We start from the raw sequence: 71021 nt of genomic DNA on the forward strand, positions 1-71021 counted from the left end.
GTAGAGGTTATGGGTCAGAGCTAGGGCAGTTTCCAATCATCTAAGGGACTCTTCCCACCAGTTGAGAGGAGTTTTTGGCCCCTGGAGGTTCTTGCCGGAACTGTCATGGCCGCCTTCCCCCAGGGGCAGGGGTAGGTAGGCTGAAACCACAGTGTAAATATATTATAATGAAGCTACCAGTTACCCTGGGGCTGAGGTTGAAAAGCAGAGCATCTGAGCTGCACCGTGGTGTTTGGCATGTCAGCCCCCGGGGGGGCTGGAAGCCTGTGAGGTCAGGATGTTAAAAACCGGAGTCAGAACGCTGTGCCCTCAAGCCTTCTAATATGTCACCTACTTATCACCAGCTTTGCCTCCAGCTCACGTCTAACTAACTGCCAACTCCATCATTTACTGCTCCCAAGTCTGAGGTCAGCCAGGGGTTCCTAGGTCCCTGCCGATCTTGGCCAGACTAGCTCAGGTATCTGGAGATCATGCGCGACAGGGACAGCTCAGCTCTGCTCGGGGACTCCTCCTCTACGAGGCTCGTCTGGGCATGTTCTTGGCCTGGCACCTGCAGAAATATGAGTGGGCAGGCCCTGTTCAGGCATCTTCATGAGCCCTATTTGCTAACATCCCATTGACCAAAGCGAATCTCAGAGTCCAAGAGAAGGACCAAGAGGAGGAAGCCACCGCAAACTTAGATGGCAAGGGCACGGATAGATGGGGAGAACCGGCAGCTTTTTTGTGGTCTACCCCTCATAACCCTCAGGTAAGATCTGGCTCAAACTCTTTACCTGGGATTTGGTCCAGGGGCTCCCTTTTCACATGCCCAGGCCCCATTAATCCGTGGGGGTGTTTCTGTCACTCCCCTGTGGTCTGGCCCACTGCCAACCATAGCAGACAGTAAGGGTTCTGATGAATTTTTACCATAGCTTGAGGGCAACAGAACTAGAAATTTTTTTTTTTTTTACATACAACATAAACGCTTTATTAACAATCGCAGATCATCCCTGTGAGCCAAGTGGTCGACCCAGACATCCAGGACCCAGCCACAAGTTCAGCGCAACCTCCGAGCTTCTCGCTCTGACTCCAATAGGGTGAGCATGTCCCCCTCGCGCACGGGGCCTTTCACGTTGCGGATGATGGAGCGGCTCGTGTCGTCCATGAACTCCACGCGCACCTGCGTGCACTGTCCTTGCGAGCCGGTCCTGCCCAGAACCTTGGTGACCCTGGCCAACTTGATGGGCTGCACACAGCTCGTGTCCATGATGGCGGCGCGGCGGCGGTCTGGCGGAGAGGGCCAGAACTAGAAAATTTAATCTGTTTTCTGAAGGAGGGGAAATTGCAGGGGGAGACAAACCATGAGAGACCATGGACTCTGAGAAACAAACTGAGGGTTCTAGAGGGGAGGGGGGTGGGGGGATGGGTTAGCCTGGTGATGGGTATTGAGGAGGGCACATTCTGCATGGAGCACTGTGTGTTATGCACAAACAATGAATCATGGAACACTACATCAAAAGCTAATGATGTAATGTGTGGTGATTAACACAACATAATAAAATAAATTAAAAAATAAATAAATTCACAGGACAAAAAAGAACATTTAATCTACTATTTTGAAAGGTAAAAAAAAAGGTCAAGTACATTGAAAAATCTAATATAATTTTTTTTTTTAAAGATTTTATTTATTTATTCATGAGAGACAGAGAGAGGCAGAGGGAGAAGCAGGCTCCCAAGGAGCAGAGAGCCCGATGCGGGACTCGATCCCAGGACCCTGGGATCATGACTGAGCTGAAGGCAGACGCTTAACCATCTGAGCCACCCAGGCGCCCGAAAAATCTAATATAATTAACACTATTAATTCCCCCATTTGCCTTTATTAAGAACATATATTAAGGTTTTCTACTTGTTATACTAACACAGTCCTGAAGTCAAGGGAGATGGTGTCTTGGTCAAGAGCCCAAAGCAAGTTATTGGTTAGGAAGAGGGCTGGTAGATATGTAGAGATTCTAGACCAGACAAGAGGCCCCTGCTCTCTCCTCCTTCCCCACACCCCTCTGGTCTAGCTTCCCTTTTAGACCCAGCTCACATCTGGGTAAAAGGATATATGAGCTGAACTATCACTCAAAACTAATCAGATGGGTATATTTTTGGGGGAGACAATTTTGTGACATGCTTCTAATGTTCCAGTATTCTAAAGAAAAAGAGCTTGGTAAATATTCTCATTTAATCTAGTCATTTAGTCCTAAAGAACACGGAGAAATGAGAGTATGTCTGGAGAAATCCTCACCAGTTTTAACTCCTGCTAAGACAGAATTAGAAAACAATTTTCTAGTTTCCCTCACTCGCCAAAAAAAAAAAATTTTTAAGGGAGGAAAAAAAGTACTTGAGAATATGCAAACAGATTGTTTCGATCTCTCTCTCTCTGTGTTTGCTTGTAGAATGATAAAATGCCATTAGTAATAAAAACAATAACTTGCAAGTTAGAAGAGCTGCCAGCATCAACATCGTAGAAATGTCTCTTGTAATGGAAGAATAAGCAAAATTTTCATTTTGTACTTTAATTACAGATATTATTGTTCACGATGACTTGCTAGCAGCTATTGCCCCAAAGAAGATTCAAAGCTGAAAGCTGGTTTTATGAACTAGAGTGCTTTGTGGGGCCTGTCATAGGTCATCTAGGCTAAGAGGGCACGCGTGGGACCCCTGGACCAGACAAAGGCCTCCAGTGTTTAAAATGTGCTGGCGCATTCCAGGGCAGAAAGCATATGTAATGGGAAAAACAAACAAAAACCCTATACAAATGAAATGTGTCTGAACTTGGAATCAGGAATCATGGTTAAACTCTTGAGCCCACCCCTCATGAGCACTGTGTACTTGTGCACATCCTGTTTGAGCCCATGTCCTCACTGATTGAATGGAAATGAAAACAGTAGCAATAATAACTTCAGACTGCGTGATGGGCAGAGCTGATGCACCTGAAGACGTGTTGGGAACCCTAGCGCTCGCAAAAACGTCAGGTAGGCAAGACAGCTGTGTGGGCGGAGCATGGGGGTAGTGGTTCATCACCCTCTTAAGTAAGAAAGCTTAAAATAGTCTTCTGTTCCCTTGTCCCATCCCTGCTCCTGAAACCCCTTGGATGTGCTCCCACGTGGTTATGCAGCAGGCCCTCTGGATCCGTGTGTCCCACATTCATGTTGACCATGAGTCTTGACTTTGTACCCTTGCAGGACCCTTAAGATTCACTCTGCCTGCATTTAATTCACTTCTCTTTCAAGCCCTATTCCTATTTCTAAACTTGAAAGAGTAGTACATCTTTCCAGCTTCCCCACGAGGCATGCATTTAGTCCAAGGAGTCTAGGGGTGGCTTGGCCTTACCTTTGGCTGGAAGTGGGGGAAAACAGCTAACCACCGTGCCAAAGTAGAAACTGATTTCCAAACAATGGAGGTGGCTGTGATGAAGGTACAGTTATTATTTCTATTTTGCAAATTCGAAAATTGGGGCTCGGAGAAGTAATTAAATTGTTCAAGTTCTCCCAGCTGGTAGGTGACAGAGTGGAAGACAAATTCATTTGTGAAACAGGGATAACCTTGACCTCTTAAAGTGTACTAGCCAGAATATTTTGGTTGTAAGACCAAAACCAGACTCAAACTAGCTTCCACAAAACCTATCTTGCACATAGAACTGTAAGTCATAAAAGTAGATGTGGATCTTGGGCTGGGGGTATTGGCTCAAGAAATACCAGCATCTCTCTCTCTCTCTTCCATGTCTCCATCAGAAACCTTCTACCATGCAAAGAAGATGGCTCTTGGCAGTTCCGGATTCACGTCCTCACAACTAATTAACTACAGGGCCAACTTTTTCTGGAGCTCCAACAGAAAAGTTCCAGGGAATATTCTGATTGGCCCACCTTGGATTCCATACCTTTCTCTGAACAAAGTACAGGGCATTTCAACTGGCAAGGTCCCAGTCAGGGGTGGACAAACTACCAACCTAGGCCAAATCCAGCCCAATGTGGGTCCCGTCTGGTCATGTTCACTTATTTATATTAACTGTGGCTGTTTCCATGCTGGTGTTGTGGTAGGCATGTTGAGTGTTGAGTGTTGAGTAGGCATGACAGAGTTGGTATGTCTTACAAAGCCAAGAATATGTTCTGTTTCTTTACAGAAGAAGTTTATCGAGCTCTGGTCGAGATGGTCCAGCCACCCCTGTTGCAAAGTTTGACCTTCCTAAATGACCCTGAATGTTTTAGGACAGAGAATTCAATTACCAGAAAAAGGAAGATGAATACCTGGCAGTGAGACAGAGCAGGTGTCCTCTACATGAGTTTTGTGATGGGTAAAGTCACACATGGTGAAATTTCTAGAACATAACACTTGATTCAGGTCATTTTTTCCTCAGACCCCTCTCACTCACACTTAATCTTTTAGCACATAAATGTTGTTAGGGAGGACCAGGCAGGCATTATAAATGGGAGCTAAAAATTATCCACAAGAAATGAAAAGCAAGAAAGCAATTTTTTTTCACAAACATGGAATCCCGATAAATAGTTCACAAAATACCCTTGCCTCCTTAATGGCAACAGTTTCCAGTCAATTAAAGGTATCTGAGGAAAACTGGAAGGGGAAAAATGTAAAGCGAATAACCACAAAAAATGAAATCCCCGGGCCTCTCCTTTCCCCAGCCTGGGGGCCGTGAAGTTCTAGCTGGGCCTATTTGTCCACAGCAGAGTTAGAGTCCTAGCCCTCAAATGTTGGCTAACACAGGACCCCCCGGTGACTTTTGCTCCCAGACTGGAGTCTCTATGGCTCCCACCGTTCTCAAAGTGGAGGAGGGAAACACGGTCCAGGGTCAGTCCTCAGCACAGTGCGAAGTGAGTCTCCCAGACATGGAGACAACATTTTACTCCCCTGGGTGTCCGAGTGCAGACTGTAGAAGAACCGAGTAGGAACATTGCGCATATGCTGGGGGAGGAGGAGGATGGGCTGCGTGGGAATCCTGGCTGAGCACACGCTCTCTGTGTCTTTATAAATCTGTGCCATTCTGAGTCAGCACTGATTACCACAGGCGCAATTACAGCACCTGCAGGCAGGCGTTAATACTGCTAATGATATCGCTTTGCGGAGTGATTATCTGAGAACCGACCTCAGTGGCTGCACCAGGATTGCAGCCTCGTGTGACCCCGCGTGAAGCCGGTGGTGGGGAAGGCAGGCGGCACGTGTTCCGTCAAGACGGGCTGTCAGAGAGGGCAGCCTGCCATTAGTTCAGACGTGCTGTCATCGGGGGGCTGGTGCACCCCCGCTCACGTGCTCTAGGGTGGGTGATGACCTTTAACAGATGTAGATTCTCAATATAACAACCCTTGGGTGCAGAGCAGATAAATGCACCAAGCTCCGCAGCTGGCCCCTTCATCTTTCCATCTCTGCTTGGATCAACACCTCCTGGGCTTACAAAGGTCACCGTGGAGATCACTCAAGGACTGGCCCAGCCAGTCCCATCTGTGATCTCATGCTTGGGGATCCCTGGGTCAACTCAACCCAAACCATTCCCTTTTGCCAGTCCCTTGACCATTGTTTTGATAGTTTCCTTTTCACTGTTTTTGGGGAGAGAAGAAAACAAAAGTCCTGACACCTCCCCACCACCACCACCATCAAAATGAGATTATATCCATTAACTGTTCCTGACAAAAAAAATGGCATCTCCACCAAATGTTTTGCCTTAACAGGACACAGAGTGGTCTTGCAGACACAGAGGATCACTCCTAATCTCTGAAGTTCGGGTAACCTACCCGAGAGGTGTCTGCTTGCCTGACCAGGCTGTTCGATATATTCCAATGACCCTCTCACTCCCCATTCCCCAGCCTGCCTGCCAGCTAGCCAAAGAGCTTGCTTCTGTGGAAGCCTGACCTTTGATTAATTGCATGCTCAGGTTCACAGAAATGTTAAGTCGCTCCCTATTGGCCATGACTTTTATCTCTAGGAGATTTACAACCCCTTACAAGATCATATTGTAATACTCAGAATATGCAAAAGTTATAACCAGGTGCTTCCTAATACCGGTCGTCTGTTCCCAGCCAGACTGGCCTGGAGCCTTCCTGGCTCTTGTCTGTGCTGTTCTCATTCCCCACTCCCCCTTCCATGCATCAGAACTCTCTTGATCTTCAAGCACAGCACAGAGCCCACCTCGTCCAGGGGGCAGTCCTAGACTATCCTGGTGGCAGTGGTCACTCCCCCTCAGGAAATGAGACAACTGGCCTATCAGAAAAAGAACATTAGACTGAGAGCCAGAAAGGCTGGACCCAAATCCCAGCTTTGCTAGGAAGTCACTCAGTTTTCCAGAATTTCTGTAACAAAGTATCACAAACTAAGGGTGTGTAAATAGCAGAAATGTGTTGTCTGATGGTTCTAGAAGCTAAAAGTGTGAAATCAAGATGTCAGCAGGGCTGGTTCCTTCTGAGGGCTGTGAGGGAGAATCCATTCTATGCCTCTCCCCAAGCTTCTGGGTGTTTGCTATCAACATCTGGTGTCTCTTGGCTAGGAGAAGCATCACCCCAATTCTTGCCTTCATCGTCACATGGTGTTTCCCGGGTGTGCATGTCTCTTTGTGTCCAAATTTTTCCTTTTTATAAGCATACCCGCCATGTTGGATTAGGGGCCCACCCTACTCCAGTGTGACCTCACGTTAACTAATTCCACCTACAATGACCCTGTTTCCAAATAAGATCACATTCTGAGATACTGGGGGTTAGGACTTCAACGTAGGAATTTTGGGAGGACACAATTCAACCCATAACAGGGGTCTTGGCCAAATCCTTCTCAGTACCCTCACCTGTAAAACGGAGATAGGACAGAAACAACTGCTCACAGAGTTTCCGGAAGGATCAGTGCATGTGACTACCCAGCATTGTGGATGCATATGTTGGATTTCCTCTGTTATCGTTTCTATTTTCTGCTGTCTTATTATGCGTCTTACAACTGTATGTGAGTGGAAGCAGAGAGGAGGGGAAAGAGGAGGGCAGACAAGACACAAACATAACTGAAGCCTCCTCCCTAGGGAAATGGGGACACCAAGATGGCTTCCTTCAATCGGGCACCTCTCAAGGCAAGGACACAAGCTGTAGGCAAAGAACTTAGAGTCTAGCAGAGGAGCCCAGTGTCCAAGGACCCAGCAGAGAGATACAGCCCTTGCTTGGCAAGTAAGAAGAGCAGACATCCCCCCAGATGAGGAGAGATCAGCTTTGGTAAATCCCTGCCCAGAATTTTGCAATAAAAAAAACTGAAAGAAGTTATTTTAATCTCAGCACACATGTATAATTTTATCACTAAAACACTTATTTTTGTTCTGAATTACACACGGTTTAGGGAATGAGGGCTCTCTCATAAGCTTTTCGGGGCTTAGTGCCACCAAAGACCTTACAAGGGCTCTTAGAGTGCTTGGCACAAAAATATGTAATTACATTAAAAGAACAAATGATCCTGAAGAAGAAGAGAGGGAAGAGTGGTTTCTAAAAACAAAATAAATAAATAAATAAATGTGGAGGGACAGGGAGCTCTGATGAATTCATGCCTAGAAAAGATCTTACAAAAGGCAGTAGGAAATCAGTTTTTATGAAGACACAAAAGCGTGTAAAAACAAACTAAAGCCCCCAATAAGATGAGTTTGGAAAATCCCATTCTAGGTGTTTTTCTGAGTTCCTATGAAGGGAAGAGGTGGAGTTCAGATCAAAGAAGAGGGAGCTAAGGGGCAATGAGTGGATGAAGTTGCCAGCAATGGGCAGAGGGTAGAAACTTCCCATCTCCTAGCATACCTTTATCCTTTTAGCCAAGGAAAATGGTCTGCAGATCCAAAGAATCAGGATAACTATCATTAAGAGAAAAATGAAGCCTAAAAGGGAGATGATAAGAACACCCAGATGCTCCTACTGGCTGGTTCCCAACTTGTGCTTTCTCTTGCTCACTATGTTCCATCTCTTCCTCCCCATCCCATTCTTACATCTCAGAAGAATATTCTGGACTGCTTTCTGCCCTTCCTTATCTCCCATGGATTCCTTGGCCCATTGTAAGTGGTCTTCTATGCCCACTACTCTTCTGTAAGAGACAGTCTAAGGTCAATAATAACTACGTATCTGATAGACCCAAGAGGTACATTTTAACCTTTGTCCCACTGGGCCCTCTGTTGCATCCATCCAACTATGTTCATCACTACCTGTTCCTGATCTATTGTTTTGACTTACAAGATACCAAGCTCTCTTGGTTCTCCTCTTATCTTTCAATATTCTTCACTTGCCCTTTAAAGATTTGTGTTTGTAGGGTCCATTCTTTGCCCACTGGCTTTCCTGGTGATCTCATCCACTGTCATGGACATGTGGTTGGTCTCCTGCCTCCATTCCATTTTAGATTATTAGTCCACATCCATTGTGGCAAGTCAGTCCCCTTTACAGGGATCAAAGTGCCCCAACCTTACTTCCATAAGAAGAGGTATTTTATGAAAAGAAAGAAAACTAACTTCTTGGGGGAAAAACGTCTCACTTCTAGGAACCTATCCTAAGGGGAGAAAACATGACAGATGTCTTCGAGAAAAGATGTTTACTATCAGATTATTTATAACAGGGCAAACCTTGATTTTAGCCATGTGAGACCCAGGTCAAACTTCTGAATCTATACAACTGTAAGACAGTAAATTCGTATTGTCTAAACCACTTAGTTTATGTAATTTATTAGGAAATAAATAGTAAATAAATACAACGTCCTTTCTCTTGCAGCTTCCATTTTTTTTTAAAGATTTTATTTATTTATTTGAGAGCAAAAGCGAGAGAGATCAGAGAGGGAGAGGGAGAAGCAGACTCCCCGCTGAGCAGGGAGCCCAATGTGGGACTTGATCCCAGGACCCTGAGGTCATGACCTGAGCCGAAGGCAGAGGCTTAACCGACTGAGCCACCCACGCGCCCTTATAACTTCCATTTTACTGAAATGTTACCTTGGCTGCCAATTAAGGCTTTTCCCTTTATGGGAAGGTTTGTTGGATAAAAGTGCTCTTAGCAGATAGGCATCTCAGGCATCCAGGTACCAAGGCCTGGTGTGTGATTTCTCTCCCCGAATCTCTTGGCAAGCTCTGTGCCCCCCTCACCCGTTTGCTCCCTTGCTGAGGCAGATCCTGGGCGGCAGACCCTGAGAGTGAGTTTGAGCACCCTCCTTTAATTCATCCTGCCTCTACACAGCACCCATCCCCTGCCTGTTTGGGCAGCACCAGGTTAGAGCACAACTGGACATCAGTTAACCAGCTGTGGGCTTGGCAGCCAGGAGTAGGGGAGGGGGCGATGTCTGTCCTTCAAACCTTCCTTGTCTCCCTAGGGATTCTGGTCCACTTAAAAGAGGTCTTCACTAAACCAGAACCCCAAGTCTGGCTCCCACTTTCTGCCACCATCTCACCCCTCCAAACCCCAGAGCTCCATAGAGTGGATGGCTAGGACAGCAGTGGGGCCATCGCCAGACTCTGCTGACACCACAGTGAGCACGGCCCCCATCCCATGAACCCCACGGGCAATGCTTGGTTATGTTCAGCAGAAACAGTAATGTCTTTCCTGGTCAGAATGAGAACAGATCGCCCCCCTGCTGATGGGAGAGGCTGGGTTTCCCGCTGGAACTACTGCCTTTGGTAGCAGCTTCTAGACCCAGAAAAACTCGGGGTTGGAGGCGACGCATGTTCACGGGGAGGCACGAGGATAGGAAGACTCTGCCTCTGTCTCTGATCCTGGGGGTTTCTACCTTGGGGCAGAGAAGCCCACCTCAGAGAACACGCAGGTACTGAGGCCTCCCCTGTGGGCCTCCACCTACGGATGCTTCTGGGCCAAACGTGAAAAGTGGGCTTTGTTCTATTTTGTTCTGTTTCACTCAGCTGGGTAAGGCTGGCCCCTCCACACCCACAGGAGCTAACGTTTGGAAGAGAGAGTGGCTTTTCCCTCCGTTCTTCCACAGCTGCCTGGGACACGGAGCTTACCCGGGGTGAGTCAGTCAGGAGAACAAGCAAAAGAGGCCCACACGGATTTTACACCAAATCTCATTTAAAGACCCATGTTTACCTGAGACGCTTCTACTTTTCCTCTTTGAGAAGCAGCCTTTGCTGACCGGCTGGCTGTAGGAACAACAGGCCAGATTCAAGGGCTCCGTCTGTCCTGCCACCCGCACATGGGAGCCCCAACATGTTACTGCTGCCCCTTCCTGACGGCCATCCCCCGACTTCCTCGATGTGGCCCCAACCATGACACATGATTTTCCATTGCGCACGACCTCTTTTCTGAAAGGACACCCATGAAGTTAGCCTCCCTGGGGTTTCTCACTGTGTCATTCAAAGTTTCCAGTCACTTTCTGATCTGGTGGGAGACGCATAACTACATGCTTTATGCATACATTTCAGATACACGGTGTGGGCGTCTGGTCTCTGTTTAGACAAATGTGGGCCCCGACGTAGCCTGTCGAGAGGCGGAGAAGAGAAGTGTGCGGAGAGCCGAGCTCCTTGGCAGGCTGAAGACAGAGGACAGGCAGGAGAGGAGGCAGGACGTGGGCTCCTGGGCACGAAGCCACCTTTCAGATGCTTTTCTACATTTGCATCTTAAACAATGGGCATGAAGTGTTGACCACACGATCCTCACACACCGGATGACCAATAGCAGAATACACCTGCCTCCAGCTGGTACCTTGAAGCTGAACAAGAGTAAATCTGCGGTAAATTCTGAGCTTGGCCACAGGACGCAGGCATAGCCTGACCAGCAAAGGAGAGGGGGTTACAATTGACACCTTGTGAAATCCACACGGACTCATGAGGGGTTCTTCCTTCCACGCTCTAGATGAGCAAACAGAGGGCTGAGCTGTCGAGAGACCTTCCCCATCGCCCAGGCAGAAAGAGGAAGAGCCAGGACTCAAACCCAGACCGGACTCAAGGGCTTTTTCTCATTTCCATTGGCCACAGACATCCCCAGACATTACTAACTGTTCCATGGGGGGGCAGAGTCACCCCTGGTTGAGAACCACCGCACTAGATGAAGAAAAGCACTAACTGATCAGATGCTTTCTTGATGCGATCTAGGATTTGGGCCCCTGTGAGGTAGGTATTAGGGTGCAAGGAGGAGACGAGGAACAGAGAGGTTAGGGAACTGGTTCAACAGATGAGTTCTGAGGCAGGTCGGTCTGTTTCCCATGCTCACGGGAGCCAGAAATAGCCATTGAAAAAAGACCTGAACAGCCACCTGTGGGGGTTCTACAATTGTTCATGTAATCACCATTCTTATTTTATATCTTTCCTAGTTCAACGAAAGGTTGGGGTCTGAACGAATATTTTCAGCGCTGATTTATATTTTTCTCCCCAGGACTATTAACTGCAGTATTCAAATTTCACTGTACGTTTTCAAAAGTGCCATTTCAGAGACATGTTAAAATATTGGATATATTTTCCCCCGGAATGCCTGGTGGGCTCCCTCTGGTGTCAGCTAAGATTATATTTGACTTGAGAGGAGCTCATGTGTGACCACATTTCACACTAATGAGGAATACGTCCTTCCTCAAGGGGCCGTTTCAGAAATCCAACCGGTTCTTATTGACGGCATTATAAAATCATTTTATTCAGATTTTACGAATATTCTGGGAAGGGTCTACCATAACTTAAGTTTTATAAGGTTAGAAAACAACAAATCTGAATGTCTTGTTTAATTTTTGAAAGGAACCAAAGGGACATTTCACAAGATGGGACAAACTGACAAGATAAACATGCAACTGTCAATACTTCCGTCTGTGTCTATCTGTATATAGGAGCGAATGAAAATGTCCAGTCTCACTCTGATAAAAAGAAATGCAAATTAAAATAAAAATAATGTGGTAGGGCTTTAACTTATCAACGAAGCAAATCTTTCTTTAAACAACACCAAATTCTGCGAGCGCAAAATAAAACAGATCTATTCTCATGCTTTCCTGGCAGCTTTTTCATGCAGCCATCTGGAAGAATTATTGAACAATATGCAGAAAAAGCCATAATAATCTTGCATACTCTTTGACCCATTCATCCTATATACCTAGGAATGGTTTAAGCAAATACTTCAGGAGGAGGAAGAAACTACTTGCATGGGGATGTTCATTATCGCGCTGACTGTAATAATAAAATGTTCGGAGCCAACAATGGGAGAACGGTATATTTAAGTGAATTATGGCAAATTATCCATTCTGGCATAGTGGTAGTTAAAGTGGGCTTTAGAGTCAGAATGTCTGGGTTGAAATGTCGGCTCCAGTGCTGGTTCTGTGATCTTAAACAGATTGAATCTCTTCATCTGTGCAAGGGGTATAATAATAGTACCTACCTACGTGATTATTTTGAAAATTAAACAATACCAAGTACATAAAGCACTGAGTGGTGATGCATAGTAAATGCTCAATAAATGTCTTTTGATGGACTCTTATGTACCTAGTGAAAATAAGAATTGGGAAAAAACCTAATAATATGACGTTTTTAAAAAAATAATAATATTGAAATAGAAAATATTTTGTATTCATAAAGGCTAGTAGAAAACACACAAAAATTAGAATAAATTTGTCAAAATGTTGAAGTCATGGATGCCCTTTCCCCCTCAATTTTCTATGTTGCTATTATTTTTGTCATTAAAATACTAAGTAGTGGGCACCTGGGTAGCTCATTCGGTTGAGCATCCAACTCTTGATTTTTGGCTCAGGTCATGATCTCAGGGTCCTGGGATCGAGCCCCAAGTTGGGCTCCGAGCTAGCAGAGAGTCTGCTTGCGAATTCTCTCCCTCTCCCTCTGCCACTCCCCCCACTCACATGCTCTCTTTCTCTCTTTCTCTCTGAAATGGATGGATACAACTTCTACCGGAACATATTAAATGCTATAATTGAGATTCATTCAGGGTTCAACAAGATCACCAAAGAGGAACAGCTAAATGGCCCTAAGATGGAGGATGGTCAAGGAAAGCTTCACAAATGATGTAATGCATGAAAATAATCTTGGAAGATTTATAAAAGCTAATTAAATGAAGAGAGGAAGGAAGAACATTCCAGGGAGGGAATATAACTAAGAAAGGCAAAAGTGAATTAAAGCAAAGTGGGTCCAAGGAACTTAAGTATATGGATAAAACCACAACATGGGAGACTGTTGTAAGAAAAGAGCCCAGCGATGCAGGCAGGGGCTACATCTCACAGCTGAGCTGGACAATCCGAGCTTTGGGGGAACCGTTGACAGACATTGCTGGAGTTGGTCATTGAGAGGTTGACCCTCAAACTGGACCAGGGCCATTGGAAGCTCCATACCCACTCCCCTGTCCTTGGAATGTATGTCCCACCCACTGTTCCTGTACTAGGAGTCCCTTCGAGGGCATAGATAGCCTTGAGAGAGCACCGTGTTGAGACCATCGGAATGATACACAAGACTGAACCCAGGCATGGCCTCTACAGAAACTCTTAAGATTCTGGTGGGTAGGTGTGGAGATCATCTTGCTGCCGCCCAAGACAAGCCTTGTATGCTAGTTCCTTTGCTTAGTAAAGCTGCCACTTATCAACCTAGAGTGCCGGCCTCTGCCTTCAGTCTCTCCTTGCCCTCTGAGTACAGGGGCTAATTTTGATTCTCACTCGGGGAAGTCCCAAAGTTGTGAGCCAACCAACAACTGGCGAGCCAACCAGGATACCAAAGAAATGGGTCTTAGGCAAGAGGCATCCGAAGAGGGAACCCGAGTTTGGCCCTGTGGGGAGGGGTGGCCCATAGGTCAGATGCTTGGGAACTGCTGCGTGGCGAAAACGCCAGCCGGTCCAATGCATTTGGTGGAGGAAGTGTGCACACATATGGCGGCAAAAAAGGGAAACCAGTGGCTGCCACAGTGGGCAGGCCTCCTCTGTGGGCGGCTCGATGGCTCCCAGTACCCAAGTACGGCTTGGAAAGTTGGAAGAGCTGAGGTTAGAGAAGGACGTGCAGTTGCCCCTAGTCTGCAGGCTTCGGGGCTGGCAGGTGAGCAGGACAGTGCTGGAGGCCTTAGCATGCTGTTGTGCGAGGGCGCAAGCCGCTGCAGATCAAGGTCAGAGAGCTTGTGACAAAGCCTGGTTGGGATGCTAAAGGGTGGAATCCCTGGGAAGGCGAGGAGAGGGAAGAGGAGGAGGTGTGGTGATTGATGGTGAATGCTTGGACCCTAATACAAAGGGAAACAAAAGCACAGCCCATTGACAAATACTTGAGGCAGGCAGAGTAGAACATTCCTCCAGGAAACTCCCAACTGTCTTCACGTTAATGTTCTGCTAGAGGGAAAAACAACCTTAGCTTGACAATAGCAAGGCCTCCAGGACCCTGTGAGTCTTCTTTAACATATGAAAGTCCTTTTAGAAACTTCCCTCTCTCTTTACCTCCCCCAACTCCAAAGATATAATCAGTCACCCATCAGGCCCCCAGTGCCGTTCTTTCTGCCCACGGGTCCTGTTCCATGCTATAATAAAAAAACACCTTTTTGCACTGAAAATCTCAAGAATTCTTTCTTGGCCATCGGCTCTGAACCCCAATATTTCCACATCAGTCATGATGAGAGAATATACTCGCACTGAGCTATTTTTTTTTAAAGTAGCCTCCGTGCCCAGCATGGGGCTTGAACCCATGACCGAGATCAAGAGTTGCACGCTCTACCAACTGAGCCAGCCAGGTGCCCGCCTCCCCTTTTTTCCCACTGAGCTTACTGACTTAGCTGCCAAGTTCCAGCAGAAGGCCAGGGCAAGTGTCCTTGCATGGTTGGTGTGGCTATGGGATATGAGGGCCGTAGCATTTCTCTGACCAGGCTGGAGGCAGAGATGATGAGCATCACAATACACCCTGCCCTCTGGCAGTGCCTGCACGGGGCTCAGGGGGTCAAAGTACTCACTCCCAAATAGATTGAATTATTCTAGCCTATAGGGAGGTTTGGCTCAATGAGGGCCATGCGGGAACCTAGGAACCTGGAACTCTATAAAGTGCAGTAAATTCTCAGGGAGCTGGGAATGAGACAGGCCCTCTAGGCCCCCATCTTCCAAGGGTCTGACCTGGCCACATTCACTGCAAAGAATGAAAGCCAAGAATCTCCATTCAGCCCCTAATACCTGGTACATGACGCTGATACCCGTGCTGAAGCAAGTTGTGGGACAAGACATTGATATTGGGCAACCCATTGTCATCTGGGGGACATGGACAGATCCTGGGAACAGGAGGTAGGAAAGACATTAGGGTTTGAAGCTGACGGCCAAGAAAGAATTCTTGAGACGTCTTTGGTGCAAAAAGGTGATTTTATTAAAGCACGGGACAGGACCCCTGGGCAGAAAGAGCTGTACTGGGGTCATGAGGAGTGGCCCATTTTATACTTTCAAGTTGGGAGGCAGTTAGGGATAGCATTAAGTCTCTAAGGAACTTTGGAAGCAAGGTTTCCAGGACTTGAGGGTTCTAGATGTTGTTGGGAAAAGGTCATTTATTACCGTCTAATAAAACCTTAGTCACAAGAGCCTTCAGATGTATATGCTTGGGGGTCATACGTTTGGGGGATGATTGCCAACACGTATCTTGGGGGATAGAGATAAAGGAAATTTCTAAAGGAATTTTTATATGTTAAAGTAGATCTAAAGGATCCTGGTTTGGGGGGTGGTGAGTTCAGGCTCAGATTGCCTTTTGCCCTTAGCAAAGTATTAACATCGAGGCAGTTGAGTCCCTAGAGAAACGTCCCTCTGCCTGTTTCAAGGACTTGTCAGTGGGCTGTAGACAGTAAGAAAATCTAATAATTTTTCTTCTGCCTTTGTTTCCCACATCAGTGTGGGCTGGGGGAAAGACCAGTGACAGAGAGGGCACTTGAGAAGCCAAAAGTCTATTCCAATTAGCTATAAAGGATCTGGTGTGAAGAGTTGTATTTCATCTGTTCGTTTTTGCATTTAGAACTCTTCCCTGTTGTTTTTGTTTGTTTGTTTGCTTTGGTTTGGGTTTGTTTGTTTAGTAAGTTCATTTTGTTTTGTTCTTTTCAGTAAGCTTTCTAACTTGGAATAATTTTAGATTTACAGAAAAGTTGTCAAGATAGAGTTCCCGTATCCTCCTCACCCAGTTTCTCCTATTGTCAATATTTGTGTATTTCTCACAAGCAAGGAGCTAACATTGGTACATCTCAGTGAACTGAACTCTAAACTGGATTTCAATAGGTTTTACCTAATGTTTTGTTTTCTTTTTTTCCTGTTCTAGGATCCAATCCATAATATATGACATTTAGTGGTCATGTCTACTTAGCCACCTCTGGGCTATGGCAGTTTGTCAGAATTTCCTTGATGAGGAAATTCCTCATCAGAATTCCTTGTCAGAATTTTTTATGACTTTCATAATTTTGAGGATTTATAGTCAAATATTTTGTAAAATGCTCCTCAACTTGGATTTGCCTGATATTTTCCTCATGGTTTGGTTGGAAGTATGGGGTTGTTGGGAGGAAGACCAAAGAAGTGACACGCCCTTCTCAACATACCATATTAAAGGCCCATGTTTTCCACGTGGCTTATCACTGATGCTGTGAACACTGATCACCTGGCTGAGACAGTGTTTGCTAGATTTCTCTACTATAAAGTCACTTCCTATCTCCCCCGCCTTTCCATACTCTGTGCTTTGGCAAGGCTGGGGACTTAAACTCTACCTCCTTGATGGAGGTGTATCTATTTAAATTATTTAGAATTTTTCTGTTTAGATTTTTCACATATCCCTCGTTTAGACAATCACTTGTGTATAGCATTATTCTTCCTTGATTTTAAAATTTCACATTAAAAAATTTAATTGCTATGTTCTAAACATTATCTAATTTTGTTCAGTATATCTGTGCAATTCTTTAGTCTTCAAAATTTTTCCTTCGTTTTGTGCCCCTCCCCAATTACATGCCTTAATTGATATAATTGATATATAAGAGAGGGTTAACTCTTTCATAATCCAATTTTCCCTAATCAACATATTATGTACTTAATTCTCATCTTTTAACTTCTTATAGAACTTTATACCTTTCTTCATATCTATTTCTATTCATATCCTATGTGTAGATCTCAAGTGTCTGGAATGGCTTGCTTTTTTTTTTTTGAAAACCAATGAGATTTTTTCTTTTAGATAAGGTGGACTACTGAATATTTTGTAATTTTGTATTTGACAGTCTAACTAAATGTTCATTTGTTTTCCAATTTTTCTTGGTGTTCACAATACAAACAAATCAACTGAAACTATTTTGTCAAAATTTTTGAAAAGCGTGGCCAAAATTTCTTAATGATTTCAAATAATTATGATAGACATTCTTGTCATATTCCTGCCTCTTATGAGACTGACACTAGTTCTCTCCATCACACATGATACACCAAACTTGGTTTTGAGATATGTTGTTCTGTATTTTAAGAAACTATTCTAGTCCTTTTTATTAAGCATGTGTGTGAAACCACACGAATCAAATATTCACATATGCCCTAAATTTTAAGATTAACTTGCTAACTTTTGGTTTTCTCATATATTGTCTAAAGATTTCAGGATACTGAATAAATACTAGCATATTTGAAAGGAAATTCCTTTTCAGAAGATACTTTAAAAAAACCAGGCAATCTTGCTGGACTGTGTGATAGGACTGTCACCAGTTAAATCGAAAGCTACAAGATTACATCTCTCCTGTTTGTTCTTTCTTTTTCTTTTTTTCTTTAAGATTTTAAGTAATCTCTACACCCAACATGGGGCTGGAACTCACAACCCTGAGATCAAGAGTTGCAAGCCAGGCACCCCCTCCTGTTTGGTCTTATCTAATCATCACTTAAGTATAGTTCTTAACTCAGGGCACCTGGGTGGCTCAGTGGTTGAGCGTCTGCCTCCGGCTCAGGTCATGATCCCAGAGTCCTGGGATCGAGCCCCACATCGGGCTCCCTGCTCAGCGGGAAGCCTGCTTCTCCCTCTCCCACTCCCTCTGCTTGTGTTCCCTCTGTCTCTCTGTCAAATAAATAAAAATCTTTAAAAAAAAAAGTATAGTCCTTAACTCAATAAAATATTAGCACTAAAGTTGCCTGTTTAGGGGCACCTGGGTGGCTCAGTGGGTTAAGTGTGGGACTCGATTTCAGCTCAGGTCATGATATCAGGGTCCAGAGATCAAGCCCAGGTGGGGCTCAAGCTGAGTGTGGAGCTTGGTTGGGATTCTCACTCTCCCTCTGCCCCTCCTCCACGCTCTCTCACGAGTGCCCTCTCTAAAAAAATAAATCACTTGTTCACATTGGCTCAGAAACAAAGTGGTGGTTGTAATGATAGTGTAATTGCAGTTCCTCCTCCCAATGACTCCGGTACGTGGTGACTAAACACTTTGCTGTCTGGGACGCCTGGGTGGCTCAGTCGGTTAGGTGAAGCACTCTGGATTTCCACTCAGGTCATATTAGGGGTGGTGAGATCAAAGTCTGCAATGGGATGCACTGAGCATGGAGACTGCTTCAGATTCTCCCTCTTTCTCTCTGGCCCTCTCCCTGCGCTCTCAGAAAAACCTTCCTAGCTGACCACTTACCAGGAAGGCTTGTTCAGCCTTAACAGCTTTAAAACTCAAAAGAACCCGTTAGTAGAACCAAAGGTCGTTTTGGAGTGCTGGATTTTTACCGAGACTCATGGTACATGTACATATAGGTAAACACCTCACATACATGGTAGCTTATGCACAGCCTTCACTGATCATTTGAGTGGCTCTGAAAAGAGCCTTTGGTTTTTCTTCTCCAAACGTTCAGGTCACTCACTGGGATTCAGGGCTTGGAAATTACTTGCTCTGGACTTTGTGGTGGTGGCTCTCGGTCTTCTTGGGCAGCAGCACCGCCTGGATATTGGGCAGGACGCCGCCCTGCGCGATGGTCACGCGGCCCAGCAGCTTGTTGAGCTCCTCGTCGTTGCGGATGGCCAGCTGCAGGTGGCGCGGGATGATGCGCGTCTTCTTGTTATCGCGCGCCGCGTTGCCCGCCAGCTCCAGGATCTCGGCCGTCAGGTACTCCAGCACGGCAGCCAGGTACACGGGCGCGCCGGCGCCGACCCGCTCCGAGTAGTGGCCCTTACGGAGCAGGCGGTGGATTCGGCCCACCGGGAACTGCAAGCCAGCTCTAGACGACCTGGATCTAGCTTTAGCGCGTGCTTTGCCGCCTTGCTTCCCGCGCCCGGACATAACTGAGCGCACTGCGGGAAACTACAGCAGCTAAAGACACTGCTAGGCCTATTTATAGCCTGACAGTAGGTTGTGATTTGCTATCTGATTGGCTGATGGCCGTCTAGCCAATCAGAAAGCCCGGCCAGAATCACCTCATTTACATTCACGCCACTACCCATTAACCAATCAGACGGTGTCTGCTCGATGTGTCACTTCAGCGCTGTGCCTATAAATACTGCTCTCGCCAGGCTTGAGTGCTCTTCGCTTGCTTGGGGCTGGTTGGAGCCGTTAGAGCTGTAACTGGAGAGCTGTAACGCTATAGAGCTGTACACTCATCATGCCGGAGCTGACGTCGAAGGGCACGACCATTTCCAAGAAAGGTTTCAAAAAAGCTGTAACCAAAACTCAGAAGAAAGAAGGGAAGAAGCGGAAGAGATGCCGTAAAGAGAGCTACTCCATTTACATCTACAAGGTGCTGAAGCAGGTGCACCCCGACACCGGCATCTCGTCCAAGGCCATGAGCATCATGAATTCCTTTGTTACTGACATCTTCGAGCGCATCGCGGGCGAGGCGTCCCGCCTGGCGCATTACAACAAGCGCTCGACCATCACGTCGCGGGAGATCCAGACGGCCGTGCGCCTGCTGCTGCCCGGGGAGCTGGCCAAGCACGCCGTGTCCGAGGGCACCAAGGCCGTCACCAAGTACACCAGCTCCAAGTGAGCTTGCCAAGTAAACGTCTTTAGCTAATCTAACCCAAAGGCTCTTTTAAGAGCCACTTACATTTCCTGGAGAAGGGCTGTGGGCTCTCTGCTGACAGGGCACAGTCCCTACATTGTGCCCAACTGAGAATTCAAAAATCTTGTTTCTAAAACAGGTAAAAGTAGGTGCTAGTTCTATTTGAATAGTGCGACTTGTTCAGCCAGGTTAGGACCCGACAGTGGTGTGGAACTATTTGCAAATGAAGCCGATTAAGTACTGTCCCCAACGGGGCCGAGATTCGCATTACATTCTAGGGCTACCAGTATTTTTCATGGGATCCCTGAGTGTCTCCATACGAGCAATGCTCTAAGCGAGTTTGAAAAGCATTTGTAATCTGTACATGTGGATGGGGTTGCTGGGGGAGACTAGGCTCACAAGGGATGCAGCAGGGTTTTGTTTTTTAAAAATTTTATTTTAGCACAGCAGGGCAGACAGGGACAAGCAGAAGGCCAAACAGCCTGAGGTGGGGCTGGATCCCAGGACCCTGGGATCATGACCTAAGCAGAAGGCAGATGGTTAACCAACTGAGCTACTCGGCCTTTTGCAAAAATCCTCCCTATTAGAAGATAAGGGCCTGAAGCTGTGGAGAGCTCTTGGGACCCTAGGGAAGTGTGGCCTGGAGAATGTGTTTTGCTTCCTGTTTACTTATGTGCATGAAAGAATTTGTCCTATACACTAGCCTAGCTGCCCTCAAGCTGCAGTTTGAGGTGCTGTCTCTTGGCTTGAGGTCTTCTATGTTATAGGTTTGTAGCCCGTTATTTGTAGAGGGCATGTTGACCCTGGAATGTGTAAATGTCACCATGAGGTATTTCATATTGGAACTAACCTGGCTAACCACAATCTGCTGGTAAACAGTAACTTTAACTGAATCTCTTCCCTTTTTACATTGCTTTTCTACACCTTATGATCACTTGTTCTGTCGTAGGATTGATCATTAAATGGTGTTCGTGTCCTGTATTACTGCGTCATCTGGACTCTTAGAGAAGAGACCCAAGTATTGAAGTCCATGTACGACTGAATTCAACGACAAAAGAAAGGGATCAAATTACTTCCAGTAAACCTGTGATTTAGCTGGAATCCTCAACTTAATTTAAAGCACTTTTTTATGATTTAGAAATGTATATATATTTGCATTAAATAAACTTCAGTACCACCTGATAGTGCCAAGCCTGACTTGGGTTTTACTTCAGATTATGTTTTGGCTGCAAATAACAGGAAGTACCAAATGAATGAGCTGATACAATAAGTAATATCACTAATCAGGATGCCCAAAGGCAGAGAAATTCCAGGAGTGGGATGATCAGAGTCCTGGCTCATTGCCCTGATTGCCTCAGCTCTTCTCCGCACCAACTTTACCCTCATGCTGGCCACAGTTCCAAGTGTTCATGCAGATGGGAGGAAGTAAAGGTAGGAAGAGACAGTCTATTTCACTGAGCCCCTGAGAGCAAGAAAAGTCTTCCCTGAGGACTTTCTTGTCCCTTTTCCTTTTTTTTAGAGAGAGTAGGGGGGAGGGGTGCAGAGGGAGAGGGAGAGAGAGAATCCCAAGAAGACTCCCCACTGAGTGTGGAGCTCGATCCCACAACCCTGAGATCATGACCTGAACTGAAACCAAGAGTCAGATGCTCTCAATGGACTGAGTGACCCAGGCACCCCTAGAAAATAACTGTCTTTTTAATACCTGAAACTGAATACATCGGAATTCTCTTTTCTTGAAAACTTTGGTAAAATTCCTCTTTTCAAACTGCTTCAGTTGACAATTCTTTGACCATTTTCCCTATTCTTTCATGAAACTTTTGTTTAGATTTGCTAATAATTTGTAATAAGTTTTGGTAAATTATATCTTACAAGAAAATCATTTAAAGTTATCCTTTTAGAGATAAGCAAATTGGTATCTAGTGATTTTATCTCCACTGTTTGTAACTATAAGTCCTTTATTATCCCTAAATTTGTGTTTGTGTTTTCTTGCAAACCCCATCAGTTACTGGCTAATCTTTTATTTTTTAAAATGTATTTATTTGCTATTTCTTTACTTTTGCATTTATTAGTTTTACTGTAATGAAAAAGCTTAAAAACGGTTTTGCCATTTCTCTTTTTCCTAAGTGTTTTTTTCCAGGTTTTTCATTATTTAACTTTTCGCCTTCCACTGACTCACCTTATTTTTATTTTTCCTAGCTTCTTTAGTGGGGCGCTTACTTCTAGAGACAAATCTCACACTGCACGGTTTTGATATAAATGAATTTAAGTTATGACAGTTCGGTTAAATAACACCAGTACCAACAACCCAGTACAAATTTCAATAGTGAATAGTTGCATCAATTACAAACTTCAGTGCTGGATCTTCAGTTCATAAGTCACTGCACAAATGATAAATGCACATTGTTTTTTCATGTGACCTATCAGATCACTTATTTATCTTAAAGATTTTGTCAGAGAGAGCACAAGCAGGGGGAGCCTCAGGCAGAGGGAGGGAGAAGCAGGCTTCCCGCTGAGCAAGGAGCCTGATGTGGGGGCTCGATCCCAGGACCATCGGATCACAACCCGAGGTCAGAAGACCTACCCACATACATTACAACTAAGAGCCTACAGTCTTTTGGGAAATGTGGGTGGCTCTTAAAAGAGCCTTTGGGTTATAAAGTTTGTCTGGTGCCTGGAGTCGTTTTACTTGGAGCTGGTGTACTTGGTGACGGCCTTGGTGCCCTCGGACACGGCGTGCTTGGCCAGCTCCCCGGGCAGCAGCAGGCGCACGGCCGTCTGGATCTCCCGCGACGTGATGGTCGACTGCTTGTTGTAATGCGTCAGGCGGGACGCCTCGCCCGCAATGCGCTCGAAGATGTCAGTAACAAAGGAATTCATGATGCTCATGGCCTTGGACGAGATGCCGGTGTCGGGGTGCACCTGCTTCAACACCTTGTAGATGTAAATGGAGTAGCTCTCTTTACGGCATCTCTTCCGCTTCTTCCCTTCTTTCTTCTGAGTTTTGGTTACAGCTTTTTTGAAACCTTTCTTGGAAATAGTAGTGCCCTTTGAGGTCAGCTCTGGCATGGCTGGCAAACAGCTCCAACGTGGCCAACAACCCGCACTTGAGGAGGCCAAGTGTGGTATTTATAGGCACAGCGCTCAATGACGTGTTCGGCAGCCAACATCTGATTGGGCAATGGGTAGTGGCGTGTTTGTAAATGAGGTGATTCCAGGAATGTTCTCTCATTGGTAGACTATCAGCCAATCAAATAGCAATTCACAACCTACCATTAGACTATATAAAGGCCGGGCACCTGCCCCAACGGAAATTTTCTCCGTTATTACACATCTGTTCTCAAGCTATGTCCGGACGCGGCAAGCAAGGCGGCAAGGCCCGCGCCAAGGCCAAGACGCGCTCGTCGCGGGCCGGCCTGCAGTTCCCGGTGGGCCGCGTGCACCGCCTGCTCCGCAAGGGCAACTACTCGGAGCGGGTCGGCGCCGGCGCGCCCGTGTACCTGGCTGCCGTGCTGGAGTACCTGACGGCCGAGATCCTGGAGCTGGCGGGCAACGCGGCGCGCGACAACAAGAAGACGCGCATCATCCCGCGCCACCTGCAGCTGGCCATCCGCAACGACGAGGAGCTCAACAAGCTGCTGGGCCGCGTGACCATCGCGCAGGGCGGCGTCCTGCCCAACATCCAGGCGGTGCTGCTGCCCAAGAAGACCGAGAGCCACCACCACAAAGTCCAGTGCAAGTAACACCTCAGAAGCAGTAAAGCTTAGGGAGTGAAAACAAACCCAAACTGAACCAAAGGCTCTTTTCAGAGCCACTCACATTTTCTGAGAAAGAACTTAAGATTTATAAAAAAGTTATAAAGAACAGTAACAGACTCACCCGCAACAAATAAGGATTTAATTGACCACAACTCTTTTAACAGGACGCTGAAAATTACCTAATTAAAGGTGACCGAGGCCTCTGAAGCAGTTCACCTTAATGCGCAGTAATTTTTACAATGGAACTTTTTTAGTCCTGCAGAGTAGATAGAGCAACCATCCAGCAGACTCTTGGGGGCAGATGTGCCATTCTCCTTGGGAAAAGAGCAAACTTAGATTAGGGCTGTTGTGACAACAACAAACTTAGCACCAAACAAGGGGTATGTCTGGCCTTTTGAGACTTTGTGGATCATCAGAACATTGTGACTCTATTCCATGGGGTCATCAACCCAATCCCACCCTCTGCTGCTAGAATCCATAAGAGGGCAGTGAGATAGGCTGGTCTGTCACTTATGGTTTCTTCTCTTGCCCCATGGGTCCTTTAAAATCCTGAAATTTATCAGAACTGGACCACATTTTACTTTCTACTTAGTAGAAATAAAACTGACATCTATCTTCCCATCCTAAGCTATACTTTCTTACACAGTCCAACTAAACTCATTAGTATGTTAATCAACCAATAATATATGACCATCATATAAGAATGGCACCCAAATAACACAATGCTGGAAATAAGAACTAAATTTGTTGCATTCACTGGAATATAACAATATTATTAGATCACTGACAGTTTACTCTTTAAAATCTGGCAGCAAAATTTGGGATTCCTCAGATGAATCTCCTCTACCTTTGTTATCACAGAGAAATTAAATCCTACATGATATAAGTCATTTCAGTCCTAACACCTTTCTTCTGATTCTCCTTAATCCCAACCATTCAGGTTCTGCTTAGATTCTAGGCTGCTATCTGTGTTCTTTCTGGGCAGTTTAGGATCTTGTATCATCTTAAGGGCCCAGGTAGGGCCTAAATCCAATAATAAGTGTCCTTATAAGAGACCCAAGAGAAGACACAGAGAAGGGACGATCATGTGAAAGTTGAAGGCAGAGACTGGAAGTGATATGGCTACAAACCAAGAAACACTAAAGATTCCTGGAAGCCACCAGAAACCAGGAGGGAAACGTGGGACAAATTCTCTCTCTGAGCATCCAGAAGGAAGCAGTTCTGTTAACACTTGATTAACTTGATTCTCCTTGCCAAAACTATACAAGAATAAATTTCTGTTTTAAACCCCCCAGTTTGTGATAATTTGTTATAGCAGCCATAAGAAACTAATACCCTCTCTTTTAAGAGGATGCAAAGACAAGCTATAGACTCAAAGAAAATAGCTTCAAAGCACATATCTTACAAAGGACTAGTATCTAAGATATATAAAGAACTCCCAAAACTCAACACTAAAAAACTACTCAACAATCCATTTAAAAAATGTATGAAAAACATAAATGGACATTTCACCAAAAAGGATATACAGATGGCAAATGAACACATGAAAAGGTGTTCAATATCCTATGTCATTAGGTAATTTCAAATTAAAATCACAACGAGATGCCATTACACACCTACTTGAATGACCAAAATCCAAAACACTGACACCACCAAATGCTAGCTAGGAGCTGAAGTAACAGAAAACTATTGTTTATTGCTGGTTGTAGTGAAAAATGGTACAGCCACTTTGAAAGACACAGTTGCTTATAAAAGTAAATGTTAGCCTACTATTTGATCGAGCAATTATCTATCTATCTATCATATATATGAGATATATATATATACAGATATATATCATATATCTATCATATACACACACACACACACACACACACACACACACATATATATATATATATATATATATATATATATATATTTCCCAAATATTTATAGCAGTTTTATTCACAATTCAGTTCAATAGATGACTGGATAAATAAACTATGGTACATCCATACAAGGAAGTATTATTCAGTGATAAAAAGAAATGAGCTATCAAGCCATGAAAAGGCAGTAGGAATCTTAGAAGCATACTGTTAAGTGAAAGAAGCCAGTCTGAAAAGACAACATACTGCATGAGTCTAATAACATCCTGGGAAAGGCAAAACTATAAGAACAATAAGAAAGATCAGTGGTTGTCAGGCTTTGGTGTAGGAGGGGGCAGGGAAGAAGAGATGAAGCACAGAGGATTTTTAAGACAAGGAAACCATTCTCTATAATACTATATGGTGGGCACATGACATTATGCATTTGTCAAAACCCACAGAAGTAACTGCACAACACAGAGTGAACCTTAATGTAAATTATGGATTTTCGTTAATAATAATGTACCAACAGAGATTCATTGATGTGACAAATGTACCACACTAACATAGAGGCAGAGGAGATATATGGGGTATATGTACTTTCCACGCAATTTTTCTGTCAACTTGAAACTGCTTTTAAAAATAGTCTATTGGGCGCCTGGGTGGCTCAGACGGTTGGGCGTCTGCCTTTGGCTCAGGTCATGATCCCGGAGTCCTGGGATCGAGTCCCGCATCGGGCTCCCTGCTCCTTGGGAGCCTGCTTCTCCCTCTGCTTTTCTCTCTCTCTCTGTCTCTCATGAATAAATAAATAAAATCTTTAAAAAAAATAAAGTCTATTTTTTATTTTTTTAAAAGGTTTTATTTATTTAAGAGAGAGAAAGAGCGTGTGAGAGAGAGAGATCACGAGCAGGGGGGAGGGGTAGAGGGAGAAGCAGACTCTCCGCTGAGCAGGGAGCCTGATGCGGGGCTCCATCCCAGGACTCTGGGATCATGACCTGAGCCAAAGGCAGATGCTTAACCGACTGAGCCACCCAGGTGCCCACAAAGTCTATTTATTAAAAAACAATCCCAAAAGATTACCTCCTATATAATTCAATTTACATAACGTTCTTGAAATGACATAAAGAAACAGAAACTGTATTAGTGATCCAAGAGTCAAGAGGGAGTGTGGTTGGCAGAGAAGTGCCTGTGCTATAAAAAGGAAACATGAGGGATCCTTGCCGTGATGGAAGTATTCTATATTGATTATATCAATGTCAACATCCTGGTGGTGATATTGTACTAAGTTTTGCAATATGTACCTTTTGGAGAAATGGAGTAAATGCTACATGGTATCTGTAATATTTTTTTACAACTGTATGCGAATCTACAGTTATCTCAAAATAAAGTTCACTTAAAAATTTTTGTAGGATGCAATTGAAGTCATGCTGAGAGGGAAATCTAGCACTAAATGTTTGTATCAGAAAGGAGAGAGTTCTCAAATCATTACTACAAACTTCCACATAAAGATATAGAAAAAGAAGAGCAAAATAAGTTCAATGCAAAAAGGAAGAAAGATAAGAAAAGAACTCGGGGCACCTGGGTGGCACAATCAGTTGAGTATCTGACTCTTGGTTTTGGCTTGGGTCGTGATCTCAGAGTCAGGAGATCCAGCCCCGAGTTGGGCTCCACGCTCAGCATGGAGTCTGCTTGAGTTTCTCTCTCCTTCTCCTTCTGCCCCTCCCACTTTTGCTCTCTTTAAAATCAGTCAATTGAAAAAAAAAAAAAAAAAGGAAGAAGAGAACTCAATGAGATTAAAAACAAAAAAACAATAGAAAAACCGTGGCAACAGAATGTCTTTTAGAAAAATCAATACAATTGAGAAGCTCTACCAAGACTGATAATAAAAGAGAGAAATTACCAATCTCAGAAATAAAACAGGATATAACACCATTAAAATGATAATAAGGGAACACTGCAAGCAGCCACAAATTAGAAAGATTCATCTGAGATAAAGTAGAAAAATGGAATATTCTTATAACTTTTAAAGAAATGGAAATAGTAAAAAACTTTCACTCAAATAAAATCTGTAGACCCAGATGGTTTCAGTAAAGAATTCTACCAAATGTTTAAAGAAGAAATAGCACTGATTTTACAGTCTCTTCCAGAAAATGAAAGAACACACTTCCCAACTGAAGTTGATTCTAAAATTAGCCCAATACTAAAATCATGTAACATAAAAACAGTACAAAATAAAACTACAGACCAATATCCCTTACGAACATAGAAAAGAAACAATAATAGCACGTCAAATCCAATAATGTATAAAGATCAAGGAATGCAAGACAGGTTCAATATTCAAAATCAATCAGTGTAATCTACATTAACAGTATAAAGAAGAAAACTATGATCATAGTAATGAATGCAGAGAAAATGTTTGACAAAATTCACTATCCTTTCCTGATTAAAAACTCTCAACAGAGTAGGAATAGAAGAGAACTTCCTGAGTCTGATAAAGGACATCTACAAATACCCTACAGATATCATACTAATGAAGAGAGAGTCTATGCTTCCCCGTAAGATCAGGAACAAGGCAAAGATATTCATTATCACCATTACGTTCAACTTCTGAAGTCCTTCATAGCACAATAAAGCAAGAAAAAGAAATTAAAGGCATATGGATTTGAAAATAGGAAATAAATCTCCTTCTATTTGAAGATGATGGGATTGTCCATGTGGAAAATCAGAAGGACTCCACAAAAAACAAAACAAAACAAAACCAGAACTCCTAAAACTTAATAACTGAAATGTAAAGGAACTATAATATCAAACAATTTTGAAAAGAAAGAATAAAGTGGGAGGAATCACTCTCCCCAGTTTTAAGACATATTTTATAATATGGTAATCAAGACTGTAGTAATAGGAAAGAGATAGATAAATAGATCAATGGACCAAAACAGGGAACCCACAAATAGTCCTACACAGGTAAGGCCAGCTAGTTTTTGACACTGATGAAAAAGAAATTTAAGGGAGGAAGAATAATCTTTTCAACAAATGATGCTAGACCAATAGGCAAAAGTAGGAAACTCAACCTAAGCCCTACACCTTTCACAAAAATTTGCTCAAAACCGATGGTAGATTTAAATGTAAAATGTAAAACTGTAAACCTTTTAGAAAGAAAGAGAAAAATCTTTGGGATCTAGAGCTACGCAAAAAGTTCTTAAACATACCAAAACCATCCAGGAGAGAAAAAAAATTGGTAAATTTCATCAAAAGTAAAAATGTTTGTTTTGTGAAAGTCCTGTAAAGAAGATTAAAACGACAAACTACAGACTTAAGGAAAATATTTGCGAACTATAAATATGACAGAAACTTATATTTATAATATATAAAGACTTTTCCAAACTCAATAGTAAAAAACCCCCAAATTATCCCATTAAAAAATGGGCAAAACTCACAAAGAGACATTTCACAGAAATTAATAAACATTAACATTAATAACCATTAGGGAAATGCAAATTAAGACTATGATGAGATATCAATATATATCTATCAGGCAACTAAAATAAAAAATAGTGACAACATTGAATGCTGGCATAAATGTAGAGAAATTCCATGTCTCATACATCGCTGGTGAGAAAACAAAATGGTATAATCACTTCGGAAAATGTCTTGGCAGTTTCTTAAAATGCAAAGCGTATGTTTACCATATGATCCCGTACTCCCAGTACTGAGCATTCATCCCAGTGAAATGAAAACTGACGTTTACACAAAGACCTCTATGTTCACTGCAGGGTTTGGGTGGTTTATTTTTGTTTTGTTTTTTCTATAACAGTCAAAACTAGAATGTCCTTTAAAAGGTGAATGTTAAAGCAGCTGTTATTTATCCCTACCATGTAATACTACCGAGCAATAAAAAGAAAAGATACCGATACATGCAACAACCTGGATGCACCTCTGAGGAATTTAAATTTCATGAAATTATAAATTTCATTTATAGGACATTTCAAAATAAAATTACCGAGTGTTTATTAGTGCTCACTTCCATCTGGTGTCCTTGATGGTCATCACACAGGAAACACCCATTTGATGAAAGAACGTGAAGGTCTGAAGCAAGCCTTTGCTTCCGGTGAGACTGCCCAACACGACCCCGGGGTAGCAGAAGAAGCACGCCTCCCCCAGCTGCCCGGATTCCCCAGGAGAACCGACGCCCCACTACCATCGCTGAACTTTAGGGCAAAGTTGCTTTAGGATCTCACCCAACAAATAAAACTCCTGTTTGCGGTCCTCGCATTTCTCATCGCCTTCCCTAGAGACTCAGGAAAACCCCTTAGACAATCAAGAGGAACACAAGCTGCCCTCTAAGACTGACGCCTTTCAGGGACTTGGTGGAAGGGGTTCATTTATAGTCCGTGTATTCAAATGAGGTTTGAAATATCCAGGTCTGATTGGATGAACGATAATAAGAGAATATACGTAAAAACAGGACGGCCCGTTCGACTCTCTGGTTGGACAGATGCCTAGGCGACCTCAGCCAATCAGAACATCCCCCAGTGAAGTTGCCGGAGGACCCTTCCCTTCAGTTGTGCCTTAAGTGCTCTTATTTCTGTTCCCTCTGTTTTTGAAGGTGGGAAGCAAGTGGGCAGGGCTGACAGCAAGGTGCGCTGTGCTTCCTCCGGGGCGGGCGAGCGGCGAGCCTGCCGGCATGACGGTGGGTTCAGGAGCTGGCCAACAACCCGGCCGCGGCGAGGCCGGCGCTGTGCGGGGCCGCCGGTCTCTCCATCACCCAGGAACACCAAGGGCCACCACCACAGAGGCACGCCCGAGTCAAGTCTCCAGTTAGTAGAGCCCAGCGAGTAATACGCACTTCTGGGAAAAGAACACAACAGCAAACCAAACATCAAAGGCTCTTTTTCAGAGCCGTGCACCCAATTTCAAAGATCGAGCTGTGGCCAGATTCCCAAGAACAATATACATTTCCATAAATCAACCCATTTAATTATGTTTGCTTGATAACTTTCCTGCAAATCACTCTGTGAGAACGGGTTTTACTGGAAACTTTGATTGTCATTAGATTTTAATCCTGTTCTAACCTTTCTCATTAAAAAAAAATGCTCTAGGTGACCACTAAATTGATTTCAAGGCGGGGTAGAACACTGACTTGAAAAATGCTGGGACAATCGGTGCCAGAACAGAAGTGCCCATCCCCCAGCCTTACAGCCAGTAGAACTACTCTCCTGGGCCACAGCTATCCGCCCCCCCCACCTCGCCCCAAAAGGTGGGAACGCAGCCTGAGCGGAGCCAATGAAAGAACTTTCCGAGATTTTCAGCTCTGCCCCTTAAACACACTTTTTCTTTCTTTTATGAGAAAGACTCTGAATAAGACTCTGGAGCTGCTGAGGTAGGGTCTCCTGGCTCTTTGAAAAGACTGAGAAGAGAAGTGAAATGCAAGGGAACAAGAAAACTGGGTTTGGGACGTTTGGGGTGGGGAAGAGAGAGAGCGCATTTACACCCAATCTTGGCCACCGTCCTTGTTCCAAAGGCCCTTAAATGTTGAGCTGCCCCAGTCTACTTAGCACTAAATCTCCCCTCCACTTTTGGCCCTTTAAAAAAATACTATTTCAGTTTGATTTCTGTCACTTGCAAGAGACCATGTCCGACAAATCAAAGCCAAAACTAACATTGCCGGTGGAAAGTTCCACCCCCCATATGCTAGCATAACAGAAAATTAATGCATCTCCCCTTAATTCTGCCCCTCCTCTTTTGTAACAATACTGATGTCTTAGCTTTTAATCCTTATGTTTCATTCAAAGAGAGGTGAAAATCAGAGTGGGAGAGAGAGGAATCTGAGGCACTGAACCCATTCAAATGCTTTAAGGTAAATGGTTGAAGCAGAAAGCACTCACGCAGAGTCTGAAGCTACGCCTGACGTTCCAAAGAAAACACTCCGTGTTAAGAAAAAAGAAACTACTCTTGCTTTGGTCTCCAAGCTAAGATTAGAATGCTGAGGTGGTTGAACGCAGAGGAAGGAAAATACAGAAAATTTAAGGGAAACTTTTCTTTTCTAATAGGTGGCATTATGGCTTAAAAAAACCATGAATGTACCTTAATTAAAAAAATACTTTATTTCTAAAAAATGCTAACCATTATCTGAGCATCTAGCGAGTTGTAATCCCTGATCACAGATCACCATAACGAATATAATGATAAAGAAAATGTTTTCAATATTGCAAAAATTACCAAAATGGAGACACAAAGTGAGCAAATGCTATTAGAAAAATGGCGCCATATGTTAAGAAAAAAAAAGAAGAAGAAAAAGGTAGCAGGAGGGGAAGAATGAAGGGGGGGAAATCGGAGGGGTAGACGAACCATGAGAGACGATGGACTCTGAAAAACAAACTGAGGGTTCTAGAGGGGAGGGGGGTGGGAGGATGGGCTAGCCTGGTGGTGGGTATTGAGGAGGGCACGTTCTGCATGGAGCACTGGGTGTTATGCACAAACAATGAATCATGGAACACTTCATCTAAAACTAATAATGTAATGTATGGGGATTAATATAAGAATAAAAAATAAAAATTAAAAAAAAAAAAGAAAAATGGCGCCAATAGATGCGCTCCACACAGGGTTGCCACAAACCTTCAATTTGTAAAAAAAAAAAAAAAAACCCACAGTAACTGTGAAGTGTAATAAAGTGAAGCACAAAAAAATGATGTATGTCTGCATGCAAAACGTATATTGAAAAAAAAAAAAAAAACTTTAAACATCCCCAAAAGACTCAAATGTAGACTTGAATAAATAAGACAGCATTCCATACTTGTGGACAGAATGATGTAACATCCTAAAGATGACCAATTCAGCTTATTCTTATTTTATTTATTTATTTATTTATTTATTTAAATTCTTTTTTTTTTTTTTTAGATTTTATTTATTTATTTGAGAGAGAGAGAATGAGAGACAGAGAGCATGAGAGGGAGGAAGGTCAGAGGGAGAAGCAGACTCCCCGCCGAGCAGGGAGCCCGATGCGGGACTCGATCCTGGGACTCCAGGATCATGACCTGAGCCAAAGGCAGTCGCTTAACCAACTGAGCCACCCAGGCGCCCCACAGCTTATTCTTATTTAACTAGATGAAAAGAAGGTTCATGGGGGGAAAAGAAACAAAGCAAATAGCCCTTAAATAGGAAAAAAAGTTCATTTATAATCAAAGTAAAGGGCAAATTAAAACTATATAGATAATATCCATTTCTTCCTATCAGAAGGTCAAAAATCCCACAACCCACCCAAGTTGACAATGCTGAGGAGAAATGGGCATGCTTACACATTGCTGATGGGAGTGTAAAACAATGTAATACATATAGTGGGGATATTTAGTAAACTCTAAAACATACGCCTTAACCTTGGACCCAGGAATTCCACTTCTAAGAATCTGCCCTGAAAATACAATTCCACACACCTGAAGTAACAAAGATGTACAAAGTTGCTCATGTAGCATTATTAGAAATAAAATATTGAAAATAGTGTTAATGTCCATCATAGGGGAAAGGATGAATAATTTCCAGGACAAGACTCACACTAGAGCACCTGAGGAGCCATAAAAAATGAATGAGAATCATCTTGAAACTGGGGATGCAAGCCTCAGAGACCCCACAATTCAGACGTATGGCTCCTAGCTGCCTCTGACCAGAGTCATGTAGCCCTGTAAAAACCCGTAAAATTGCCTCAGGAAAAACATAAAGTTGCCTCCCCCCCAAAGTCTGTGGGATGCTGTTCTGCCTGAGATAACAAGCATCATGTGCCATATTTGCAAGAAAAAATAAGAATAGTTTGCTGCTTAATAAGTCACAGGATATAGAACTTCTGCCCTTGACCTCTAGCTATGACATCACCACAGCAATCTGCCAAGAATGTTCCCCGGATCCAGTCCCTAAAGCGCAAGGACCAGGCCCCTGAAGCAGGACGACCACCTCCCTACAATCACACCAAAACCAGAAAGGAAGATGCCAAAAGGGACAAAATGATCAAGAAAGGAAATATTTCAGCTGGCCTAATCCCTAATGAATCAAGACATTGATCCAAGACCCTGACACCCTTACCCTGAATTTTCACCCTTTAAACCCCCTGCTTATAAGCCATTGGGCAGTTCAGGGCTTTTGAGCATTGACTCCCTGTTCTCCGGGTTGGGCATCACACCAATCAAAAAATATCTTCCTTCACTGCAAAAGCTTCATGTCAGTTTTTATTGGCTTGCTGGGCATCAGGTGGATGAACTCTCACCTGGTTGGGATCCCGTCTTCTTGTGCTGGTACAGAAAGAGCTCCATGATACATTGTGAAGTGAAGAAAGAAGGAAAAAAATTGTGTATCAAGGGCTACTTTTGTGTAAAAAAGAGGGAAATGTGAGCCATGTTAATGTTTCACAGGTTCAAGAAATAAAATTAATTCGAAAGGAAAATAAGCATATTCTGAAATGGAAAATTGAAACGAATAAGACTAATTATATATCGTATAGGTAACACGGTTACACAGAGAATAGATTATTTCTTTTTTTTTTTTTTTTTTTTTAAAGATTTTATTTATTTATTTGAGAGAGAGAATGAGAGAGAGCACATGAGAGGGGGGAGGGTCAGAGGGAGAAGCAGACTCCCTGCGGAGCAGGGAGCCCGATGCGGGACTCGATCCAGGGACTCCAGGATCATGACCTGAGCTGAAGGCAGTTGCTTAACCAACTGAGCCACCCAGGCGCCCGAGAATAGATTATTTCTAATGACTTTTGAATACAGTTCTCTGATGATACATTCTTGGTCAGATGTCTCCTATTTCTGCTGGAAACTTAAAAAAAAAAAAATCCCAGTTTCTGTAAACCGATAGAAAAATACAGTAACTTCTATCTAGAACATCTTGAAGAAAGTGTGGATTAAACTTAAAAGTGGGATGTAGGGGCCTGGGTGGCTCAGTTGGTTAAGCGTCTGCCTTCAGCTCAGGTCATGACCTTGGGGTTCTGGGATAGGGCCTCGCATCAGGCTCCCTGATCAGTGTGGAGTCTGCTTCTCCCTCCCCCTCTGCCTCTCCCCATGGCTTGTGCTCTCTCTTGCTTGCTCACCCTTTCTTTCAAATAAATAAATAAAACCTTAAAAAAAAAGTGGGACGTATCTGTAGTTATTACACTGTAAATAGCCTAAAATATTTTAAAAATATTCCTCCAGTATTCAAAAACTATCTGATTCAGCAAGGTAGTTGCTCATGTTACTGACATCTGAGTAATATTCTGACATAAATTTTTCTGATTTGGTGAAACTTTTAAAAAAGAAATAATAGAAAATAACCAACATTTATGCCAGCACTAAACTCATTGGTCAGTGGTGTGAATGACTTCTGTGATGAAATGGATGGTAGTCAAAAGCAGTTATTTGTAGTTTGATTTGTAAAAATGGATAGTAGACCTTGCAAGAAATAGCAATTCATATGAAGTTATATGTCTAACCTGAAAATCAAGGAAGCATTTTAGCTTAAAATTTATTTCTAAAACTATATAAAGAAATATTTAATGGAAATTTTTGCATCAACCTTCAAGCAGTACCATGAATTTTATTTATATATATGTGTGTGTGTGTGTGTGTGTGTGCATGCTTATTTTTCTCATAGAGCCAGTCATTAAACATTTACCAGCACAACCCTGTCTAAACTATGAAACTGAGTAAATGAAACCTCATTTAAAAATGGAGGCAGGAGGCAAGAAGGGGGAACTCTGATGTTTTATCTCTTCTGCTCCATTGCATTCCCAACAGGAAGAAGCATACTTTACTACTCCTGCAGAAGAAAGGAAGACTTTCTCCGTGCCCAGCAACAAGCTCAGCCAATAAGAAAATACTACAACTCAGCCAATGAGAAACTGTCACCACCCTGAACTCTCACTTTCCTCCAATGGGCTCTCCTTTAAAGCAGGCCCTTCCACCCGCGCCTTTTCTCTACCCAGTGATGTTCCTCTCCTCTGATCTCTGGAATTGCCCATGGTTTGCCACAGCCTGTGTGTCCCAAATTGCAATTCCTCTGCTATTCCCAAATAAAGCCATTTTTCTGGTAAAATAACTGGCTGTTTCACTTCTAAGGTTGACAAAACCATACATTTGAGAGCGGCGCCTAAGTGAAACACACAATGAGAGAACAAGGAGAGGCAAAAGAATACATTTAACACTCACTTGTTCTTTGGCTTCAAACCCCAACATGTTTCCTGAGAGGAGGGAGGCCAGATCATGAGAAGAACTCCTTTTCCCTGCAATAGAGAAAATAGAGAGGAAATAAAATCTGCTCATTATTCCTGTTATAGACTTTCCTAAGTTGAAGACTTTTTCCCAGGCTCCAAATCCTTGTATCTCAGACCTATGGAATAACAATGATTTAAGTAGCAAAAACAGACGATATGGCCCCTTTCCGGAAAGGACTGACTCAGGGCTCACAATACTCTGGTCTTGTGGCTGAAAAATCTTAAAGACCAAAGTGCAGGGGCACCATGGAGGCATTTACTGGTTTTTCTCCTTAGAGCTCCTTTTATCTGAGAAACTCTCTCTCCCATACCCATTCCAGTTAACAAATCCTCAGAGGCTTTCTAGAAACAGTGCCTTTGCACAAGACTGCTTTGGTAGAGCTAAAAGACATGCCTGGAAATAATATATATAATTTATTTCCAGTCAAATATTTATATATTTGACTTAAAGACAGAAGGGAGCCCTCATGAGCACATTTTGCAAACCTAAAAATAAGTAGAATTAATTGTAATCAACCTGGTGAACTTGAGTGTTTATCACATCTGCAAATAATAAATTCAACAAAAAGATGCACCAGGTCTTACCAAAGGAACTGTGTGATTCAGAGCCATTATAAGCAAGGAAGACATAGTTAATCACAGCATGTTAATCACAGCATGTATTTTGGAAGCTTACTTGTTTTGAGAACACTTTGGTTTCTGATAATCTTTAAGTAGCTTATCTGCAGCTGGAGGCCTTGAGAACTATCTCATGGGGTTCCTCCCCAAAACACAAGGAGGATTCAGTACTGCTACATCCGTAAAGATGATTCACCGACTTACTAAATCAATACTGCCACAGCACTAAATTCCTAACAATGGTTACTAAAAATACATTTCAAAATGCTCACTCTAGGTACTTTCAAGGTAAACACCCTTAATAAACTGAGGATAATGGGATGAATTCTAAAAAGTTATTGAATGGATAAAAAAGAGCCCAGCATCATATTTTCAAGAGTGAAATAATAGTTGCATTGTCATCAATGTCAAGAACCTGCGAAAAACAGTCCTTGTCACCACCATATGTCTTGTTGTGGAATATTAGACACAATTATTAAGTATAGCATTTAATCATGGTCAACTCCAAGACAATATCATACATTCCCATGACTCAACTGTATACCTAGTGTGGTAGCCAGCTTCTAAGATGGCGGCGCTCCTTTGGTGATCAGGTCGTAATAGATAATGCAGCTTGTTTTAGTCAGAAAGTGTCAGAACGTAGCAACTGTCTGATCCCCAGCAACACACTGCCAATATGAAGAGATACTTTCATTTATCACAACTTTTATAAATTCACAGTACTCTACAAAAACAATCTTTGCTTTGAAGGACAAGGGCCTCCCAAAGCAGTTCACTGAGAATATCACCAAGAGAGGAACTCCTGATGCCATGGCACAGAGGATGCAGGTAGGAAGTGAGCCCACCCAACAGGGTCTTGAGCAGCACTGCTATCCTTTTTGGTTAGGGCATTTGTGGAGGTATCCTAGGGTAACAGAGCAAAGTACAGTTTTTTTGGCATCATGACAACAACACAGTGCTTGAGAAAGAAAAATAAAAATGTAGCTAATAGTGGCTGGGTGGGGAACCTTGTTTTAGGGCTTTTCTTTCAATGACGTAAGGAGCTGGACTTACAGGGTGGTGGGATTAGCAGCTATAAAAGGAGGTGTGCAAACTTCCAGCCTTTAGCTCAACTGCCTCATGGCAGAATACCCCATAAGGTGGTACGTGGCAGTCTGTTGCTTGGAATCAGTCAGTTGCTATGTTCTGACACTTTCTGACTGAAAGAAGCTGCATTATCTCTATTACAACCTGATGGCCAAAGGAGGGCCGCCATCCTAGAAGCTGGCTACCACACTAGGTGAGGTGGTACATGACAAGTACCCCCTTACCTCCAAGGCTGTATAATTTCTCCAAGTATCTTCTAGTCAGGATTAACCTTCCAAGAAACTTAGTATATATTGACATGGGGAAATGTATAAGAGGGGACTTATAATACCTAACCAAAATATTTCCTTTCAATTCATCACCAGTGTTATGGAGAACCTAGAGCTGGTCCTTATTCCCATTTTATTCATTATTCTTCTCCATAAAAATTAATTTTGCTCTGGCTTGTGGCTCTTGAGACAATGGTCAAATGAATTTTATGACTGTCTTGCTCTGGGTAAATATTAGAATGTAACAACTCTGTCTTGTAATTTTGATATATTGGTCATCAACTTTCAAGTTTGTGAGAGAATCTTATATTTAAATGGTCTTAGATTTATGTAAATAAAATGTACTTCCTTCCTATTGAAAAAAAAAAAAAGTAAAAGATTAATGATTTGAAGAGAAGCCAAAGAATGGAAAAAGAAAAACCCTACAAGTGGTTAAGAAGTATAATGAAATCACAGGTGAATCAAGTGTGATTGTAGTTTATCACACTTGGTCCTAAGGCTACAGTGAATATAAAATCACACAATATATGCCACATTACTGATATTTTTCCTTAATGAGACTTTATTTTTTGCTCTTTCAAAAAGAATCCATTTTATTAAAAATTTGAAATTGTTTTTACTTAAAGTTACGTGACAGTAGTTTCTCTGACATAATCTCATTTGAGAAGGAAGTGACTAGGGAGCAGAGTAGTAGGGGCAGGACTGATACGTAAGACCAGCAGGTACAAAGACTTCTCAATTCTTCTTTTAGAACTAACATTTGGGAAACCTCCATACTGTTTTCCAGAGTGGTTGCACCAGTTTGCATTCCCACCAACACTGTAAGAGTTAAAACTAGAACTCCCTAGCATCCGGCAATTGCACTACTAGGTATTTACCCAAAGAATACAAAATACTAATTTGAAGGGAAACACGCACCCTGATGCTTATAGCAGCATTATCTACAATAGCCAAATTATGGAAACAGCCCAAGTGTCCATTGACTGATGAATGGATAAAGAAGATGTGGTGTATATATATACAATGGAATATTCCTCAGCTATCAAAAAGAATGAAATCTTGCCATTTGCAGTGACATGGATAGAGCTAGAGAGTATAAAGTTAAGCAAAATAAGTCAGTCAGAGAAAGGCAAATACTATATGATTTCATTCACATGTGGAATTTTAGAAACAAAACAAACAAGCATAGGGGGAAAAAAAGAGAGGCAAACCAAGAAACAAACTCTTAATTCTAGAGAACAAACTGATGGTTACCAGAGGGGAAGTGGGTGGTGGTGGGAAACTATGTGATGGGGATGAAGGAGGGCACTGTGATGAGCACCAGGTGTTGTATGGACGTGGTGAATCATTATATTGCACACCTGAAACTAATTTTTTTTAAAGATTTATTTATTTGAGAGAGAAAGATAGAGAGAATATGCACACGAACCAGGGGGAGGGGCAGAGAAGCACACTTCCCACTGAAAAGGGAGCCTGATGTGGGACTCGACCTGAGCTGAAGGCAGACACTTAACTGAGCCACCCAGTCACCCCACCTGAAACTAATATTACATGTAGGTTAACTACCTGGAATTTCAATAAAAACTTGAAAAAAAAAAAAAAAAAGAAAAAGATTTGGTAGAAAGATTTTCATAAATCTTGGGGTTGTTTTACTTTAACAAATTGTTTCTAAAAGTGTTTGCTCATTTTTTTCACATGAATGCTACAGTTCCTCAGAATACCCTTCTCATCTTCACAAGTCATTTTTTATCTTAAGTTGCACACAGATAAATCCTTTATTTCATTGCCTTCCAATATAATGTCCTGAAGCCCACTGTTCAAAGAAGAGGGGCTATATTTTTGAATATGAAGCACTTTAATACTGACTTGGTAGTAACTAGGCTATTTTTTCCAGAAAACCAATTGGATATATATGTATAATGTATGAAATTTATATAGAAATTTCAAATATTAGACCACAAAAATTATATCTAACCCAAAAATGTCATGATCAAATATCCCTTTCCCAACTCACTCACTTTTTATGTTATTAACTATTTATTGTTAAATTTTAAAAACATAAATTTTAACATAGATTTGCTTTCAAATCAAATGCAACATTTGTGCTAAAAAAAACCAAAAAATAAAAAACCAAGACCCAAAAAAGTGTTAAATTCAAAATTTGCTCAAAGGGCATATGAGCCTACTTATTACTTATTTTACTGAAAAAAGCACTTAGTAAAACAGGACTAATAGTATTCGTAACTTATGGGCCAAATATATCTCAACCTTAAGTCCAATATCATGTTTGATGACAAAATATCATACTGTTTCCAGGAGAGACGAGATGCAGCAACACGAAATCTTTGTATCACCATCATTATTTGATGACATTTTGTGATTTATTTAGAAATATTAGTCAAGGAATTTTCCAGGTAGTTTATTTATTATTTATTGCATGGTATGTAAACACCTAAAAAAAAAGAAATAAAAACAGAAATGACCATTTTAGCAAAGTGACCAAAGACATTTCTGTGAGAAAAACAAACAAACACAAAAAACTTTTTTTTTTTTTTAATTATGAGGCTATGAGGTAAGACAATGTAATCCATATATCCAGTAAATTATCACACACATCCAAAAGTTACAGAGATTTGGAGCACACATCACAAAAATGTGTAGAAATGGGAAGAAAAGTCTATACCTCTTTAAGTGGATTAACCTAAGGAATGCCTAGGTGGCTCAGTCAGTTAAGCGTCTGCCTTGGGCTCGGGTCATGATCCCAGGATCCTAGGATCGAGCCCCGTGTCAGGCTCCCTGCTTAGCGGGGAGTCTGCTTCTCCCTCTGCCTCTGTGATCTCTCTCGCTTTTGTTCTCTCTCAAATAAATAATAAAATCTTTTTTTTTTTAAAGAGGATTAAGCTAAGATTAGAAGAAATGACGTAACTTGATAGCTAAGAATAATCACACTTATGAAAGTCACTTGTTCCTTGAATTAAGCACACATGTTCTCTCTCCCTTTCTGTGTGTGTATATGTGTGTGTGTGTGTGTGTGTATGTTGGCTGTGGGGTTTTTTCCTTCCCAAAAAAGGCAGAGAAATTCTGGAAAATATGGAGAGAAAATGGAATTACAGATAAATTACACAAAAATATATTTCATTTCATTTTCTTTATGTAGAAAACATAATAATATGGTCAAACCTAATGAAGAACATGCTTGAAACTGATCAATATTGATCAGTGTATTTCCTACATCAAAGATTCAATGTTAACTCTGGGAGAACATTAAATAATGAGCATGTAAGGCCAAACTATGATCCAAACGGTTCAATATTCAATAACAGGCAAAAAGACAAGTCTACAGTTGTATCAGTCCCTCTAGTCAGGAGAGAGAAACCACACAGTGAACGAATGAGGAAAGTTTAATATGAAGACTTACTCACTGAGCGCCCTGGAGAAAGGAGGGCGTGGCTCCCGAGAAGAGAGCTCCAAGTACCAGAGGAAGGGCAGAGGTAAGGGCCCACGGCCACCCCTGGGGCTGAAGGAAAAACCAAGCATGGGGATCCAGACCTTACTAGGGAGGGTGCCTGTGGAGCTCACTGGGTTGCAGAGAAGCTTCCAGAGCTTTGCACCTGCAGGGGTGGCTGGAAATGCCGGCCCCGGGGGGTGGGGTGGGGGGTGGGGTGGTGAGGGAAAGCTCCCCACTGGGAAGGGTCTGCTGGTGGCCTGAGAGAGGGCGGGCTGGGAGCTGAAGGCAGCTATGCCCTGAGGGAGCCAAGTTCACAAGACATGCAGCTGCAGAGGCTCCACACCTCTCCGGAGAAGCTCAGGGTAGCCCTGGAGTCTGGGGGTGGAGGGGATGCACATCCAGCAAGCAAATGCTTCTCCTCCACGGTGTCTCTCCAGCGCCCTCGTCTGATGAGGCTTCAGTACCAGCTGACAAAGGCCTAACCCTTAACAGGGGCCAAGTCCACTGCCCAGAGCAGGCTGATGGTAATTGAAGCTGAAAGCAAGAACATCAATTACGGACACAACGGCGAAACATGGGGCAGCAGAACCCTCGGAGGACAAGGGCGGTGAAGCCTCAGAGCATTGCTGACATCATCTGCAGGGCTCCCTCTCTCCAGTTCTTGCCACTGCAGCTCAGAATGACCTGAGGAGGTGAGACCCACGGCTTCTTTGTTATGGTCCTGTTATCTTTACAGAGCTGTAAATTCACTGAACATGAATTCAGCGAGGTTTACTTCCAAGGCCATTCTGCAGAGAAGAAATAGAAGCATCACTCTAACACATACCCCACAGAAAACTATCCTCCTTTACCCTGGCCATCCCAAATCACCAGCATTATGGAGTAATTTACCGGCCAAATTTAAAAGCTATAACGCCAGCACTAAGAGAGCTACAGAGTTGTTTCTTTCCAATTATATTTACCAACTCAATTGAGAATTCCCATGACTCTCAATTATTGTTTATTGACATAAAAATTAAGGTCCCTACGACGGAAGGTCCTCTCATTCTTTTTTTTTTTTTTTTAAGATTTTATTTATTTATTTGAGAGAGAGAGAATGAGAGAGAGCACATGAGAGGGGGGAGGGCCAGAGGGAGAAGCAGACTCCCTGCTGAGCAGGGAGCCCGATGCGGGACTCGATCCAGGGACTCCAGGATCATGACCTGAGCCGAAGGCAGTCGCTTAACCAACTGAGCCACCCAGGCGCCCAGGTCCTCTCATTCTTGCTCGTCACACAAAGCCAAGACCTGCACAAAGCCACGGCTTCTCTGATGGGCGAACTAGAAAAAAAACACATCTATTCACCTGCTCAGAGAGACAAAAACTTTTCTCTCTTGACCCATATTCTAGATGGTAAAAACAAAACAAAACAAACCAGACAAACAAACAAAAAAACAAAACAAAACAGAACCCTCCCAATAAAATTAATAACTATAGGCTTCTGCATATGTTAGTTTTAGATTCACATATATGCTATTTACATAGTCCAAGAAGACTAATGACATAAAGTGTATAGAAAAGTGGCCTCAGGTTGGTATTACTTAGCAGAAGCAAACACAAAAATCTCTCTGGAGGAATAATCCCTCAACCCCTTACAAGATTCCCTGGAGTAAAGTTTATTAACCATGAGGTCACAATCTGAAATTACACAGCACAGCCAGAGACCCTCCAGCATGAGCAAGAGTCAGGCGAACACAAACAAGATAGAACGTCCTTCCCCAGAACTTCAGATAAGAGAACAGCATAAGAAATTTTACAAACTAAGAAAACAGAACATAAGAAAGCACTTCTCAGAGGACAATCTGAGAAGTAATCAGCTGGTTTGCAAATGGGATTGAAAGAAATTGAGAGAAACTAAAAATTCTAGACTTACAGAGTTGAAAGAAGTTACTTCTTCTCAATTCCAACAGTGAAAAGGTAAAATAGAGAAATGATTTAAATAAGAAAGTCCTTTTTAAGCTTGGCCTTGTGCAAATACCAAATCAAGGTGTGATTGTCTCGTCAATAGTTAAAAAAAATTCTCTCAGTAGACTAAGATAATGTCCTGTAAATAACTTTAGTGGGCAAAATGGCCCCCCCCAAAATGAAACTAAGGTGATGGTTTTCCTATTGAAGTGTAATAGGCTCAAAGTATCCAAAATCAAGAGGGGGAGGGGAAGTGAGGAGAGGGGAGGAAGGGAGTAGGGAGGGAGGAAGAGAGAAGGAGATTACCTTGAGAATCAAACGTCATGAGGAGTTCTGGGTGTGGCTGTTGGCATGTGTAACCAAATATACAAGAAACTGATTAACATTCTGAGTGACAGAGTACCAAAGATTTACCAACCTGGATGAAAGAGGCTAAAGGAGGCTGTGACTGATCATAGGGGTCACCTGGGATCCTCCCATTTTTTTTTATTGTCAGAGGTGGGCCAAGAAATCTGCTCAGTCTGCAAGGACTCTTCAAATATGGCCAAAGAGGATGACAGAAAAGGAAGAACCACCCAGAGGGTAGAGCCACGAGCCATGAAGAAAGATATTCTGGGGGTACTGCTGTCCTCCCCATCAAGTGCAGAAGCACCATCAGGGACTGTGCACCAGCTCTTGAAATAGCTACCTACATGATTTCAGATTTCTTTGAACTAGCAACTACTGTGTGTTCCCTCTGTTTGCAATTGCATTGTCTGTGTCCTAGCCTCACACACTGGGTGAGAAGACGTCTCGTTAATTCATGGGTTTCGGGAACAAGAGAAGCCACATTCAGACGGATGAGATAATATGGTAAAAATCTTGAACATCAGGCCTGGTGCCATGGTTAAATGGGACTTTTGAGTTGGCTGTCTTGGGAAGGAAAGAAGTATATTTTATGTGCAGAAAGGAGAGTTCACTGAACACAGTTTAACAGAAGCCTGGACTGTGATATTAGTGGTCAAAAATATTCCCTGGCCTTTCTTTGGAAAGGATTGTATTTCTCTACCTTGGTTTTGCTGAGCTTGGCCATATGACTTGCTTTGCCCCATGAAATTTGAGTGGAACTGACATCCAGGCAAAACTTTTACAACTTTTTTAAGCCAGGACCCAGTTCTGGCTTTATTTATCTTTTAGTTCTGCCATTGGACCAACTGTGTTCCAGATAAGGCCTCATTCATCAAACTGAGTCCCAGAGTCAGGAAAACATGGTACACAGCCACAGTCAGAATATAATGGACACGAATCTCCGACATCACATAAACCTTTGCTGTTATAAGCAACTGAGATTTGGGGGCCATTTCTTATCTCATTCCAATTTGGCTTATCCCAACTGATAACAGCCATCAGTTTATCGGCTTTCATCTGCATCCTGTTATCTCATGGTCTTCCCACAGTGCTACATGTTCAGACCTCACATCTACAGTCAAGACAGAAAAAAAGGGGAAAAAAAGACGAGGCACAGGCCTCCTTTTTAATGCATCAATGGCCAAAAATGTGTAGTTCCAAGGAAGGCACAAAAATGAAGGTTTTTTTTGTTTTTATAGCCATTAATGGTAGAGAGGAAATCTAGGACATACTAATTTAGAAACTCTACCTATAAGTCATAATTTTATAATTTATTAGAAGTAATTTAAGTAAAATGCTTTGCTCAAATCTGGTCTTCCTCTCCAACCCTTCTGCTACTATTCACTTTCCAGAGTTCTCAAGTAACTGTTCCACGCATCCTGCCCAGGTTACAAATGTGCATTCGTGTTTTTTGAACCTACTTCTTTAGATCTGGGTTTGGAATTGTATTCTTCAACCTTTTTTTTTTTTTTCTCTTAATAATCTTTTGGGATTCCTATCCAAACATCCTATTAGAGGTTTTCTGGAAAAAATATTTTCAAGTGTTTTACTTTTTAAATAACATCATAAAACACTGAAATCAACTTGGGGATTTGGGCACCTTGGAAGGAAGAACAGTAAGTGTAAAGGCCCTGAGGCAGGAAAGAGCTTCATGGGGAAGGCAAAGGGAGAGTGGATGGAGCAGACGTCAGCAAGTAGCATGGCCAAGCCACGAAGTCTGGAAGCACCTTAAAGAGATGGAATTTGGTTCATTTTGTCCTAATTTTACTGAGAAGGCTTTGGAAGACTTTAAACCAGTAAGTGATGTACTTGCATATTTACAGATTTATGTAAGTTACATATACGTATATATATTTTCAACATTCTGCCTGCCGTGTGCAAGTGAACTGAAAGAGAGAGGAGAAATGGTGGGGCCAGGTAAGAGTCTGTTTTCTTTCCCCCAGCGACAGGTGATTGCATTAGGACTGGAGGAAATGAAAAGCAACAGGATTTGGGAAAAGGTCTGAAGGCAGAGCTGATAGGACATGCTGGTGGAGAGAACGCTTGTCGAGGAAAAGAGCAGACTAATAGAGGAAGACTCCAAGGTTTGGGGCAAGATGAACTGGCGAAATGGTGATGCCATCAGCCAAGATGGGGAGCCTGGGGCAGGCGTGGAGATGGAGGGGGTTCAGGCATTCTTCTTGTGGTCGTGTGAAGCCTGAGATACCCACTGGATACTCAAGGAGAGGTGAGGGCAGGTGAAGAGCTGAAGTTCTGGCTCAGGAAGGGGTCCGAAGAAGGGCATGTAAAGAAAGGAGACTGTGTGGGCTCACCTTGGGAGTGAGTTTGAACAGGGAAGAAATTCAAGGCCACAGTCCTGGGCACATCAACATGAGAATGTTACAGAAAACCTGAGGACCCACTAAAGGATTCCGAAGGAGGACCCAAGAAGGCATGAGGAAAATCGGGCCTGAATCATGGGTGACAATCAAGTGGAACAGTCCAGGGAAGGAATGAGTGATGAAAGCTATCAGGCTTGACAGATAAAGTCTTGGGACTGGCCACTGGATTTACCAGAATGGAAGTCAGTGATGGCTTTGCCAAGAGCTTTCTTGTCTCGAGTGGGGCAGGGGGACAGGGCACAAGTATGTGTGAGTCTCCTGAAATGTTCTGCCATGAAATGGAGCAGAATCACAGACTGTGAATGTTCCCAGAAAGCTCAGTGGTCTTTGGCGCCAACAGCTATAATCAGTAAACCACAGAAGTCACTTGAGTCAAACAAAATGGATATTAAGTCTCTGCTCTCTGGAGAGCCTAGTTCTACTAAGCAGTCCTGGTGGAGACAGGACTCAAAAGGGACAGGACATACCCCATCCTAATGAAGAACATAATGAACAGCACTGCAAACAGAGGGTGTGGGGTGTCAGGATCCTACAAGCAGGAACACTGATTCTGGCTGGAAGATTAGGGAAGATGGAAGTGACCTCAGTTGGCCTTGAAGCCTGATGAAGATCTAATGAGCTTGGTCTACTTGTCAATAAAAGTTAAAAATTAAACCATTCACCACCCCCCCCAAAAATCTTCCCATTGGGTAACATAAAGGCTAAAGGTTTTAAGGTAATAATTTACCTCCTGGGAGTGTAGGGCAATGTAGAAAATTTTGAAAAGCTTAAAGGAATTTACTGGAAAGGAATGAGGACCCCGCATTCTAACTCACTCAGGTTAGCCTTCAATCTTTCCCCTTAATATTTTGCTTTTGAGATGGAGGGAAGGGGTCTTTCTTTCATTTGTTGCTCTGGGGTGGACGTTGTGGGATGGGGAAGAGAACTCCTCTCTCCTAAGATAATTCTGAGAAGTAAGAGAGGATATCACCTTATCCTAAAAGAAACAAGAGCCAGAACTCCAGAGAATAAAACTCCAGGGAATAAATCCATCCAAAGGAATAGTTGCAGAGACAGAGAGTCTGAATTATCTGAAGCATGTGGAAGTGAACCAGCAATTTTAAACTACGCTTTTAAGGGTTAACATCACCCAAATATTGTGACCAGACTAGACACCTTCAGCTTAAGATTCATATATTGGGCTTATTTTTGTGGGATGCATTAATAATAATAATACTAGTAATAATAATATTAAAGCACTGACCACATCTATGGTGAGATAGTAAACGTAAAAGCTGAATTCTGGCAAAGGAAGTTTTTTATCAGGGCTAAAAGATCAAATTAATCAAAACAGATGAGACCTTTCCAGTGAATTTATGCAAATGGAATCCCATGGCTTTGGGACGTAGTTATTGGGTGAAGAGTTTGGGGCAGAGGACTCTGATTTTGGAGCTATGAATATGAGCCACAAGCTACTTCTTATATGGAGGAAATGTTCAGTGCTGAGACCAGATATAAACACATGTGAGCTACTAATAGCTCAGCGTGGGACCTTAAGGAAAAGCCTCACTCCACAGTGAACTAGTGAAGAGCAGAAGAGCAAGACAAGGGTTCGTGCAAAGAATAGACACAGAATCAGTCTTGGCCAGGGAATCGGACAGTAAGTTGATAGAATGACTCATTCAATATCTTTGCAGGTTGTTCCTCATTTACTTAGTCTGTAAATAAATAGATAAAAGTGAAGACTTTCAAATTTATATTTCTCCCTGGGCCCCCGTCTCAAGCTACAGAGTCATAGACACCATGCCTACTGGGCCATCTTCCCTTCTGGGTCTAACGAGCGTCTCAAACTCAACAGCACAGAATGAAACTCTTCTTTTTTCTTCTGGAAACCTGCTTCCCTCCCACTCGCTTTCCCATCTCTATGGAGCATAACACCATTTACTCATTTGTACAAGCCATAAATCTAGAAGTCTCCAATGATCTCCCCCATTCTCTCTTCTCCTACCCACCTCTAGCAATTCTTGTTGGCTTTCACTCCAGAACAGATCCCCAGTCTGGTCTTTTGTACTATGACCAGCCTCCCCCATACATCAACTCTTGCCTAGGTGACCACCACAGCCTCTTCCCGACTCTCTTGGTTCCCAGTCTCGCCCCGTAGAGACCATTTATCACCCAGCAGCCAGGTGAATCCAGTCCCCTTACCCGGCCTGTAGGGCCCCACGTGGTATCGCCCCTGACCACCACTTGGGTCTCCTCTCCCATATCAACCTTCTCACTCACTCTGCATTGGCACTGGGCACACTTGCTGGGTCCTTTGCCAGGAAGGCTTTTACTCAGAGCTCATCTCTTCTCATCATTCCCAATTTAGCTCAAGTAGACCTTTCCCAAACAACCAGGTAAAGCAGTTGCCCTCTTCTTGCTAGTTACCTAGTGGCCGTCACTGTGACTCTCATTTTCTCCAGAGCATATGTCATTCTCGTGTTTTCCTTTTCATACTGGCCTCTCCCAGAGGCCTCGCTGGGGTTGACAAGGCAGTGGGAGTTGGCAGTGGAGGATGAAGGCAGGACAAATCTGATGTAGGGCAGGGATGCAGCCGTGGACAGTGTGTGAGACATCAGTGCTGGTTACCAGATGACCCGGCATGTGCTTCTGTCATAGTGAGTGTAGAGAGGGGGCAATTTAATGAGAACCAAGCACCTCAGTCACAGATGCAAGAGAAAGAGCAAAGACGTCTGCTTTCGGCTCAGGTCATGACCCCAGTACTCCGGGATCGAGCCCCACGTGGGGCTCCTTGCTCAGCGGGGGTCTGCTTCTCCCTCTCTCTGCCCCTCCCCACCATTTGTGCTCTCTCTCTCAAATAAATAATTTTTTTTTTTTTTAAAGAGAAAGAGCTAGGGAAGCTTAACATTCCATTCACTGGCTCAACAAATATTTACTCAATCAATGAATGAACTAGTGGTCAGTGAACTCTCAGGCACTGGTAGGTGAGAAGAGTTATCGCCGTGGCAAAAAAAGTTAGTCTGAAAGCTGGGACTTCAAGTCTTGTGACTGATATTCTCCTTTCAGTTCAACTAATTGCCCTAAGTGTGGACAGACTTGATAGGCAAATTATTTTTACAGCAAAATAGCCCATCCCTTCATTTGACGGATTTCTTCTCAGAGTTACCAGGGCGACTTAGAATAAAAAGTCCATTCGTTAGTTTCAGCTTCCAAATAATCTCATGTTGTAATGAGATTCATTCTGATGAAAAGCACGAAACTCTAAACTTCATCTAAAAGTAGAGCTTCTCCCTAAATTGATAAAGGGGATTGAGAGTACACTGTCGTGATGAGCACTGAGTAACGGATAGAACTGTTGAATCACTATATTGTACACCCGAAACTCAAATAACACTGTGTGCTAATTATACTTAAAAAAAAATTATACTTAAAAAAAAAAAATAAAACTTCTCTCCATCTCCAGCTTGGATCTCGGTGGGGGTCGGTAGTCACTAGGTTTGGCTTCTTGTTCCCTTTCTCTGTCCGCTCCTCCCCTCACCCCTTTTGCTAGCTGAGGCTTCTGATCCTTCTAGGGCTGGGGGTTAGGGAGATGGAGGGCTGGTTGGGAAGAGGCAGGACGTGGTTTCTGACTGGGACTCTTGTGATCTGGCACTGCTGCTCTCTGGGCTCGGGTGGATGTTCTGAATCCTTTAGACACAGTCCCCCCTGGGGACACCCCACGGTCTCTCCCTTACTGTGCCCCTGTCAGCCGTCGGGCATTCTACAGTCCCTCCACCTCTTCTGGGGTCATGGGGCCCCTTCTAGACAGTTCTCTTGGGCAGGATTTTACAAGGCTGTAAGCTGGGTCCCTCCTTATCACCCACGCCTGGTTCAGAAGGAACCTGCAGCTCTCTGTCCGCGCATCTCTGCACCTGCCTCTGGGGGGAGGTAGAGACATCACAACCTCTCAGTGTGACATGGGCCTTTCTCTGCTCTGCACAGCCTGGTGCCTGTGGATTCTGAGGCCAACGTCACGCACCAGTCCCCTTCTCTCTCTCTCTCTCTCTCACAGACACACACACAATCACACATGTGCACAGATGCACACAATTTGTAAAGCTGTTAGGATGAAAGATTCCCATGCCCCAGACACTGTGACCACAGGTTTGAGGGTAGTTTTTGGTTATTGTTTTAAATATTTTTTAGAAGATTTTATTTATTTATTTGAGAGAGAGAGCGCATGAACAGGGGGAGCGGCAGGCCGAGGGAGAAGCAAGTTCCCTGCTGAGTACGGAGCCCGATGTGGGGCTCGATCCCAGGACTCTGGGATCATGACCTGAGCCGAAGGCGGACGCTTAACCCACTGAGCCACCCAGGCTCCCCGTGTACCGTAATTTTAAAACCGGGGCTCAAGACAACGTACAGGAGAGCTGTCATCGTCTTAATGTTGTGATCTTTCTTTTCATAATTTTCTACTCACTTAGAAACACGTAAATTACATAATGTAATGTTGTGTGTATACGTTTTACTTAAAGTTTATTACCTTGGTACTTAATGTTCTACAACTTGCTATTTTCTTTTTTAAAATTTTTATTTTAATTCCAGTTAGTTAACGTACAGTGTCATGTTAGATGCAGGTGTGCCATGTAGTGATTCAACACTTCCACACATCACCTGGTGCTCATCACAGCAAGTGCCCTCCTGCACCCCGTCACCTATTTCCCCCATCCCCCATCCCCCATCTCTGTAGTTAAGAGTCTCTTCCTTCCTTCCTCCCTTCCTCCCTCCCTCCCTCCCGCCCTTCCTTTCTTCCTTCCTTCCTTCTTTCCTTCCGCTCACTCTCTCCCTTTTCCCTTTGCTTGTTTGTTTTGTTTCTTAAGTTCCAAATAACAAATGAAATCATATGGTATTTGTCTTTCTGACTTATTTCGCTTACCATTATACTCTCTAGCTCCATCCAGGTGGTTGCAAATGGCAAGATTTCATTCTTTTTGATGTCTGAGTAGTATTCCATTGTATATATATACTACCTCTACTTTATCCATTTATCTATCGATGGACATTGGGCTGCTTCCATATCTTGGCTGTTGTAAATAAAGCTGCTATAAACATAGGGGTGCATGTATCCCTTTGAATTGACAATCAGCTTTTTTCACTTAATACTTCCTTTAAATCTTTAATATGTATAGATTTTATTAGTTCTTTCTGATGGCTGTAGAGTATTCCAAAATATATGTACTTTATTTAGCTATTCAAACATTAATGACCATTAGTTAGCTGCTAATTTTTTACTTTTACAAATATTGCTACAAGGATTGTCTTGGGACATGCTTTTGTGTGGCTGTACGGATTATTCCCTGGTAGACGCCATGAAGCAACAACACCAAATGCAAAGATGCCCTGACTCCTACAAACAACAGCTTAGTTCTCCACACTTTTGCCTAAACTAGGGATAAGTCTTTCAAATATTTATGGAAGTGGACAGGTAAGAAATAATAAGATCTTGTTCTTCTAATGTTCCTGTCTTTGATAGTAAGGTAGGGTGCGTTCTGCATGTCTATTCTTCATCTGTGTTTACGTACTGTACTAATAGTTACGTACTCTTCACCCACTTTCTTTGTCTTTTTTTTATTATCTTGAAGTTTAAAAAGAACACTGGTCCCTTATCTGGTATCATACTGTAATCACTTTCTACCCCCCCCACCACCGCCAATGACCTCTTATGGTATGTCTTGTTACAGATAAGTTTAGAGCTTTTTGCATCCCGCAAGATCTTTATGATATGTCTAGGTATAGCTTTAACTTCATTTCTCTGGCTTCAGACTCTTTGTGATTCCTGAATCCGAGAAATATGGTTTCCATCTATTCTGGAAGAGCCCTAACCATTATTTCTTAAAGCATTACCTCTCCTCAATTCTGTTCATTTTCTTTTTCCAGAAGTCTTATTCAACATATACCAGACCTTTTACCTCTATTTTCCAAGTCCCCTAACTTTGCTACCATACGTCATTATCTCCCTGAGCTTTAATCTGTATAATATACTTATTCTGTTTAAATATGCTGTGTAATTATTCTGTATAAATTACTTTATTCTGTATAATTCTGTTGTACCTTCTGTTTCACTAATTCAGTCATTAGCTAGTTGTCTAATGACTAATGACTTCGTTTCTAATTTCAATGCCTAAATATGTCTTTTGTATTTCAAGTAGTGCCTTTCTTAAATATGCCTGTTCTTTTGGGTATCTTCTTATGTTTTAGAGTCTATCGTTTATTTCTTCAATTATTTTAAGCATGCTTATATAAGGCATTTATCAGTTTATCTGACTCTTGGAAGTTCTCAGCAATTTGATCCTGCTATGTGTTGAGTCTAAGGACTTGCCTTGGATGATTGCTTCTGTGAGCGTTTCTAATTTTGGATCTGGAAGTCATATTAAGTGGAGCTTCATCTTCAGTAATTCTGTGTGATCTGTGTTAAGGAAATCAGCCTGGGCCCGGTTCTTAGTTCAGTTTTTCAGCCGAGAGAGAGTTCTCAGACAATAAAAACAGTGTGAATTGCAACCCCCAACTTCCCATGACATAGTTACAAATTTTCGGAATTTGAAGGAGAGGCTTTTTCTTTTCAAACCAGAGCTCAGTATGTGTAAGTTATCACTGTCTCACTGTTGCAATGGACAGAGCCTCTTTAACTCAGTTTCGAACCCCTTTGAGGGCTCTGGTTCTATAATAGGATCTCCATTATAATCGCCTTCCTGGCGGAAGTCTAAGGCTTTATTCCTAATCCCCAGGGACCTAGATCTCAAGACCCCTGCATCACTGAAACTGATGTCTGCTCCCCACCCCAGTCCCAGGGCCACTGAAAAGTTAGTTCATACTGCAAACTTTTCATTACATCCACGGGGATATCTCTTACTATCTTTGGAGCTATGTATTTAAAAAGACATTTGCCATATTTTAACTGGTATATCTAGATGTTTATAACAGGCAGTTTTTCAGGTAATTTAAGATATCAGAATCTTCCAGATGAAACTTCAAAGAAGACTGTCAGGTTTTAACATCCAGTTGACACATGTATCAGTTGAGAGACAAAGGAACACAGAACTGGAAAGAATATTAAAACCCATTAAGGCAGTCCCGGCCAGACCATTCACTTCAGAGAAGCAGAGACTAAGACCCAGGGTAACTATGACCTTCCCAGGGTCACACAATTGGCTAGTGATAAGTCTGGGCAACAAATCAGGTCTCCTGAACCCCAACCTAGCATTTTTCCCACCAAATATTTCCTCCTAATTTGTAGCACTGGGGCAGCGTCATGTGTGTATTCAACATATACCAGAAATGGTATGACACTTGTCGCCCTGTATTTGCTTTTGCATTCTTTCATTTCAGTAGGTGAACGCCAGTCCCTGGGAGAAAAGAATCAAAATGTCTACTAGAGCAGAAGTAAAGGGAGTGGGAGCTATTTCCAGTGATGGGAATTTAAACACGGCTCACGCGCAAACCTCCAGGAAAGGTAAACTCAGGTACTGGCTACAGCTAAAACTGGTATCTGTGTCATCTTGACTTCCCTTGTGGTGATATACATACAGCATGATGCTCCCACCAACTGCCAAGGGCTCTATATAGCTGTAAAGTGTCTTTTGTGGAGAATTATTTCACTTCTTGCAAGAAACCTTGAAGGTATATAGGACAGGTAGGTATCACAACGTATTTATAGATGAATGAAAAAATTCAGAGCAGATGTCAGGTGGAAAACATGGAAACCGGTCTTGGGTTTTCCGATTTTAAGTCCAGGAGCATCCAGTTAGGTCTCTCTGCCCTGCCTCAAAGAGAACGGGCTTTTCTTTTCCACCATGTCACAAAAATCATTTTTCCTCCTCTACATTGTCTATATCACAACCAGATGCTTTTCTATAATATGTCCTAAGAAAACCTGGTGAACACCTTATTTTCCCCTAAACTTTTAATGGTTCATAATTACGTGAGTCATTAATTCTCTTATGGAAATAGACTTTTCATAAGATAACACCTTTGAACAGTAAAGCACTAACTAAGGTGGCATGCTTTACAATCCTCAACGTTTCAGCCAGTGTGTCTGCTCGGAAGTGAGCATGTCTCAAGGACTAGAGGATTCTTCTAATCTTACCCATCAAAGGAGAAATAGGAGATGTGCATTCTAATACTCAGTCTACAGTTAACTAGGAACCGTTTGACCTGGAATGAATCCCATTGCCTCAGCTTCCTCATCTGGAAAACGGGAGAGCTTGATTCTTGTATCTCGAAGACCTCATCCACATCTAAGTAGTTAAGAGTCTATCGGCCAAATTCTCCTATCCCAACTCTCTCTCAAAATCAGTAATATAAAGAACTTATAGATAAAAATTTTCCATGTTTGCAGTCCTGATTTTGCCATTTATGAGCTATGTGACCTTAGGGAAATTACTTAAACTTTGTGTGTCTCAGTTTCCTTATTCATAAATACATGATAATAATAGTACCTACCTCACAGCATCTCCACGAGAATTAAATGTTACAATATGTAAACCACTAAGAACAATGCCTGGCATACAGTAAACACCATATCAACTTTAACCATGATTATCACCTCTCACACAGTGTCCCCCCCCAGCCCCCATTTTGGCAGCGGTGGGACTCATATGTGGTCTTTCTGGTTTCTTCTACAGTCTTCTAGGGCATCCACCCCACCATGCTGCTTAGTCCCCTGCTGACCCTCTAGGAGCTACAGCTCTATCCAATCCCTTAGTAACCCATTTGACCTGTCATTACAAATGGCATCATGCTAATAATAATCCTTTTTTGGCCAAATCTTGTCCCACCTGATAAGGTAGAGCCCCAACTACTCTTCATAGTCCCACCTGGGTATTTTGTTGAGTCTCCAAGTATTTCTCACAGTGCTTATGCATAAACCCTGCTGGTTGCTTCATCCGTTGGTGGCCAGCATCAATTTCCACTCATCTCTCTCTCTCTCTGGCCCACACTTCCTGGGCACTCCTGGGTCCTCTTCTCACACCCTCAGGGCACTGCTGGGGCTTTCTCTAGGTCCCCGTGTCCCCAAAGGCTACTGACATCTTTACTGGGCTTGACTGCACTTCTAAGAGACTCACAGAACCAAATCCAGCTATTCCGTGGGACACAGAGAAATGCCCCTCCCCCATTACATGTCACATCCAGTCACCTTTGATAACCACGTGCAGCCCCGAGTGGGCAGTTTTCAAGGGGACACTCAAAAGTCACAGGCAGAGGGGCGCCTGGGTGGCTCAGACGTTAAGCGTCTGCCTTCGGCTCAGGTCATGATCCCGGGGTCCTGGGATCAAGCCCGATATCGGGCTCCCCGGTCCGCAGGAAGCCTGCTTCTCCCCCTCCCACTCTCCCTGCTTGTGTTCCCTCTCTCGCTGTGTCTCTCTCTGTCAAATAAACAGAATCTTAAAAAAAAAAAAAGTCACAGGCAGAAATCCCATGTCCACCATCACTGATCCTCCTCCATGGGTCTCCAGCTACCTCACAGCATCATGGCTTCTCACCACGTTCAGCCTTCCAAACTTTGCCAGAATGTCCTCATGGTTGGAAGCCTGTCTGTCTGAATGGTAGATTGAGGGCTGTCACTTCCAGGTATTTGTCTCTCTGTGGAGAACTTGGAAGGGCAAGAATGGCAGCGAGAATTCACGAACAGCATCAGGCACAGCTTCCTTCCTCCCCATCCAAAGCCCACGTGGAGGTGAATATACCCCAGCCCATGGAAAGAATGTCACCCAGAGGCCAGGCTACAATAACATCCCTCTCTGAAAGTCCCAGAAATAAACAAGCAAGCACACCGCTTGGAGAAAGTATCTCCATCCAGGTTAAAATTAGGGAATTGTTCTACCACACACTACGAATTCTAAGGCTCATTGATGGGTTTAATACATTCTGGATGAGGTTGAGAGAGGCCGCCAAGAGCTGACAGAAGTCTCCTCCTTGGAGCATGGTACAGTGATATAGGAAGAGAGGGAGGACACCCATTACTGTGAAGCGTTGGCTCACGCTCCCTAGCTCCGAATGGCAGTGTCTAGAGGCCAGCAACCACCAGCAAGGTGAGGCCACCACAAGCAAGCGGAGTTTGGGATATGGCGGGTGAAGCTCACATGGCCCACATCCTGCTGTTTCCCCATCCACAGCTTACCCATCTTTCTGAAGATCTGCAGCTTAGTATCTTGGGCCAGTGCCACAGACCAAAGCAGTACATGCGTGATGACAGAAATTAACTTGGAATTTTTGGGGACTTGTCCTCAAGATTGACCAGGTCATTGCAAAATTCAAATGGAAGAGTAGTTACTTCCCTTGAACTGGCAAAAGAATTCCAAGGCCTCCTCCTGCCTCCCACCAGCTGCCACCTACCCCCTCATGCACACACTGTTACCACCACATGGTGGCAGGCCTCAGGCCAGCAAAGGTGGCCCATTTCCATACATGGCAAGGGTTTCAACACATGGGAACTAAATCACAGATGACTGATCTCTATGGTCCAAGACTGGGGCATGAGGGATGTGTAAATACGCTAGCACAAAGAATAGAAAAAGAAAAGGAATGTATTAGATCAAAGAGTGATCATGGCATATTAAATGCATGTTTGGTGCCAGGCACTGTTCTAAGCACTTTATGTGGATTAATTCACTGAATCCTCACAACATTCCTTCAAGGAAGGTACTCCTCCTAGCATCCTCTCCATTGAAGGAGCCAGATTTCAAGCAGAAAGGAAGTAACTCATTTAAGTCATCGAAGCACAAAGAGGTGTCATCTGGATTCACACCAGAGCAGTCTGATTGCTAACCATCATGTTACACGGCTGCGCTTATTTCATCTGGGGAAACTGAAGAATATTTTCATTTCCGATTCAAGATCTCAAGAATAGTAAGAAGCTCAGAGTATAGGAAGTAAATCAACAGGAAAATGTGCAAGAAGAGTCCAAAGTAGAGGACAAAGGAAACTAAATATATGACTTCCAAATAAACAGTAGGAAGGAAAGAAATGATCACTACAGGAAATCGAATCAGTGAGATAGAGCCAAGGCTTAGAAAAGTCATGGAAGATGCAGAGGGAGACCAAGACAAGTGGCTCAAAAGATGATGGGCATGAAGAAGGGAAGAAAATAGAGACTGCATAAGAATAAATGAAAGCAATTTAATCAAGCATCCAGTTCACTGAGTCTATACCTTCAAGGAAAGTATGTGGAAAAACAAAAGAGACAACCTCAATGTAGAAAAAAAGTAAACTCAAATCATCAAGGAAATCGCAATGAAAAATATATACAAGAGCTGAGTCTTGGACAGCAGATGCCCTTCACAGCAATAAAATAATTCCTGACTCAGGTTGATCAGACAGAGAGATTAAGCACACGTAATCGTGGGGACAAAGGAGACAGAAGCATTTCAAATGTGTAAGGTGTTAATCACGGGGAAGCAGATAATATCCATAATTTCTATGGAAATAACGTTTACAAATTTGAATTAAGAAAAATTGCACACGTCAAAAAAACATGCAAGAGGTGAAGAGAGGTGTCAGAAAGTTAACCCTTTTAAAACAAACAAATTATGTCTTGGTGGTTTCACTAGGAAAACTCAGTGAGATTCTCTGGAGCAGAAAATGCCTCTGTATCCAGTGCCTGAAGGAGGTGGGGCATAGTTCCTCACTCCTTATGTGTGAACTGTGCGTGTGACTTCTTGCAGAGCCCAGCATGGAAAGGGCCTGAACAAGAGCAGCTTCATAGCAGAGAAACCTGACAAATACTTCTTCAAACCGGTTGTTGAGGGACACTCTACAAAATGTCTGACTGGTACTCTTCAAAATCATCAAGGTCATCAGAAACAGAGAAAGTCTGAGAAACTGTCGTAGCCATAAATATCCCAAGGAGACATAACAATTAAAGGTAACTATGCTCTCCTGAATGGGATTCTGGAACAGAAAAGAGACATCAGGTAAAAACTAAGAAGTCTGAACACAGTGTGGACTTTAGCTAATAATCATACATTGCAGTAGGTTTATCAACTGTGACAAATGTACCACAGTAACAGAAGATGTTCATAATGGGAAAGTGGGTGTAAGGGACACAGGAACTCAATACTTCAGGGGCGCCTGGGTGGCTCAGTTGGTTGAGCATCTGCCTTCGGCTCAGGTCATGATCCCAGGGTCCTGGGATCGAGCCCCGCATCAGGCTCCCTGCTCAGCGGGGAGCCTGCTTCTCCATCTCCCTCTCCACTTGTGCTCTTTCTTGCTATCTCTGTGTCTGTCTCTCAAATAAATAAATAAAATCTAAAAAAAAAAAAAAAAGGAACTCAATAATTCTGTAAGTCTAAAACTGTTCTAACATAAAAAAGTGTATTAAGAAAAAAGAAAATGAGGGGTGCCTGGGTGGCTCAATCGGTTAAGCCTCCAACTCTCGGTTTCAGCTCAGGGCATGATCTCAGGGTCATGAGATCGAGCCCTGCGTCGGGCTCTATGCTCAGCAGGGAGTCTGCTGGAGATTCTTGGTCTCCCTCTTCCCCTCCTGCTCTCTCTCTCTGAAGTCAATAAATAAATCTTAAAAAAAGAAAAAAGAAAATGACTATATACCTAAAATACTTCAGGTTATAGATTGAGATGGAAAGCCTAAAACCTTTCTTTCCTTACAAGGCTAGCATGTCAAAAACTACACATACACATATATTCGCAATAATATTCACCCGAATTCAATTATATATGCCAATGTAAAATTCTAGCCAAAATATTACCAAATAAATCATGTGTTTTCATTACAACAGCCTATTAAGAAGAGATCATTTCAAGAATGTAAGCACAGTCAGATATTATTAATAATAATTATAATGAACTTACATAAACCTACTCAATCCTCACCACAGCACCTGAGGTAGGCTCTATTATTAGCCCCATTTTACAGGTAGAATATTGAGGCTGCAGATAGCTCAGTAATATGCCCAAGAACACACAGCTGTAAACAGAGCAGATCCAGGTGTCTGACTCTATGATTCAAATATATTTCATAAAACTCCTGCATCCACATCAAAACAAGAAGAAGCAGGAATAGGATAGCTTCATACAATAAAAGTGCAGGTCTCACCAATAAGAACAAGTCCCAGCAGTACACTTAACGGCGTGATGTGAGAAACATGCTCAGTGAATTCAAATATGCTCTCACCACTCCTATTTAACACTGTTTACAAACTGCCAGGGAATAAATTACCCAAGAGGATGAAATGTTACAAATAACAAAAGTAGCCATGCACTGTTTTCCACTATTAATACTTAACACATGTGTGGGTTTGGTTTTCTGCTCTAAACCCAGAGAAAGGAAATATGAAAATAATAGGGAGAGGACTCAGTTATAGAAACAATAAAAAGTCTCTTTAGAAACTTGTGTGGGGGCCGCCTGGGTGGCTCAGTTGGTTAAGTGTCTGCCTTCGGCTCAGGTCATGATCCCAGGGTCCTGGGATCGAGCCCCACATCGGGCTCCCTGCTCAGCGGGAAGCTTGTTTCTCCCTCTCCCTCTGCCTCTCCCCCTGCTCATGCTCTCTGCTCTCTCTCTGTATCTCTGTGTCTCAAATGAATAATCAAAAAAAAAAAAATTAAAAAAAAAAAAGAAACAAAACTTGTGAGGGACTTAACTGAAGAGAACTAACTGTAAGATTGCAACTCGGGCCAGAGAAGAAGACGTGAATCCACAGGGAGCCACCCCTGTTCTTGGCTAGGAGAAGACAATGCTCTCCATGGGGCAATCCCTCACAATGCCATCTGACACATCTATACGATGCTGATCAAAACTCCAATGTAAATTCGTGTGCATGAGGTAGGGGACAATCTCAACTGAACGCCCCGCCCCCACCCCCCGAGTTAAACCAAAGGTGGGGGTCTCTGTCTCTACTCCTGGAACTTGACAGGCATGCCACCACACAACAGGAGACAGCCCTGGCCACTTCAACTGCGTTTGCTCCCCCAACACGAGGCAGGAAATGGGACACCCACATGCCCTGAGGATGGGATCATATATTACACTTCTGGAATTTCTCTCGAGGGACAGTCGATCAATCCTTCTGTTGCCAAACTAACATACCTGGACTCAAGCCCAGGGATGACCCCAGACCCCTCATGGATCACTGGCAAATTTCGTGCGAGCCCAGATTACAGTATCAAGATGAAGCTGAAATGCTTCTGTAGTCCAAGCTAGCCTACCTTTGGTGCTTCATCTCCTCCCAGCCCCTGACCTGCTAATCTGCCTCATTCTCTGGTAATAGGGTGCGGTCCTTGGGAGTCATTTCCAACAATTCCTCTCTCTTACTATCCGTATCCCCTCGACCACTGCCTCCAGCCTGTCCTCTGTCCAATTTCATTTCTTTCCAGTCCCACTCTCATGAGCTCATCCCAGAGCCCTGCCTCGAAAACCTTCCTAACACTCGCTCTGGCCAGTTCCACACCTTCTTCAAGTCTCTGCTCAAGTAATGATTCTGAGAAAGTTACTGACCCCTCACCTTCCGGGGGGACAGGTGTCCACCAGCCACCTGCAGAGCAATGTCTGCTCTCTATTTCTATTTCTCCTCCACAGACTGCAGTCTTCTCCCTCTTCCAGACTTAGGAAAGATGGGAGAAAAGCACCCTGATTATAAAACTTTCTGTGCCTCTTCATCTCAGGCTTTTGCTCAGTCCGACATGGGCTGGCCCTCATCATGCATCTCTGCAATTTTTCGCTTAACTCCCAAAAGATGAGCCTGAGCATCGCCATACCAGCCATGGTGAATAGCACAGCCTGGCCTGGCCCACTCAATGCCTCCACAGAAGGGCCTTCCGCCCACTCCCGGGACGGCTGGAATGGAACTCTACGGCAACTTAAGGCAGTGGTAAGTTTCACGAGACTCCAGACCCTTTCTCTGACTAGGATGGCTTGACCTAAAGGGTTATTTATTAAGCATCTACTACGTTCAATGAACTATACTACACAAGAACATAATGTGGAGCTAAGGAGATTATATCTCTGTTAGTGTTTAGGAGTGTAACCAGGGACTAAGTTAGAATGCAGGAAACCACTTCAATCTTTAGTGGACACACATTCTTCCCCTACGAGGATGAAAATCACAACCTAAGTTTCACAGATGTTTACTTTTACTTTCTTCCTTCACATATTTTTAAAGTTACCTTGCCTATAATGCTTTCTTCTTTATAACCTTTCTTTCTTTATGGGATCTCTTACATCTTAATGGGTCAGTTAATTGTGTAACCAGGGAAACTGTGTAAAAGGAAAGAGTATGTTGGGCATATGTTTGGGTTTTTGTTTTTGTTTTTGTTTTTAATGAAATTTGTAGACTGGAGGAACTGGAGAGAAGTAGAAGGAGAGAGAACTGCCAGTTTTTTGTTTTGTTTTGTTTTGTTTTGTTTGCCTCTCAAGTTCACATGATAAACACTGTCAACTCTCTGGCCAAAGATGAACAGTGAGATTCTCTTTGTCCCCTAGGCTCCTCAGTATGACTGGAGTCCTGAAATCCAGGGGATCCTTCTCAGCTCTACCAACTATGGCTCATTCTTGGCTCCAATCCCTACTGGCTACATAGCTGGACTATTTGGAGCCAAGTACTTGGTGGGTGTTAGCCTGCTTCTTTCCTCAATCTTGGCCCTCTTTATTCCATTGGCCGCGGATGCAGGAGTGCTCTCGCTCATTGTCTTGCGGATTGTTCAAGGCATAGCCCAGGTACCGAGATGCTTTTAAAGATAAGTGAGATATTGGTTACAAAACGACCTCAGATAGCCAAGAATGGAACTTTTTTTTTTTCCCCCAGGTTATGGTATTAACAAGCCAATTTTCAATTTGGGTCAAATGGGCTCCCCCACTAGAAAAGAGTCAACTCATCAACATCGCTTTATCAGGTAATTGATGCCCTAAATTGTCAACTTGATGCACTGTCCAAGAGTACTCTGCAATGGACTATCAACACAAGCAAAACCTTATATTCCAACTACCCTGTCTCCCTGCTTGAAAGCACGGCCGTGACTGTCTCACCCAAAATATCCTCACATCTTCTGTTTAGGGGAATTGATGGGACCCTTCATTACTTTGCTCGTCGGGGGTTTCCTCTGCGAGACCAAAGGGTGGCCTTCTATCTTCTATATCTTTGGTGAGTTTGGGCTTCTCAAATCTCAGGATTTGGGTTTTTATTTTATTTTATTTTATTTATTTGAGAGAGAGAGCACAAGCAGGGTGCGGGGGCAAAGGGAGAAGCAGACTCCCCCCCAACAGGGAGCCCGATGTGGAACTTGATCCCAGGACCCCGGGATCGTGACCTGAGCCGAAGGCAGACGCTCAACTAACTGAGCCACTCAGGCGCCCTCAGGATTTTGTTTTGTGACAGAGAATGCTGGGCATGCTTTTCGTGATGCAAGTCATCTATGGTTAACCAAATCCTAATAGATGTGACTATTTATATAACTAAAGTTGATAATGTTCAGAGTTAATCATGTTGTGAATCTTGCAAAATGACATTTACATCTCAGGAGCCTGGATGCGTAGCTAGAATGACCTAATGACTTTAAAAGCATCATAATGTTCCGTCCTGCTTCTAAACCGAACACACAACGAAACCCGGAGGGATTTCTTTCATAAGATGTTGAAAATGGTATCTTGGTGGGATGATATTTTTAGTTATGCTTATTTATTTAATTCATTTTTTAAAATCCTCCTATTATTACAACCAGAATATTGTAAGACTGTGACCTAATCACAAAATGCTGATTGGCACAGAGAATCAACCAGTAGAACCTGCAAGACAGTGCAGGCCGTGTGAAGCTCCAGAGTGGACGTAATGCATTAAGAGATGCTGCAGAAGGTCCCAAAGATGCTCGGAGTATTCCAGAGGCAGCATTCTACTACTTCACAATTTTGCCTTTACCCAGCCCTGGTGGGGGTCTGCCCAGCTGCTTGCAGCTAATGTTTGTGATTGAGTTTTAAAACATTCTCTGAAGTCCCATCTGCAACCTGTGTGATTCCAGTAAGACCACTGAGCACCACTGGTGCTTCCATCAGAGGATAATACTCTTATATCAAGGGTTCCTGTAACATCAGGTCAGTATATTCACTAGAAAAAGAAATGTGTGAAGATGGATTACTTCAGCATGGTGACCTGCAAAGGCTTTGTCATGGAAACTTCAAAGGGCAGGTTACAAAAATTATTCAAGCAACATGAGAGGCTTATTCTGCTCATGGTTTTTAGAAAGGGAAGCTACAAATGTATATCTGCAGGGAAGGAAGTCAGTAAAATACCTGTTGACATCCTCCACCCTCAATCTACTCCAGTGGTAATTTTCGTATCTATTCTTCCCTACTTGATTTTAAGTTCCTTGATGGCAAAATTGTATCTTTGTATTCTTATACTCTCAAAATCTCACAAATGCTTGGTGTAGGGTAGTTCTGTACTCTATGGTAGCTCTTCACTCTCTACTTGTGAAGCAATGTGTAAAGGAGAAGCTAGCAAGTAAAAAGAGCTATTACGATTAGGGCAAGTGTGGTGAGGAGCACTGGGTGTTACACGCAACCGATGAATTGTTGAACACTACATCAAAAGCTAATGATGTACTGTATGTTGGCTAATTGAACATAATAAAAAAAGTATTGGGAAAACTGGTGATGTTTATATAAAATCTATAGATTAAATAATATTTTCATTAAAAAAATAAAATCTACACTCTGCTTCAAAAAAAAAAAGAGATTTTCTTAAGATTCTAAAAAAGAAAATTTTAAGATGAATTTTATTTCCACTCAACACTGGTAACGCTGGGTTGTTCCACACTGTCATCATGTATAGACAGGTGGTGGGGAAGCTCTCTCCACCAGTGATGGGGCCATAGCATACATACAGATAGGAGTCGAATACTGGGGGCATTCTGTCAATCCCAGGAGTCATGTCAGTGCAGAGTCAAACTGAAAGAACTCCCATCAAGGGCTAATGCGATCTTCTTTCTAGGTGGAATTGGCTGTGCCTGTTCTTTTCTCTGGTTTCCTCTTGCTTATGATGACCCCATAAATCACCCGTTTATCAGCGCCGGTGAGAAGGAATATATCGTGTGTTCACTGGCTCAACAGGTGTGTTTGATGAACTTCTCTGCCGGTTCCCTGTGTCCGTCCGGATGTCTCGGGGGCGGAAGAGGGCATTAGAGCAAAGCTCTTGTCTTCTGATGGAGGAGTGTTGATATCTGCTTTCTTCCAGGACTGTTCACCAGGCTGGTCCCTTCCCATTAAGGCTATGATCAAATCCCTACCACTTTGGGGCATTTTAGTCTTTTATTTCACCGGATTCTGGACTTCTAATATTTTGATGGCGTACATTCCAACATACATCAGCTCTGTACTTCAAGCTAACCTCAGAGATGTGAGTATAGAGAAAGCCCATTCTGTTCTTCTGTCTAAATGTCTCATTATATAATCCTCTGTCTCACTTACGGCCACAAAATCAGGGGATTAGGCCCAGGACCTTCGTGTAGGAAATGCATCCTGGTTGCGTGAATTCTGAATCATCTCACCGCAACCTACTGCTTACTGCGGAAGACTGGGACGGTTCTAGGGAAGCGTGGCATTCATAGAATGTCCTGTTTTCTAAGGGACCGATGCAAAACTTTTATGTTCAATCCAATCAGCATTTGCAAACAAGATATTCTGCTGGCAGCATTAACGATACAGTGTTAACAAAACAAATTCTGCCTTCCAGAAGGCTTGGCAGGGACCATAAACAACATCTGCTGAAAACATGTCCCAAACAGGACTCCTACCCAAAACTTGCAGAGAATGGTCTTCTAAAAAATGTGTTATTCAAGTATGATATATCCAAAGTGCACCTGTGTGTACAGCTGAGTTTTCACAGAATGAACAGGTACCCTGATGGGTGGACAGGAGCCTTTAAATTCCTACAAGATGGAGGTCTTAGAAGTGGCAAAGAGTGTATCAGATTTCAGAGCCTATTAGCGGCAGTTCACAAGGTTACTGAGTGACTGCTACATTCTTGTGTTTGGACGAAAGCAGCAGCGCTCTCATGTTGACTGGGCTCCCCTGCTAACTGGCCAACAGAGAGCTGACTTTCGGAGCAGAGGTCAGAGTCCAGGGCGCACGCATTGCAACAGGCTGGAGGTACTGAGATCAGAAAGCCCAGGGGTTGAGTGGCCACGGGTCTCCACAAAGGAGGAGGCCAGAAGCGGGCAGCAAAGCCAGAATCTCAGGTGAGGCCATCAGGGGACAGGAGGTCCGAACAGACATCCCTGAGGCCAGCTCTTGGGAACGGTTTGTCTCTGCTGTGAGGCCAAGGGGGCTCCCCATCTCAGAGGCCAAGGCTGAGGGCAAGGAGGATGGCGGAAGGACTGGAGAGACCAGTGGAGACCAGACGGTTGAGACCAGGCTTTCTCAGCTTGGGAAGAGTCAAGAGGCCCCGACTCCCGTTGGTCTCAGGGTGGCTTCTCCCTAAGTCACAAAACCTTGGTGGCTTCGGTTTACTCATCCATGATATGAACAGTTGGGACACGGTGACTGTTAAAGCCTTTCCATTTGGGGGATTATACACAACATTTCTTGCCTTGCATTTTCTTTAATAACACTGTAATACAGAGGCTGAGCTGATCAAACCGGGGTTCAACATTTTTAAAACTATATCCAAAGATAGGAGTGAAAAATCTTCCTCCCTTTCCCATCCCCAGTCTGTCCTGTTCTCCCAGCCCACTCCCAGCCACAGATAACTCTTTTTTATTCATTTCTTATATATTCTTCCACTGCTTCTTTATGAGGTTGCAAGCATACATGAACATATCTTCTTATTTTGTCACTTTTTTTTTTTTTTTACGCAAAACATTATGTGCTGTGTACGCTGCTATTCTTTGTATATTACGCCACTGTGATCTTTTCAGATCAGTACGCGGGAAACTTACTGCGAGACATTTGGGTTGTTTCCAATCTCTGAGCAAAAAACCTTGCTCATCTGCCACACATCTGAGCAACTGTTTCTGCATGTCTGAGTTCAGGGTAGATGCAGTGCAAACTTTTGTATCTATTGTCAAATTGCTCTCCATCGGGCACTGATAATATTTGCAAGTACCCAGTTTCCCACAGCATCCCTGTAGATCAGGTCAAAAAACTGTTGATCGGTGAAAAAGTAGTTCTTTTCACTATGAGGTTGGACAACTTTTAATACGTTTAGGAGTCCCTTATTTTCCTTTTTCTGTAAGTTGTTCCTGTTTTTTGCCTATTTTTCTACTGGGTTTTGTTCTTTTTAAGAAATCTATTTCCAGGTGACCTTTACATATGAAGAGAGCATTGGTCTTTTTTTTTTTTTTTCCAAATTGAACTATATGCATATTTTCTCTCAGGCACCAAAATTGTGTTGGCTCATTCCAGTAACCTGAAATTTGTGCTCAAGGAGATATGTATATAGAGAGAAGCTATACAAGTAGAAAGCCACGCAAGGGTCAGTGTGTGTCACAGTGTGGGAAGTGAGGCTTGCACCTTACTTGTCTCTGGTCCTCAGAGTGGAATCCTGTCAGCCCTGCTGTTAGGTGTTGCCTTTATCAGCACTATCCTTTGCGGTCTACTGGCGGATTTTCTTCACTCCAGAAAAATCTTCAGACTCGTTACCATCAGGAAACTCTCTACCGCCATTGGTAAGGACTGAGGTAGATCCTGGGATGGATGCGGGAAGCTCTGGGTGGTTTTGATTCACTCTGTGTTTGTCCTCCCGCTGCAGGGGTTCTTGTCCCATCTGTGGTCCTCGTGTCCCTGTACTGGGTCAGATCCAGCATCAGCACCAGTATGGGCTTGTTGGCACTGTGTTCCGCCGCCACCACCTTCTGCCAAACAGGAGCCCTTATTAACTTCTTGGATATTGCTCCTCGGTAGGGACCCCTTTGCCACATCCGCACAGAAGCTCAGCTTAGGTCCCGCAGCCTTAAACTCACTCGGATGCCCCAGTTCCATGTGGGTGATCCGTGCTGCAGGTCACAGGAAATGTCAGCATCAGCCCTACATCCAAATAATTCCTGGAAGGGACCCAAAGCTAGTCCACCACCGTGCACTCAGTTTTCCAGGTGAAAACGGGAAGGCAGTGGCCACACTCACAGCTCAACTGGGGACAGGAGGTGACTCACACCCATATCTCTGTCGGGGAATGCAGCAGTCACACGGGGTTGGATCGGTGAAGGACCCTACGGTGCCGGTTCACTTAAGGCTTTAATAAAGCTTGACTAACAGGAGAGCAAGAGAAACACTGACCTCTGATAGAGGTAGAATCAAAGAGGACTGGGATTTCCAAATGTAGCTCCCAGGATCCTTTCACGGTCAGTAGAACATGCTCTATCTTCAGATAACCAACCGCCATGACCCATGGGAGATGCCCTGGTCTCAGGGAAGCCAACGACTCATCCACTGAGGGGTCTTTTTTACCCAAAAACAAGGCTGCAAGATCAGGTTCCATAGCAGAAACTAAGAGAACGTACAAACTAGATGCAAATCATCCATCTGTACATTTTGTATAAACAATGTTGACAAGTCAGTACAGCTGACCCTTGGGAGTCTCAGACCCTCAGGCGGGATTATACTAATCACTAGTCAGCACATTTCATTCAGGCTTGACCAAGGGTCGACTCTGGGCACCCCCAGAGACAAGCACAGAGTTACAACAAGTAAGCTGAGGTGCATGGTTTGCTTATACTGGAATATTCTTTTCTGTCTCAGGTACACCAGCTTTCTCAGGGGACTATCACAAGTCTTTGGCCACTTATCAGGAGCCATTTCTTCCACTGTTGCCGGATTCTTAATCAGTCAGGTGAGGTCGAATGCTCTGATGAAAATATTCATGAGAGAAACCTATGGAGGTTACTCAGGAGAAGTCAGACTGAAGATATTTTTGTTCCCTCCCCAACGGGGCTCAACTTAAAGCTCAAGAGTCCTGAACCCCCTCACGACTTCCCCCCAGGCTCAGCTCATGGAGGGCAATTACCACAGGTTTTGGGTGTGGAGCGATAATGAGCGCTCAGTTTTATGAGTTTATACTTTAAGAGTTTTTAGAAGTTTTTCATGCTAATCATCAAAATTTATAGCAATATTCATGGCATTTCTTGCAAAGTATAGAGGGGCCAACCATTCTGGTTTGCCCGTGATTGAGGGGTTTCCCTTCCAGTCACTAATACTGTCAGGAAATGGCTTTTAATAGGGAAATTCTCAAACTGAGTGTTTCCCTTGTCATCCCTTCATTCATCCATTCGTTAATTCCACTTTAGCATGTGCCACGCAGTTTAAGTGGATAAAACAAACAAAAGTCCCTGCCTGGTGAAGCTTATACTGTAGGAAAGAAACTGATGGAAAACTAGTGAAATCAGTAAAATATAGAGTATACTGAGTGGTGGCAAAGTGCGAAGAGAAGAATAAAGCAGGAGAGGAGGACAGGGCACATGGAAAGGGGTGGGATTTCAATTTTAAATAGGGTGGTCTTGGAAGGACTCACTGGAAAGGTAACATTTAAGTAAGGACTAGATGCAAACAAGGGAGGGAGACAAATGGCTATTGGGAGGAGGACTATTCCGGCAGAGGGAAAGGCCAGGGCCCAGGAAATGACCTGCGTATTCCAGGAACAACCAGGAAGGCCACAGAGGCCGGAGCAGGGGCCGGGGAGCTGGACATGCTCCAGACCTTTCTGAATAGGAGGGGCAAGAGCCAAGAGACCATTAACACTTTGTAATTTCCTGCTTCTAGGATTCTGAGTTTGGCTGGAGAAATGTCTTCTTGATTTCAGTTTCTATAAACATGTCAGGCCTGGTCTTCTACCTCATCTTCAGCCAAGCAAAGGTCCAGGACTGGGCTACAGAGCAGACAGTTACTCAGCTCTGAGCAAACTGGGTGCCTCAGATCCCAACGTTTAGCCATTCATCGTTTGCCCTCATGGACGTTCCCTCTTAGTACCTGCTTGACTGGTTAGCCATTTAATTTGCATTGACTTTGTTTCCAGTATCTTCTCAGAGAGCTTGGCTGTGGAATACTGAAGGTTCTGCCTGCAGAGGTTACAGTGGTGGGTGTGGGTTGGGGAAGGCCAGTTATTTAACTGTGAGCTCTGGAAAGCATAGGTGTGTCTGAATTTCCAAGTGTTGTCCACTCTGCCCACTATTATTGTGACTTAATAAGAAATACATATTTGGTCTCTGCCCCCACTTTCTGGAACAGAGCTCCAGAATTTCAGATTAGTGAAATCTCAGATTTCTTGAGTGGTAGAGATGATAGGAGCACCTTTCGTCATAATATTTGGACTCAATCCCTGGTTCCCGACACAAGAGCTTCTAAGACCTTGGAATTTGTGGAGTGATGAGAGTGCCTTGGGTATTCTATTGAGATGACTGGTGGCTGGGGGCCACCCATGGCTTCTGGGGATCACTGAAGCTACCCATAGCTTCAGGATGGGGGCTGGTCTCCAGAAAGACCAAGGCATGAGTAGAAGGTTGGAATTCCAGCTCTACCATCCCACCTCCAAGAAGAGGAGAGGGGCTGGAGATTGAGTTATTCCTCAGTTGCCATTTACTCAATCATATCTATGCAATAAAGCCTCTATAAAAACTTGAAATGACAGAGTTCCAAGAGCTTCTGGCTTGGGGAGCATAGGGAGGTCCTGGGACAGTGGTGACCCAGAGAGGGCAGGGAAGCTCTGCGTCCCTTCCCACATTCCTTGCCCTGGGCATCTTTTCCTTTTGGCTGTTCCTAAGTTATATCCTTTATAATAAAGCAGTAGTAATAGTTAGCAAACTGTTTTCCTGAGTTCTGTGAATCATTCTAGCAAATTATCAAATATGGGGGGTCATGGGAACCCACAACTTTGTAGCTAAGTCAAACAGAAATGTGGGTACCTCAGGTACCCACTACTTTGATTGGTGTCTGGGTGGGGGCCGCCTTGTGGGATGAAGCCCTTAACCTGTGGGGTCTGCACTAATTCCAGGTATTAGTGTCAGAACTGACTTATATTATAGGACACCCAGCGGGTGCTGCCAGAGAATGAGAGCACTGCCTGGTGTGGAAAACCCACACATTTGTTGTTAGAAGTGCTAAGGACAGAAGCCCTTTTCCTTTAGTTATCCTGGTAAAAGCTTCAGGGGACACAGGACAATTTCTCACCAAAGCAAAAAAGGAAGCCAGAACCATGGGAGTGAGAACAGAGGATCACAAGAGGAATTGTGTCCAAACAACCAGATGATGAACCCCGAGAGCTATCTTCCAAAGAGAGCCTCAAACAATGGAAGCCAGAGTGTACACAATCCAAAGTCCTAGGCCAGGGGGTCAGAGCAAGTCAAGCTGCCCTCACATCAGGGAAGACGGACACAGGGCCATTCTGAGGCTCGGCCGAAGCAAGATGCCCAGGAGAAAAATACCAAGGAGGAAAGAACGATGAGGACTGAATCCACCATACGCAGAGAAATGCTCATGCTTGTGACTAGTGACAGGGGGGTAGGAAACCTGGGCTCTTGCAGATAACTTGCTTTCTGTGGATGCTCGTGCTGGAATCAGAGCCGCCTCTTTCAGGCACGTAGCGCTCAGGGGTCCCCCAGACGCCACTTTTCCCAATCACCTTCTTTCTGGCCGTCGTAACCTCTGCCCCGCATCTGGTCTGTGGATCCATGTAGATCCCTCGCACCTTGGGGAACAGACGTTGTCCAGGGTCCCTCCTCTGCCCTCGAACGTCTGTTCCTGCGGCCTCAGCTGGTCTGGACGCCCTTGCTCGGCTCTTCTGGCTGCTGGAATCCCGCCTGCCTTCAGTGAGCCTCACTCCACGGTCACCTCATTCACTTACCAGTTCTTCCCAAAGTGTGTGTGCAAGACCCATGCTGGCTTGAGCCCACTCCACAGTCTGCAGAGTGCGTGCCGTGTGTCTGCTTTCATTAATCCCCACGTGGGCAGGATCGGGACCGTGAAACAAAGCGACAGCGTCGAGCACTAAATCAGTATTAATGAACATATAACATGGGTTCCCGGCAGAGACCAAAGTCAGACCCAGCTTCAGGGAGGACAACGTCTCAGGAGAGTGGATGACACACACACATGTGGATGATGACTGTGGGAAAGGAAATAGAAAGGGGAACACGGGTGAGGGGTAAACGGATCATTCGCTGTAGGAGATACACCTGACAAGACTCGGATACCAAACGAGTGGCAGGTGTATGGGGTGACTCCTAGGTTGTGGTT

General features: G+C 43.5%; 6 protein-coding genes across 6 annotated transcripts; 3 read left to right on the top strand and 3 right to left on the bottom strand.

The window, feature by feature from the left end:
• Positions 1 to 934: 934 nt before the first annotated feature.
• On the bottom strand, positions 935 to 1271 carry LOC110586724 (40S ribosomal protein S28-like). The gene has a single exon (XM_044917453.1). The coding sequence runs from the start codon at positions 1244 to 1246 to the stop codon at positions 1037 to 1039; it is 210 nt and encodes a 69-aa protein (XP_044773388.1). The 5' UTR covers positions 1247 to 1271; the 3' UTR covers positions 935 to 1036.
• A 17484-nt stretch (positions 1272 to 18755) lies between these two features.
• On the bottom strand, positions 18756 to 19151 carry LOC123325528 (histone H2A type 1-H). Its single transcript, XM_044917671.1, has one exon. It carries the CDS (start codon positions 19149 to 19151, stop codon positions 18756 to 18758), a length of 396 nt encoding a protein of 131 aa, XP_044773606.1.
• Positions 19152 to 19470: 319 nt separating this feature from the next.
• On the top strand, positions 19471 to 19854 carry LOC110583620 (histone H2B type 1-A). The gene has a single exon (XM_021693624.1). It carries the CDS (start codon positions 19471 to 19473, stop codon positions 19852 to 19854), a length of 384 nt encoding a protein of 127 aa, XP_021549299.1.
• Positions 19855 to 22551: 2697 nt separating this feature from the next.
• Positions 22552 to 22935, bottom strand: LOC110583630 (histone H2B type 1-A-like). Its single transcript, XM_021693631.1, has one exon. It carries the CDS (start codon positions 22933 to 22935, stop codon positions 22552 to 22554), a length of 384 nt encoding a protein of 127 aa, XP_021549306.1.
• A 278-nt stretch (positions 22936 to 23213) lies between these two features.
• LOC123325527 (histone H2A type 1-H-like) lies at positions 23214 to 23609 on the top strand. Its single transcript, XM_044917650.1, has one exon. It carries the CDS (start codon positions 23214 to 23216, stop codon positions 23607 to 23609), a length of 396 nt encoding a protein of 131 aa, XP_044773585.1.
• A 29615-nt stretch (positions 23610 to 53224) lies between these two features.
• On the top strand, positions 53225 to 69009 carry SLC17A4 (solute carrier family 17 member 4). Its single transcript, XM_021697061.1, has 11 exons — positions 53225 to 53312; positions 60476 to 60681; positions 61293 to 61526; positions 61615 to 61702; positions 61864 to 61950; positions 63793 to 63911; positions 64036 to 64197; positions 66334 to 66466; positions 66550 to 66697; positions 67536 to 67626; positions 68553 to 69009. The coding sequence occupies exons 1-11, from the start codon at positions 53225 to 53227 to the stop codon at positions 68685 to 68687; spliced, it is 1491 nt and encodes a 496-aa protein (XP_021552736.1). The 3' UTR covers positions 68688 to 69009.
• The last annotated feature ends 2012 nt before the right edge of the window (positions 69010 to 71021 follow it).

Source organism: Neomonachus schauinslandi, chromosome 8 (assembly GCF_002201575.2).
Source record: "Neomonachus schauinslandi chromosome 8, ASM220157v2, whole genome shotgun sequence".
In the NCBI taxonomy this organism is placed as follows: domain Eukaryota; kingdom Metazoa; phylum Chordata; class Mammalia; order Carnivora; family Phocidae; genus Neomonachus; species Neomonachus schauinslandi.

What these genes read in the sequence shown, in the direction of transcription:
- LOC123325527 (XM_044917650.1), top strand. Translation starts at nt 23,214, where the DNA reads ATGTCCGGACGCGGCAAGCAAGGCGGCAAGGCCCGCGCCAAGGCCAAG.
- LOC110583630 (XM_021693631.1), bottom strand. Translation starts at nt 22,935, where the DNA reads ATGCCAGAGCTGACCTCAAAGGGCACTACTATTTCCAAGAAAGGTTTC.
- LOC110583620 (XM_021693624.1), top strand. Translation starts at nt 19,471, where the DNA reads ATGCCGGAGCTGACGTCGAAGGGCACGACCATTTCCAAGAAAGGTTTC.
- LOC110586724 (XM_044917453.1), bottom strand. Translation starts at nt 1,246, where the DNA reads ATGGACACGAGCTGTGTGCAGCCCATCAAGTTGGCCAGGGTCACCAAG.
- SLC17A4 (XM_021697061.1), top strand. Translation starts at nt 53,225, where the DNA reads ATGTCTACTAGAGCAGAAGTAAAGGGAGTGGGAGCTATTTCCAGTGAT. An exon ending in TTCTTGGATATTGCTCCTCG is followed by an intron (nt 66,698 to 67,535) that starts GTAGGGACCCCT and finishes TTTCTGTCTCAG; the next exon opens with GTACACCAGCTTTCTCAGGG. An exon ending in CCGGATTCTTAATCAGTCAG is followed by an intron (nt 67,627 to 68,552) that starts GTGAGGTCGAAT and finishes TCCTGCTTCTAG; the next exon opens with GATTCTGAGTTTGGCTGGAG.
- LOC123325528 (XM_044917671.1), bottom strand. Translation starts at nt 19,151, where the DNA reads ATGTCCGGGCGCGGGAAGCAAGGCGGCAAAGCACGCGCTAAAGCTAGA.